The sequence below is a fragment of the Heteronotia binoei genome, chromosome 4 (assembly GCF_032191835.1).
Source record: "Heteronotia binoei isolate CCM8104 ecotype False Entrance Well chromosome 4, APGP_CSIRO_Hbin_v1, whole genome shotgun sequence".
In the NCBI taxonomy this organism is placed as follows: domain Eukaryota; kingdom Metazoa; phylum Chordata; class Lepidosauria; order Squamata; family Gekkonidae; genus Heteronotia; species Heteronotia binoei.
In genome coordinates this window covers 7,809,407-7,870,354 of record NC_083226.1, presented here as the reverse complement: position 1 = coordinate 7,870,354, position 60,948 = coordinate 7,809,407, and the positions used below count along the sequence as shown (strand labels likewise).

Sequence of the window (60,948 nt, the reverse complement as noted above, 5' to 3'; positions counted from 1 at the left end):
GAAGAGAGGTTTGGCTCAGTAGCTCTGCTGTGCAATTGAGCATGCTATTTCTCCCCCCTTCCTCCCTAAGGGAGGAGCCTCAGCCAATGGAGAAAATAGAGGTTTTGCTCTGTAGCTCCTGTGCAACTGAGCAAGCCTGGCAAAGCAAGCTGTTATGCAAAAGGAAGCAAGAGAAACGGAGAAGGAAGTAAATGACAGCCAGTTGCTTGGGGGCCTGATAGGAGCCTTCTGGGGGCCTGATTCGGCCCCCAAACTGCATGTTTGACACCCCTGTTCTAGTGAGTTCTTCTGATGACATGGCCAAAATAAGTCAATTGCAGCTTTGTGATTTTTCCTTCCAATAGCATGTGTGGTTTTACGCAGCTCCAGTATTTGCTTGTTTGTCACCTTTGCTGTCCAAAGAACAAAGAACAGCTCAAATGTGTCGATTTTTCCTCCCGTCTTGCTTCATGGTCCAACTTTTGCAGCCATAGGTTGCTATGGGGAACACAATAACACAGACTACTCTGCATTTGGTTGCTAGGCTGATGTCTTTGCTCCTCCATATTCGATTCATGCTCATCATTGCTGTGAAACCCAGTGCGATTCAACGTTTTATTTCTGGTCTGCATTCGCTGCTTTGAGCAGTGATCCTAAGACAACCAGATAATTAGTGTCATCATATTCTCCATTAATGCGTACGGGTGTGAAAGTTGGATACTGAAGAAAGGTGATTCGTTTGAAAGGTGACGGAGGAGAGCTTTGCAAATGTCACGGGCAGCCAAAAGAAGTGAGTTCAAGCTCGAACTCTTAAAAGCTAAAACGACTAAACTGAGGATATCGTACTTCTGTCACATTATGAGAAGACAGGAGTCATGGAAAAGACAAGAACACTGGGAAAAGTTGATGGCAACGGGACAAGAGGAAGACGACACCAAATGGGCTGACTCAAATCAACGTAGCCGCAGCCCTCAGTTTTCAAGATCTGAACAGGGCTGTTAATTATGGGGTGTTTTGGTGGTCATTAATTTATAGTCTCCATAAGCTGGAAGCAACTTGATGGCACCACATCAGGTTGTTACGAGGCACTCATCCTCTGAATCCCAAAGCCAGGAGGCAACATCAGGGGAAGAAGGCCTCAGCCTCTCTGCCTTGTTGGCCATCCGGAGGAATCGCCTGGCCACTGTGTGAGACAGGATTTTGGACGAGATGGACCACTGGTCTGATCCAGCAGGGCTCTTCTGATGAGGAGAGAGGGGATAAACCTCCACATGTATCACCTGGGCCATCTGCTGGCCACATCCCACCCAGGAGGAGGAGATATTGTATTTATATCCCACCCGCCGCTTAGAAGAGTCTCAGAGCAGCTCACAATCTCCTTTACCTTCCTCCCCCACAGCAGACACCCTGTGAGGTGGGTGGGGCTGGAGAGGGCTCTCACAGCAGCTGCCCTTTCAAGGACAGAGTCTCAGAGCGGCTCACAATCTCCTTTCCCTTCCTCCCCCACAACAGACACCCTGTGAGGTGGGTGGGGCTGGAGAGGGCTCTCACAGCAGCTGCCCTTTCAAGGACAGAGTCTCAGAACGGCCTACAATCTCCTTTCCCTTCCTCCCCCACAACAGACACCCTGTGAGGTGGGTGGGGCTGAGAGGGCTCTCACAGCAGCTGCCCTTTCAAGGACAGAGTCTCAGAACGGCCTACAATCTCCTTTACCTTCCTCCCCCACAACAGACACCCTGTGAGGTGGGTGGGGCTGGAGAGGGCTCTCACAGCAGCTGCCCTTTCAACGACAGAGTCTCAGAACGGCCTACAATCTCCTTTACCTTCCTCCCCCACAGCAGACACCCTGTGAGGTGGGTGGGGCTGGAGAGGGCTCTCACAGCAGCTGCCCTTTCAAGGACAGAGTCTCAGAGCGGCTCACAATCTCCTTTACCTTCCTCCCCCACAACAGATACCCTGTGAGGTGGGTGGGGCTGGAGAGGGCTCTCACAGCAGCTGCCCTTTCAAGGACAGTCTCAAAGCGGCTCACAATCTCCTTTCCCTTCCTCCCCCACAACAGACACCGTGAGGTGGGTGGGGCTGGAGAGGGCTCTCACAGCAGCTGCCCTTTCAAGGACAACCTCTGCCAGAGCTATGGTTGACCCAAGGCCATGCTAGCAAGTGCAAGTGGAGGAGTGGGGAATCAAACCCGGTTCTCTCAGATAAGAGTCTGCACACTTAACCACTACGCTAAACTGGCTCTCTACACCAAACTGGAGGAAATTGCTCTGGTGCAGAAGCCCTGCAAGCTATTTTCAACCGCGAAAGGAATTCAGGATTTAAAAAAAATGAGTTTGCACAAATACATTGCAGGATCCTACAGTATGGGATGGTTCCTGTGCTAGATCTTATTGTAAAAAGCAGCATGTTAAAAAAAACAAAACAACCCTTCATCTTGTGATAAAAATGAACCTATGATGCTTCCGAGGTCACTAAAATGAGCACCCAGCTTGCTGGGAGGAAAGTGTAGATGACTGGGGAAGGCAAGGGCAAACCATCCCCTAAAAAGTCTGCTGTGACAACATCGTGATGCGACGTCACCCCAGAGTCGGAAATGACTGGTGCTCGCACCTTTACCTTTACGACTTCAATGTTTTTGGAGACACAAAGCACAGCCAATTGAAATAATTTAGTGAATATACACGGCAGTATCTTGAATAAGACTCAAGACAATATTTAAAATATTCTTTCATCAATTTTTTTTATGACATGCCAGCCCCTTTGGTGAGCTGCCTGGACGGACTCTGAAGAGAGGACGGAAGCAGCAGTCCGTTTGCAGCCACCCCCGTTTTGGGAACTGCAGCCATATCTATTTTGGAATTTCTTGGACTTTGTGTACCTCTGCAAATAAAGAGAGAACATTGTACAATTTTCTGCAGAATGGATTTTTTGGGAACACTACTGAATATTGTTCAGTATAAAAATTGTTTTGGTATATGCATTAGTAAAAACCCTCATGGAGTGTTCTATATTTATTTGTCTGTTTTTTCACAGCCTATCATGGTATTTACCCAGTTCAGTGCCCCAAGATATGGGAAAAGACACAAGCTTAAGATGGCTTTAAAATGTATGCAGGTAAGAGAAGGTCTTCTCTCTTCCTTAAAAGAAGACTCCACCTTACCATGGATACTTGATTTGTCCATTGTCGGAAACAGGAAGCTTGAGTAGGCAGACACTTTTGCTTTCAGGTAGTCCATTTTCAGCACAGCGACAGAAGAGCAAGAAATCATGACCCCAATCCTGTGTTTTACCTGTGAGAATTCTGCGATCTGAAGCTTTACCAACAATGCTCCACAGAACACTTGCTGAGTCCTCGACAAAATTAGGAGGCATTAAAAACATTTCACCTTAGGAAAAAAAAATCTCCACGATCACCAGTCCAATAAGCCACAGATGTCATGTTTTTTTTTAATAAGTAAATTAATCATTCCATAAAACAAACCCTTGCAAATCACAATAAATTAAAAATAAGAATTTCCTTCCTTAGAAATCTATGTACATAGCTCAGATCCACAAATTCATTACAGGGAACAAGCTGCCAATTTAAAAAAAAAAACCCAAAACCAAGCTTAAAACATTTCAGTCAAATAGAACAGATTCAGTACACGCTTTCAACACTTGTGTGAAAGGCAAGAATAGCCATCTGCAGAGGCACAGTGGAAACTGTCACAACATACCATGAACTGAGGAAAGCACAGGGTGGGTGGGGACTTCAGCAATGACAGACAGATCGAATTCCATCCAGATAGGTGCTGAGCAAGTTCTGAAAGTGTAGAAGAGCAGGGGGTTGGGCCACACATCCAATCTGTGTGCAACACATAGGGGTAGAGAGCAAGCCACATGGTCCACCAGCAGGGGTATCTAGCTCTCAAGGAACTGGCAAGATTCAACAGAACAGGAGAAATCAGAAGCAAGTGAAGAAAACTGACAAAAATAATATAAATAGAAACAAACGCAGAGCATGAGGTAGGAAGGACAGGAGAAGCTGTCTTTGTTCCGGGGCTCGAGTTCTTCAAGGGAGAGTCCTTTGCCAAGCTGACTCAGTGCTGATGCTGACCCTTCGGCCCAAGGAATGGCCAGGTCGAGGCTGCCGAAGGGCTACTCAAGAACACCCTGAATGTCCGTCAGCCCCAGGTGCCGCGCCAGCTCCAGCGGCGTCCGTCCCTCAGCATCTCGGTGGCGCAGGTTGGACCGAGACACCAAGAAGCGCACGATATCGGCGTGTCCTTCCCGGACGGCGACATGCAGGGGCAAGGAGCCCGAGGCATCTGGGACATTCACATCCGCCCCGTGTTCCACCAGGACGCTCAGGGTATCAAGGAACCCAGTGCGGGCAGCATCGTGGGCGGGGGCCATGCCCAGCTCATCTTGGACGTTGGGACTAGCCCCTTGCTTCAGAAGCTCCTGGGCTATGAAGACGTTGCCAAACATCATGACCTGAGGGTGACAAGAGGAAGGGTTTGTGAAAGGGGGAACGACAGGAAGGATGCACAGTCTAGTGCAGGGGTGGCCGAATTCATCATGACAGGAGGGTGAAGAAGAAGAAGATATTGGATTTATATTCTGCCCTCCACTCCGAAGAGTCTCAGAGCGGCTCACAATCTCCTTTACCTCCCCCCCCCCCACAACAGTCACCCTGTGAGGTGGGTGGGGCTGAGAGGGCTCTCACAGCAGCTGCCCTTTCAAGGACAGAGTCTCAGAGCGGCCTACAATCTCCTTTCCCTTCCTCCCCCACAACAGACACCCTGTGAGGTGGGTGGGGTTGAGAGGGCTCTCACAGCAGCTGCCCATTCAAGGACAGAGTCTCAGAGCGGCCTACAATCCCCTTTCCCTTCCTCCCCCACAACAGACACCCTGTGAGGTAAATGAAGATATTGGATTTACATCCCGCCCTCCACTCCAAAGAGTCTCAGAGCGGCTCACAATCTCCTTTACCTTCCTCCCCCACAACAGTCACCCTGTGAGGTGGGTGGGGCTGGAGAGGGCTCTCACAGCACCTGCCCTTTCAAGGACAACCTCTGCCAGAGCTATGGCTGACCCAAGGCCATTCCAACAGCTGCAAGTGGAGGAGTGGGGAATCAAACCCAGTTCTCCCAGATAAGAGTCTGCACACTTAACCACTACACCAAACTGGCTCTCCAAGAGGAAGGGTTTGTGAAAGGGGGAACGACAGGAAGAATGCACGGTCTAATGCAGGGGTGGCAGAATTCAAAGCCGGTCTCTGGTTGAAAGCATCTGCAAACGAAGTGCACTCATCAGGTTCCAAAATACTGTCATGCTGCTTAGATCTTTGGCGTACAAACTCTCTACTCTTCCCCCCCCCTCCAAATACACAAAGCTGGAAACATCACTATCCAAAGTATTTCTCTTTTAGCTGTATTGACATACTCAAATAGGGATATTGGCTTGTTTATCTCATTACCTATACCAAACCCATCGTCCACTATATTTTTCTTCTAATGGCAAACTATATGTATGTCGCATGTCAAAAGGTGAACTAGTTGGATAGGGGAAACTTGAGAAAGAAATGCCCTCATTTTGGCCCAGCCTCATAACAATAGAGCGATTAACAGACATGCTCACATGTTGACAGTATTGTTGCAGTTTTACTGGTTTCTCACGCTCATGCTACCCAGATCAAAGGTTTGCTCAATGTGTTAATTTTACTATTCTGTCACTGGATCTTAAATTTGTACCATTTTGCATTCTAAACCACTGCCCACCGGCTATGTGTAGCTCTGCTCACTGTACCCGATTCCTTGTCTGATGAAGTGTGCTTGGAGCACACGAAAGCTTACATTCTGAATACAACTCTTGTTGGTCTTAAAGGTGCCACTTGACTCCTGCTTTGTTCTACTGCATCAGACCAACACGGCTGCTGCTTGGATCTATCTACATGGATGTTATGTGTTGTTTGCTAAGGAGAAGGAGGAGACGATGATGATAATTGGATTTATATTCCGCCCTTCGCTCTGAATCTCAGTCTCAGAGCAGTTCACAGAATCTCCTTTATCTTCCTCCTCCACAACAAACACCCTGTGAGGTAGGTGGGGCTGAGAGAGCTCTCCCAGAAGCTATCCTTTCAAGAACAACTCTCCGAGAGCGTGGTGACCCAAGGCCATGCCAGCAGCTGCAAGTGGAGGAGTGGGGAATCAAACCCAGTTCTCCCAGGTAAGAGTCCACACACTTAACCACTACACCAAACTGGCTCTCTCTTGATGGGTCTTTGAGCATATTAAACACTGGTGATAGCTTCATGGTCCATCAAAGACTTACTTACTTACATTTCGATTTATATCCCGCCCTTCCCACCGAAGTAGCTCAGGGCGGCTTACAGCATATAAAATCTAACATGGGTTTGGCTTTAAAACATCAATTTACAACAGTTTAAAACAGTAAGTTAATAAAACATAAAACATGGTCTACAAATACATTGGACAGCTATAGATCCAAGAGGGCAGCCGTATTGGTCTGAAGCAACAGAACAAAACAGTTGCACCTTTAAGACCAACTAAGTTTTATTCAGAAGGTAAGCTTTCGCATGCTTTAAGCAGACTTGATCAGACAGCCATGGCAGAGGGTCTCTACCATCTCAGTCAGAAGTTTTTCACATCACCTACTGCCTGATCTTTTAACTAAATATACTAGCGATTGAACCTGGGTTTTGACCAGTGTGTAACAGAGTGCTAGACAGGATGGGCCATTGGCCTGATCCAACATGGCTTCTCTTATCTTCTTATATGGAGCAGAGATCCATCAGACAGAGATGGAACATGCTGTCTGGGTAAGTGATACTCTGCATTTTTGATGCTTGGGGAGCAACAGTGGGAGGGCTTCTGGAGTTTTGGCCCTGCTGGTGGATATACTGAGGGCAACTGGTTTTTAGCTACTTTGTGACCCAAAGTGATGGAATGGATGGGCCACTGGAAGAACCAATATGGCTCCGCTTATGTTCTTCTGCATGCAAAGCAGAAGCTCTGCTGCTGAGCATCAGCCCCCCCCCCCCCCCGCGTCCTTTGCAAAGGTCCAGACCAGAGGTGGCCAATGGTAGCTCTCCGGGTGTTTTTTGCCTACAATTCCCACCAGCCCCAGCCAGCATGGCTAATGGGAGTTGTAGGCAAAAAAACATCTGGAGAGCTACCGTTGGCCACCCCTGGTCTAGGCAATACCTAGTCCAGGGGTGTCAAACATGCAGTTTGGGGGCTGAATCAGGCCCCCAGAGGGCTTCTATCTGCTTCCTTCTACATCACAGCTTGCTCTGCAAGGCTTGCTCAATTGCACAGGTGCTGCAGAGCAAAACCCTATTTTCTCCATTGGTTTAGGCTCCCTCCTTGGGGAGGAAAAACTTGCTTTGCCAGGCTCTCAATCGCACAGCAGAGCTACTGAGCCAAGCCTCTCTTCCTTCTACTGGCTGAGGCTCCTCCGCCTCTCCCCAGTCCCCTGAGGATCGAAAGAGCCAGAGCTTCCTTTGCCCAGTTCCCTGGATCCCATGGGAGAGATACAAAGAAAGCATCTTTAAAACCAATCAGTGCTAACATTTTAAGCATGTTTTAAGTTTTTAAAAATATACATTTGAGTTTGTCTATGTTCTTTATAAAATTTGGACCTCTGCTACCTAATCTTAAATAGGTACACACATGGCCCCGCCCCACAAGGTCTCTTTTGTCAGATCTGTCCCACATAACAAATGATTTCGACACCCCAGGACTAGTCGAATGCCACTTCTGGGAAAGAGGTGCGGGCAACGCTTCCATTTCCCCAAGACCTGCCGAAGCATTCTTTGCAAGCCAGATCAGCGAGGCCCGTTCCTCCGGCTCCATCCAGGGGCGATCCAAACGTTGCTGGCAGGAGCAGCGCAAGAGAAGAAGCCCACCCTGCCCGGGGCGGAGCTCCCTCCCCCTGCGATCCCGCAGCCTCTTGAGCCTGGGCGCTCCCGCCTACCTGCAGCGCCGTCTTGCCGAAGCGGTTGTGGGCGTCGGGATGCACCAGCTCGTGCTGCAGGAGGCGCCGCACCTCGGGCAGGTCCCCCCGGGCGGCCGCCCCGCTCAGCCGGTCCCCGGCGTGGATCTCCGCCTGGCCCGGCGGCTGCATGCCGGCCCCTAAAGCGAGGCCCGAGCGACTGCGGGCGCTGGCCAGGGGAGGAGCGCTCTGCACATGCCCAGAGGCCCGGCGCGGCGGAACGAGGCGGCCAGCTCTCCCCGCAGGGCGACTGTCAAGCCGGCACCGCCGCCGCCGCCGCCGCCCAGCCCCACCCTGCCGCCGCCGACTGGCCCGGCACAGGCCCCGCCCCGCCCCCACGTGGCCGCCCGCGGTTTGTTGTGCTGCGCTGGGCGCTTGGATACATTGTAGCCGGCCCCGCGTTCTACGCCCGCCCCCTTTCCCCGCGTCGCGCCCAATCGCACGCCGCGCCCGGAGACGGGCCGCGCCTCCCGCCTCCCCATTGGCCGTTGGCCGGCGGACTCCGGGGCGGGCCTCCGCGATTCAAATACGAGTTCGGGCGGGAAGAGGGCTGGCCGCGCAGGTAGGGAGCCGCTTCCCCCGCCTCCAGCCAGGGGCGCTCACCCCGTGCCCTCCTCCTCACCCCTGCGCGGGCCCTGGAGGGGGTTGCCAGCCTCCCGGTGGGGCCTGGAGATTCCCCACGGATTGCCGCTAGTTTTCAGAGCAGTCGAAATCTGTTCCCCCGGGGACAGTGGCAGCTTTGGAAGGGGGGCTCTTTGACATTATACCCAAGGCTGAGGTCCCTCCTTGAACCCTCCCCGGGCTCCACCTGCAAGTCTCCAGGAATCTCCCGACCGGGTGTTGGCATCATTAGAATAAACATTGTTAAGCCATAACTGTGGCTGTAGGTTTCTTTCTCTTTCTGCCTTCTCGGTGGAAGGGGGTGAGCGGTACCATTGCCAGCGCTGGGGTCGGGCATATCTGAAAATTGGTGAGTGGGTGGGGGGGACGACCTTAGCAGGGTATTTAGTTTAGAGCTCATGCCCCAGACTTAACCCCATAACTTAATATTTGCTGCTATTGAGACATAAAATCAACACGGGCATTTTAAAGTATTCAAACAAGTGAAGCGTGTTAAATGAGTTCACACACTTCCTCACGTTGGGAAAATCTCAGATTCATTTCCCCCCTCTTTCAGAGCGTTGGTCTACAGTAGAGAAGCCTGATTTGAATCCAGCGTCAGTCAGTCAGTCAGTAGCACCTTAGAGATCAAGGGGAAAATGGGGGAAGGGGGCTGAGGCTTTGAGAGTCAAAACTCCCTTCCTCACCGACGTTCCCTCGAAGCAAAAATTCTGCTTTGTGAGCTCCTGGCATTAAAGTTGTGAGCTCCTGCATCCATGAGTGTGCTCTGGGGCCATTTTTCCTGAGCCAAGACAAAAATGTGTGAGCTGGAGGCTAAAAATCTGTGAGCTAGCTCACACTATCGCAGCTTAGAGGGACCAACGGTTAAAATCTATGTTGAGACCAAGAGGAGGAGAAGGCGGTTTCCTAACCGTGGCCTATGTTAGTGTGGGCTCCAGATGGAAATATTCATGAAGATATGTGGCCCTGAAGATGCACAACAACAAATGTGCTTTTGTGTGTGTGTGTGTGTGTATGTATAACTCAAGCTACTAACCTTACATGAAAGGGAAAATGTAAAAATATGTTTTGTTTCTCTGCTAATATCTGTGTACATACGTACTGGATAGCTTCAGAGAGGAGCTATGCTGGACTGCAGTCGGATAGTTCAATGTGAGTCCGGAAGCACCTTTGAGACCAACAAGATTTCCTGGGGCATGAGCTTCATCGGGTATCAGAGGAGGCAGCTGTGGCTCAGTGGCAGAGCCTCTGCTTGGCAGGCAGAAAGTCTCAGGTTCAATCCCCAATATCTCCAGTTAAGAGGATCTGGCAGTAGCTGATGGGAAAGACCCTGGAGAGCTGCTGCCAGTCTGAGTAGATAAGACTGACTTTGAGGGACCAAGGGGGGGTCTGATTCAGTGTTCCCTCTAAGGTGAGTTAGTGTGAGCTAGCTCACAGCTTTTTAGGTTCCAGCTCACACCTCTTTTTGTCTTAGCTCAGAAAAATGGCCCCAGAGCAAGCCAATTTCTGCAGTAGCTCACAACTTTAATGCCGGTAGCTCACGAAATAGAATTTTTGCTTACAAGACTCCACGGCTTAAAGGGAATATTTAGTATAAGGCAACTGATTTAGTATAAGGCAGCTTCGTGTGTATCTGATGAAGGAAGCTTTGACTCTTGGAAACTCATATCCTGAAAATCTATTTCATCTCTGTGGTGCGACTGGACTCAAATCTAGCCCATCATACATTTCAACAACATGCCTCTGCTTTGGTGGATCAGGAGAGCCATGAGAGAGAGAGAGAGAGAACGTCATGAGGGGGAAGCATCTGATGATGACCTTCAATTGACATGTTTTGCCTTTTTGACATGGTAAATAAAAATCTCTTAAGAACACAGTAAACAGCCTTTGTCTTCTGGACATCTGTCAAGATATATTTAGGACTTGGACCTACAAGCTGACTTACAGTGACCAAAGATCTGTCAGAACTGGCCAACGCAGCATCTAGAACAGGGGTGTCAAAATCATTTGTTATGAGGGCCAGATCTAACATAAATGAGACCTTGTCGGACCGGGTCATGTCAGGCCAGGTCATGTGTGTACCTATTTAAGATTATGTAGCAGAGACATAAACTTTATAAAGGACACAGACGAACACAAAGATTTTCTTTTTTAAAAAAACTTAAAACATGCTTAAAACATTAGCACTCATTGGTCTTAAAGGTGCTTTCTTTGTATCTCTCCCGTGCAATCCAGGGAACTGGGCAAAGGAAGCTCTGGCTCTTTCCTTCCTTCCCTAGGGGACCAGGAGGGGGAGGAGCCTCAGCCAATAGAAGGAAGACAAGCTTGGCTCAGTAGCTCTGCTGGGCAATTGAGCAAACCTGGCAGAACAAGCTGTGATGCAGAAGGAAGCAAGAGAGAGGGAAAAGGAAGCAGACGGCAGCCAGTTGCTCAAGGGCCTGATAGGAACCCTCGGGGGGGGGGGCGAGTCTGATTTGGCCCCTGGGCCGCATATTTGACACCCCTCATCTAGAATAACCAACCCCATTTGTAGTTTACTGTGGAGCAGGCGAATTAAGCCACTGCACAGCAGAGAGCTGACCTGTACAATGATAGACATTAGAATCATCACCCTATTACAATTTATTGATTTCACTTGCGTTTATAATTTATCATGATCTCAGGAGAAGGAAAAGGCAGTAAGCTGTCTCACTCATCTTCACAATGACCCCATAAGTAGACAGTCTTTCTACTCACTTTATAGACAAGGAACTGAAGTGGAGAAAACAAGGTCTAACGCTTCAAAGAATCCAGGCCCTGAACTGATAGTCGAATACAGACTTCTAGGCAGAGTTCTTCATGCCACTCCCATCACTCCTTTGACCTGCATCAGAAGAGGGATCCATGCAATCGTGGGGAATAGTGGTTCTAGTTTCACCACCTTCATTGGAAGGCACAACTCTGCCAGACCAGACCGAAAGGGGCCGCATCTTGTTGAGGGAGTTCTCATTCTGTGCTAACCTCCAGGAATGTTCCAGGAAGCTGGCCACCAGGGAACTTTGGTACGGAAGGATATGATGACATTCCACCAGAAGCAATTCCAGTTCAGGCAGGGAAGTGGCATAAAAATAACCCAACCAACAAGAACAGGGCTCTCGTTTTCCTTTCAGGCACTGCACAGAGTAGTCCAAAAACTGCTACCTAATTAAACTGCAGGTAGGCCAAGAAAAGAATGACATTTTTGGAAGGACACACAGAGTGTGTTTTGTAGAAGGCATCTGTGGATTAAAATGTTCTCTAAGGCATCCATTTTTCAGGTGTTCCAAGACCGCAAGGTGACAAGGCTAATGTGTCCGGAGTTGATAATCTGGAACAAAATGGTAGAAGATAACGGTAAGCTAGAAGGCCTTGCAGTTGGAAGAACTTCCGCCTTTTAATGGAGCAACAAACTTTCACCGATATTGTGCAATCCCAGCAAGGAAGGAACACTCTAGAGCAGCTTTAGGAGGTCACTAACCTCAAGTCTCTGGCTAGGAAAGGGGGGAAGAGAAGAGATTGGATTTATGCCCCATCCTTTACTACCTGAAGGAGTGTCACAGCAGTTTACAACCTCCTTTCCCTTCTCCCCACAACAGACACCCTGTGAGGTAGGTGGAGCTGAGAGAGCTCAAACAGAAACTGCTCTTGAGAGGAATAGCTCTGTGAGAACTTGTGAATGACTCAAGGTCACATCAGCAGGTCCATGTGGAGAAGTGGGGAATCAAATCCGGAATGGGAGTGCCAGGAGGATGTACTATTAATATAGTTATTCCGGAGAGTCGCAAATAAAGGGCACTCGAGCAAAAGGTGTGTTGGTCATTTGGATACCGCAGATTCTGACAGCATATCTCTTGCTAGTGAACCTGTCCTATAAAACTAAGGCAGGGATGGCCTAGTAAGCAAAAATGCCCTACAAAAATGTGGAACTGAGAGATAAAAATAAGGGTAATACATTAGAAAAAAGCCCTGTGGCACAGTGGTAAAGCTGCAGTACTGCAGTCCAAGCTCTCTGTTCACGACCTGAGCTGGATCCTGGTGGAAACTGGGTTCAGGTAGCTGGCTTGAGGTTGACTCAGCCTACCATCCTTCTGAGGTTGGTAAAACAAGTACCCAGCTTGCTGGGGGGAAAGTGGAGATGACTGGGGACGGCAATGGCAAACCACCCCATAAAAAATCTGTCGTGAAAACGTCATGATGTGACGTCACCCCAGAGTCGAAAACGACTGGTGCTTGCACAGGGGACTAACTTTACCTTTTTTAATACATTACATGGGGTAATGCCATAAAACAAGAAGAAGAACAAACTTGATAGCCTCTCACTAAAGTACTGTGAAGGTCAATCTATTCTCTAAGACACATTTCCTAATCAAAATAAGAGAATCATGTTTTCTCCAGCCAATATGGGGCTTTTTTTTGGGGGGGGGAGGCGGGCAGTGTCTACGTGTTTTCATTTAATTATTTCTAACTTTGAATATTGTATTTAATTGTTCAAATGTTTTTATGTTTGCTGCCCGGGGACCCTGGTCTGGTGAAAAGGTGGCATAAAAATGCCTAAAATACAAGGAATAATAAACCATCAGTTTCTACAAGACAGTACAATTTAAAAGTCACACAGTGTGTAGGGTAGCATGATAACTTATCATAAACATACCATTTTTATCAGAATAGTGTAATAAAACCACTGGAGCACTCAGGATAAAGAAGTGGCCATGCAGTAAAGTTTAGATCATCGATATAGGAATGGTTCCCCCTCCCCCCCTATATTTCGTTATCAGAGCCTCCAGATGTGTTCATCTTGAATCAGTGCTTTGAAATAAGGACATGCTGAATCCAGGCAAGGCAGAGATGAGGCAGGGCAGTAAATAATGTTTTTGCCATAGGTGCAAACTATTGAAGTTACACCCCCACCCACCCCCACTCTCCAACCCCACCACGTTTTCTTTCAGTGTTCCTTTGTCAAACACAAAATGATCTGGCAGAAGATGGTTAAAAAAACCCCTCCGCCCAGGGCTTTTTTTGTCGCAGGAACTCATTTGAAGAAGAAGAAGAAGAAGAAGATACTGGATTTATATCCCACCCTCCACTCCGAAGAGTCTCAGAGCGGCTCACAATCTCCTTTACCTTCCTCCCCCACAACAGTCACCCTGTGAGGTGGGTGGGGCTGGAGAGGGCTCTCACAGCAGCTGCCCTTTCAAGGACAACTTCTGCCAGAGCTATGGCTGACCCAAGGCCATTCCAGCAGGTGTAAGTGGAGGAGTGGGGAATCAAACCCGGTTCTCCCAGATAAGAGTCCGCACACTTAACCACTACACCAAACTGGCTCTCCGGTTTGCATATTAGGCTACACCCCCCCCCCCCGATGTAGACAATCCTCCAAGAGCTTACAGGGCTCTTCTTACAGGGCCTACTGTAAGCTCTTGGAGGATTGGCTACATCTGGGAGGTGCGGCTTAATATGCAAAGAAGTTTCTGCTACAAAAAAGCCCTGCCTCTACCCATTGCTTCCCATGGGCTTCCTCGTGTGGTGCCCATGGTGCTCACCAAGTGTTTTTAGAAAGTGGGTGGGGCCATGTGGGGCTTTCTGGTTGGCCAGTGAAGATCTGATTGGCCGTGCAGATTAAAATAACATTGTTGGCAGTGGCAACTGCCACCGCAGTGTTTGTTTTCTTCTCTCTCCAGCCTGTTCCCCAAAGTATTCTTTAATGACCCCTCTTCTCCCCAGCGCCTGGGCTTCCTCCGTGAGCGTGGCTCCATCTCGTGGGCCAGCCATTCTGCGTCTGTGCCCGACTACAATGTGTCAGAACTCCAAGGGTTCCTGCAGGCTCAAAAATGTTGGGAGCCTCTGCACAGATGTGTTCAGGGCTTTTATTGCAGCAGGAACTCCTTTGCATATTAGGCCACACACCCCAAGCCAGTTTGGTGTAATGGTTAAGTGCTTGGACTCTTCTCTGGGAGAACAGGATTTGATTCCCCACTCCTCCACTTGCAGCTGCTGGAATGGCCTCGGGGCATATCTCTTGTAGGAGTTGTCCTTGAAAGGGCAGCTTCTGAGAGAGCTCTCTCAGCCCCACCCACCTCACAGGGTGTCTGTTGTGGGCGGGGGGGAAGGTAAAGGAGATTGTGAGCCACTCTGAGATTCAGAGTATAGGGCGGGGTATAAATCCAGTATCTTCTTCTAATGTAGCCAATCCTCCTAGAGCTTACAGGGCTCTTTTTACAGGGCCTACCGTAAGCTCCAGGAGGATTGGCTACATCAGGGCCTAATATGCAAAGGAGTTCCTGCTATCAAAAAAGCCCTGGATGTGTTTAATGTACCATTTAGTCATGTATTGTAATTGTAAAAATAGTTTTGTCAGCCGCTGTGAGAAGATATTTGACCATGAAAAGCGGATTACTTATTCGCTCAACTAGTTAAAGTTCAGATATGTGAGTACACAGGTGGACTGCAGGCTTAACCAAGTGTAGCCTGCAAGTACAAATATCCCTGTTGCATCAGAACAGTGGGCCATCCAGCAGTGGGGAGGGACAGTGGCTCAGTGGTAGAGCATCTGCTTGGGAAGCAGAAGGTCCCAGGTTCAATCCCCGGCATCTCCAAAAAAGGGTCCAGGCAAATAGGTGTGGAAAACCTCAGCTTGAGACCCTGGAGAGCCCCTGCCAGTCAGAGAAGACAATACTGACTTTGATGGACCAAGAGTCTGATTCAGTAGAAGGCAGCTTCATATGTTCATCCTTTTTTTCAGCTGCCTCCGGGGGACTAACAAATAGGGCAGAGAAGTCAGGGCCAGGGACGACCTTAGACTGTCTGGCAGGCACCCTAGGCGAGGCTAACTTCTGGCACCCCCCACTGCACTGATCATGTCGCCGAGTCGAGTGGGGGACACCCAGTTTGGCACCCCTAGATGGCCAGTGCCCTAGGCCTTGGTCAGGGCCTTCCTCTGAGGTTGCCTCCTCACACTGCTTGGTGCTTCTGCATAATAAAAAGAAAAGAAGACTGGCAGACTTACACCCCGCCCTTCTCCCTGAATCAGAGTCTCAGAGCGGCTCACAATCTCCTATATCTTCTCCCCCCACAACAGACACCCTGTGAGGTGGGTGGGGCTGAGAGGGCTCTTACAGCAGCTGCCCTTTCAAGGACAATCTCTGTCAGAGCTATGGCTGACCCAAGGCCATTCCAGCAGGTGCAAGTGGAGGAGTGGGGAATCAAACCCGGTTCTCCCAGATAAGAGAGCTGTGGCTGACCCAAGGCCATTCCAGCAGCTGCAAGGGGAGGAGTGGGGAATCAAGCCCGGTTCTCCCAGATAAGAGTCCATGCACTTAACGACTTCACCAAACAAGAAAAGAGGACATATATGCAATTCCAAGATGTACTAGATCAGGGGTGGACAAACTGTGACTCAAGAGCCATGCGTGGATCTTTCACACACACTGTGTGGCTCTTGAAGCCCCCACTGCTCCATCAGCCAATCTGGGGAAGGCATTCTTTCTTTAAATCACTTCTCCAAAGCTATGCCAGCTGGCAGCTTGAAGAATGCATTTAAAGTTGCTTTCTTTCTGCCTCTCCCTCCTCCATCTATTTCCTTCCTTCCTTCTGGAGAGCCAGTTTGCTGTAGTGGTTATGTGTGTGGACTCTTATCTGGGAGAACTGGGTTTGATTCCCCACTCCTCCATTTGCAGCTGCTGGAATAGCTCTGGCAGAGGTTGTCCTTGAAAGGGCAGCTGCTGTAAGAGCCCTCTCAGCCCCACCCACCTCACAGGATGTCTGTTGTGGGGGGGGAGAAGATAAAGGTGATTGTAAGCCGCTCTGAGTCTCTGATTCAGAGAGAAGGGCGGGATAAAAATCTGCAGTCCTTCCTTCCTTCCTTCCTAAATCCAATATCTTCATCTCCTTCCTTCCTTCCTTCCTTCCTTCCTTCCTTCCTTCCTTCCTTCCTTCCTTCCTTCCTTCCTTCCTTCCTTCCTTCCTTCCTTCCTTCCTTTCCTTCCTCCCTCCCTCCCTTTCTTCCTTTCCTTCCTTCCTTTCCTTGTGGCTCTCAAACATTGGATGTTTATCCTGTGTGGCTCTTATGTTAAGCAAGTTTGGTGTAGCTGGTTTGGTGTAGTGGTTTGGTGTAGTGGTTAAGTGTGCGGACTCTTATCTAGGAGAACCGGGTTTGATTCCCCACTCCTCCACTTGCACCTGCTAGCATGGCCTTGGGTCAGCCATAGCTCTGGCAGAGGTTGTCCTTGAAAGGGCAGCTGCTGTGAGAGCCCTCTCCAGCCCCACCCACCTCACAGGGTGTCTGTTGTGGGGGAGGAAGGGAAAGGAGATTGTAGGCCATTCTGAGACTCTGTCCTTGAAAGGGCAGCTGCTGTGAGAGCCCTCTCAGCTCCACCCACCTCACAGGGTGTCTGTTGTGGGGGAGGAAGGGAAAGGAGATTGTAGGCCGTTCTGAGACTCTGTCCTTGAAAGGGCAGCTGCTGTGAGAGCCCTCTCAGCCCCACCCACCTCACAGGGTTCTGTTGTGGGGGAGGAAGGGAAAGGAGATTGTAGGCCGCTCTGAGACTCTGTCCTTGAAAGGGCAGCTGCTGTGAGAGCCCTCTCAGCCCCACCCACCTCACAGGGTTCTGTTGTGGGGGAGGAAGGGAAAGGAGATTGTAGGCCGCTCTGAGACTCTGTCCTTGAAAGGGCAGCTGCTGTGAGAGCCCTCTCAGCCCCACCCACCTCACAGGGTGTCTCTTGTGGGGGAAGAAGGGAAAGGAGATTGTGAGCCGCTCTGAGACTCTTTGGAGTGGAGGGCGGGATATAAATCCAATATCTTCATCTACCTCACAGGGTGTCTGTTGTGGGGGAGGAAGGGAAAGGAGATTGTGAGCCGCTCTGAGACTCTTTGGAGTGGAGGGCGGGATATAAATCCAATATCTTCATCTACCTCACAGGGTGTCTGTTGTGGGGGAGGAAGGGAAAGGAGATTGTGAGCCGCTCTGAGACTCTTTGGAGTGGAGGGCGGGATATAAATCCAATATCTTCATCTACCTCACAGGGTGTCTGTTGTGGGGGAGGAAGGGAAAGGAGATTGTGAGCCGCTCTGAGACTCTTCGGAGTGGAGGGCGGGATATAAATCCAATCTCTTCATCTACCTCACAGGGTTCTGTTGTGGGGGAGGAAGGGAAAGGAGATTGTGAGCCGCTCTGAGACTCTTCGGAGTGGAGGGCGGGATATAAATCCAATATCTTCATCTACCTCACAGGGTGTCTGTTGTGGGGGAGGAAGGGAAAGGAGATTGTGAGCCGCTCTGAGACTCTTCGGAGTGGAGGGCGGGATATAAATCCAATATCTTCATCTACCTCACAGGGTGTCTGTTGTGGGGGAGGAAGGGAAAGGAGATTGTGAGCCGCTCTGAGACTCTTCGGAGTGGAGGGCGGGATATAAATCCAATCTCTTCATCTACCTCACAGGGTTCTGTTGTGGGGGAGGAAGGGAAAGGAGATTGTGAGCCGCTCTGAGACTCTTCGGAGTGGAGGGCGGGATATAAATCCAATATCTTCATCTACCTCACAGGGTGTCTGTTGTGGGGGAGGAAGGGAAAGGAGATTGTGAGCCGCTCTGAGACTCTTCGGAGTGGAGGGCGGGATATAAATCCAATCTCTTCATCTACCTCACAGGGTGTCTGTTGTGGGGGCGGAAGGTAAAGGAGATTGTGAGCCGCTCTGAGACTCTTCGGAGTGGAGGGCGGGATATAAATCCAATCTCTTCATCTACCTCACAGGGTTCTGTTGTGGGGGAGGAAGGGAAAGGAGATTGTGAGCCGCTCTGAGACTCTTCGGAGTGGAGGGCGGGATATAAATCCAATCTCTTCATCTATCTCACAGGGTTCTGTTGTGGGGGAGGAAGGGAAAGGAGATTGTGAGCTGCTCTGAGACTCTTCGGAGTGGAGGGCGGGATATAAATCCAATATCTTCTTCTTCTTCTTCAAGTTTGGCCACCCCTGGTCTGGTATCTCTCTGCTCCTTGCCAACTCATTCCCAAGTATCTGATCTTGGCAGTCTTGCCACTTACCTCCGCTCTGGGTGATGTAGCGGACCCATGGGAGAGCCTGATACCCACTCTTCTCTATGATCTTCATGTACCGCACCTGAGGGAGGTGGGAACAGGAAAATGGAAAAGAACTGCCCCCTTTATCCCTCCAGCACCAGACATTCAGGCTGTGCAGTACCACCCGAACTAGCAAGAGGTTGATCGACACACACACGTCCCCTTTTCCACTCCATCCGAGGAGATACAACAAAGCATTAAACAGAGCCTGCATTAGATCCTATTGCATGCGGGACGCTCGTCACAGAGAGCGATTAACAGACACAAAACTAAAAATCGAGATGGAAAACTAGTTCTGGTCTCAAGGGATTGACAACTTGCTGAAGAGGGGTTCCCTTCAGGTGGAGACACACCCCTTGAATAGTCTGGACCTTGTCAGGTTTAGGGGGAGAGAAGAAAGGGGCAGCACCTCATTTCAAGCTGCAGTTGTAGAAACACAAGGACTGGATCCCCCTGACCATAAATCTATTTTTAGATAGTACCAAGTTTGTGGTTTCTGTTGGCAGCTTAGTTTTTTTTTTTTTTCTGGCTTCTCAGATGGCCAAAAGATGTCACATTTCAAGGTAGCTCAGAGTGCAATGATACACACATCTCTCTGTCTCTCGTTATTTGCATCCCTTTTTTTTTTTGTATGCTTTAAATTTCATAACTACACTAAAGGGTAAACTGAAATTATACCTTTTGTTTTCTTAAAGCAGTCAAATAATTCTAGGTTTGATTGCAAAGTATTGCGTTCTCCCCACCCAACCCACAAAACAGTCTCTTCACCACACGGAAAGCACTACCACCCTTCGATCGCCACTTCTGATCAATTCGGCTCACCTGAATCCCAGAGACTGTGAAGTAGGGGATCTCAAACCGGACTGAGATGGGTGGTCGGCCCTCCAGCTCCTCGTTTTCCACACTGGGAAGGCCAAAGTGAGCCCGCATCAAGTATTCCTTGCCACCCTGTGAAGCCGGAGGCCGTTTTGGTCAATATCACAACAGAGACTAGTCGAGGTTATAGCATAAGACCAAGGATCAGAAAGGATCATCCATGCTTTCAAAAGCATCAGGGACATCCAATGCCCACATTCTACTACAGGGGTGGCCAAATTCGCTTAATGCAAAGTCATGAACATCAGATGTTCAAGAGAAGGAAGGAAGGAAGATTGGGGAGTGAAGAGGAGGAAAGAAAGCAACTTTAATTTTAAATGTCTTCTCCAAGCTAGCCGGTGGGGTGGGGGTGGGGCTTCGAGAGCCACACAATGGCCCTGTTCACACAGCGTGTTGAGTCCGTGTTAAACTGACCCGGTTCTGTTCCAAATATCTTTGTTCCGGATATTATCGTTCAGACTGCCATACTACAATTCGAATCACTCCGTGGTGAAAGCGTCTTCTGCTGTCCACACGACGGCACCATGCAGGTTTTTTTTTGTTTTCCCACTATTATGTGCATAATGAACATGAGCACATTATGCACTTATGTGCATATGTGTATACGCATAGGTCAGAAAACATTGTGGTTATAAGAATTATGAACATATTGCTAAGTAGTAAAAAAAAAAAAATGGCCGTAAACCGGATGTCTGAGGCTCCTTTTGCTCTGGGACAGCCTTCAGACAACCGGAAATTGGTTAATCTCGCAGCAGAACTATCCAGACGGAGAAAACTAGGAGAAAACTACAAGGTGAAACCAGACAACCACAAAAAAACCACAAAGGAGCAGGTAACAAAATAATCCGGTTCAGAGAAGGATTGGGAGGGGGCGACAACAATTGACTATTGGGAGGCAGGTGTTGCTGTCTGATCAGCCACTTTTAATCCAGTAGGAAACAGAAGCGACAACTGATTAAACTGTGCATCTGAACAGGCCCAATATGTGTTTAAGAGCCACATGTGGTTCCCAAGCCACAGTTTGGCCATCCCTGTTCTAGTAGATGTCTTTCAGTGGTACCTTGAGTGCCACTTCAGAAAGGGGGGGGGGAGAATCTAGTGCAGCCACCTACTTGCTCTTATACTCCTGCAATAGCTATGGCTGACCCAAGGCCTCAGTGGAAGTTCTATCTCTGCCTGTTTCATTATGCAAGAGGCACCAAGAGACCTTATAGGGCTTACCAGTCCCTTCCTTAGAATGGCCCAATAGCACAGGGGCCCCCAACATGGTGCATGAGGGTGCAACGGGGTTGGTCAACACCTTCCGTGGTGCCCACAAAGTGTTTTTAGAAAGCGAGTGTGGCAGGTGGGACTATTGTCCTACAGGGCTTCTGACTGGTTGTGCAGATTAAAAATAGCTGCCTTAGCATCAGCTGTCTTCACGGCCTGACTAAGCTGTGTGTAAGCCAGAAAATACTTTAAAACAATGTGTCCATTATAAAAGGCACCCTGTTAAACACAGTTTCTGTGTGAAACGCTGATGAACTACTATAAGAGTTGTGGATGAGTTAACTGCCTGACATTTTCTGGCTGGCGCTGCTTCTTGTGGCAGCCATTGTGTCATTGGCCCTGCCTCCTGAGGCAGCCATTTTGTGTGGCAGTTCCAAAGGTTCCCACAGGCTCAAAAAGGTTGGGACCCCCCCCCCCTCCCAGCACCATTTCTGTGCTGAGACAGGAACTTAGGGAAAAACAGCATCTTATTTAGGCAAACAGCAAAACACTCACTGGCTGGACAGCACCGCTATTTTATAAAAGGGAAGGGCAAACTCCTCACCGGAAAGGACTTAATGTTCCAGATGACAACGTTCTTCTCAGGCATATATTTCGCACTGCCAATGCTGGTTTTGAACTTGGGAGAATCAGCATCGCTTGGGACCGGCACCGCGATCTCAACACCGTTAGCCACCGACTGCTTCTTGAACTGGCCCTTCGCCTTTGGAAGGAGAAAGGGGAATCAGAAGGAATCTCAAAGCGGTTTGTATCTCCTCCTTCCAAACTCTCCCTGCCATGAAAGAACCGCTACCAAACCAATCAGTTAAAAAACTGAGATGTAGGATCAATGTAGCCCAAAGCACAGAGATTTCTTTGGTCAGGTTGAGGTAGGGCCATATGGGGCAGCAAACCCCTCCACAAAATGCCATGCCTCATCTGTGAATTCATAATTTTAACTTCCCTCCCCACAAATAAGGTAAGTTACAGCTTTCTTGTGTGCGTGTGATAAAAGGGAAAATATGCAACCAGTTTTTATCCTGGTTTCCAGGAAAGGAATGCAAGTGGAGCAGGTACAAGATGTTAGAAGAAGAAGAAGAAGAAGATTGCAGATTTATACCCCGCCCTTCTCTCTGAATCCGAGACTCAGAGTGGCTTGCAATCTTTTATATCTTCTCCCCCCCACAACAGACACCCTGTGAGTTGGGTGGGGCTGAGAGGGCTCTCACAGCAGCTGCCCTTTCAAGGACAGAGTCTCCGACTGGCCTACAATCTCCTTTCCCTTCCTCCCCCACAACAGACACCCTGTGAGATAGGTAGGGCTGAGAGGGCTCTCACAGCAGCTGCCCTTTCAAGGACAACTCCTGCAATAGCTATGGCTGACCCAAGGCCACAAGCATAACCAGCTTCAAGAGGGGATTGGATAAAAATATGGAGCAGAGGTCCATCAGTGGCTATTAGGCACAGTGGATGGATGGGTGGGTGGGTGGATGGGTAGATAGATTAGATAGGATAGATAGATTAGATTAGATAGGATAGATAGATTAGATTAGATTAGATAGGATAGATAGATTAGATTGGATGGATGGATGGATGGATGGATGGATGGATGGATGGATGGATGGATGGATGGGATGGGATGGGATGGGATGGGATGGGATGGGATGGGATGGGATGGGATAGATAGATATAGATGGATAGATAGGATAGACAGACGGACGGATGGATTTTTTTTTGGCCACTGTGTGACACAGAGTGTTGGACTGGATGGGCCATTGGCCTGATCCAACATGGCTTCTCTTATGTTCTTAAGGCCATTCCAGCAGCTGTAAGTGGAGGCATGGGGAATCAAACCTGGTTCTCCCAGATAAGAGTCCTTGCACTTTACTACTACACCAAACTGGCTCTCAGTCAGTTAACCACATTGTGACCAAGATTTATTATCTTCTGCTCTGCCCCATCACCTATTCTCCCTGGATTCTTGCATTCATCTTGTATGTTTAATTCCTCTTTAATGTGACAAGTGAGTACACTGGGCAGGAAACAGGTGTGAGCTTTCTGCTAATGGGGAGTTGCCTGCTTTGTGTGCAGTGGGGAATTTGCTTCAGGACTAGATTAGGGCAGCAACAGGACAATGAATGGCCGACTGAATTTTAATTCAGCCCGATAGACAATGTTAGTAATTCATTGCAAACCACTTTGCTTTTTCACAAGAAAAAGGAATGCAGATCTCTGGGCATGTGCAGAATGTCCCCCCCACACACACACACACAAAAAGAAATCTGGATTAGGGTTAAGGGGTTGAATAGGCTTGTTTAGGCAGGTGAAAGCTCACTACAGAAGAACCCGCAAGAAAAAGGGGAAGCCAGCGTGTAGGCACAGAAATGAAGAGTGAAAAAAAACTGCTGACCATCACCACTAGCTGTACACTCATGTATCTTAAAAACATTAATAAACAATTCATTCTGTACAGAAATACAATCTCTGTCTTGTTTGGTTTGTGGTCCGAACCAAAATGGTATTACAACAATTTAATGTATGAAAGCACAATGAGATGAAGTCCCAACTTCCAAGAGCCTCACTCCAATAATTTCTAATGTCCAACTTGACGTGCACTTCTGAAAAAGAGTGGACTATGCAGGGTCTTGAAAATGACACGTTCTCCAGATGAGAAATTTCGTGTTTCAAGGGGCTCTTTTTCAAACCCAATAGGCCGATCTCAGCAATGGGTTCAGTGTAGGAACCAATTCATTCAGTCATGGTGGATCATGGGACACTTAGGAGATAAGGACCCATGATCCACCCTGACTGAGTGAATTGGTTCCTACGTTGGATTGTTATAATGCCATTTTGGTTCCGACCACAAACCAAACAAGACAGAGATTGGATTTCCGTGCAGAATCATTTGTTTATTAATGTTTTAAAGACACATGATTGTACATCTAGTGGTCATAGTCAGCGGGGGCTTTTTTCACTTTCCATTTCTGTGCACCAAAGAAGAACAGCTGTAAGGAGAACCTTTTTCTCCCTTTCCCAAAATACTAGAACCTGAGAGCATCCAATGAAGCTGATGGCCAGCGGGTTCAAGACAGACACAGAGAATCATTAAAATGTGGGATTTGCTGCCAGAGGATATAGAGATGGCCACAGGAATAAACAGCATTCAACGGGGATTAGATTCAGGGAGGATAAATTTATCAATGCCTGCTAGCTGTCAAGCATGCTATTTCTAAGTGTTGTTTTATCCATACCTTTCTTCTCCCCCCCCTTCTCCCTCTCACTCCTCTCTTCTCCTTCCCCTCCTGTGAGTGCCTAATAAAACCTTCTCTTCTCAGGATGTGTAGCATAACCTTGTATTAAACGGCGTAAAGTGCCTCTCCCCCAGATTCACACAGCCACGCCTTATCAGCTAGCAGGGAATGTGTGAGAAATGGAGATGTGAGCATTCCTTAGTCGTAAAGAGATAGTAGGGAATAGCCTTTGAACCTTCATCCCCATTTACATCTTTATGTTATTCTTTTGAAGTTATCTGTAACTCTGCCTTTTGAACTAGTCTATAAGACACCATGCAACTTTGTATTCAGTATTATTTCCAACGGATCTGTCCTCGGAGCATGTCATAGAGTTTCAATAAAACAAGTCTTTGATTTAAAACAAAAGCTTGATTATTTCGAAATATCGATGCTTGACACTAGCCACAGTGACTGAGGGAAACCTCCACATGCAGCAGCACTAAGCTTCTGAATCCCAGAGCCAGGAGGCCACATAAAGGAAAGACCTGGGCCTCTCTGCCCTGTTTTTAGTCATCCAGAGGAACAGGTTGGCCACTGGACTAGATGGACTATTGGTCTGATCCAGCAGGGCTCTTCTGATGTTCTTATATCCAGGGAGCCCCATCACATCTCATTACAGAAAAAAAAGGGCTTTGGAAAGGTTTAAGTACAAATGTGCCCAAAAGAACCCCTTCTCTGAATGCCAGGACTGCAAACCCTCCATGAAGGGGCAGAACACTTTCCCCAGGCTATATGGTTAGCACACCTTAACTGGTGGTAGGGAATAATTCCTGTTTTGGAGGAAGCAATTTGCAGGCAGGTTAACTTTGGGTTCTCTCATTTCAGTAATTAAGGCACTGATTGGTTGCTCTTTCCCCAGCTTAATCCTACCTTCTGCGACACAATTTTGAATCTTAGACCCTGCAACGTCTCTTGAAAGATAAATGTACATATATCACCAAGCGCCACCCAAAGAGTCTCAAAATCTAGGATGATGAGGTCCAAACAACCCCAAGCCTTCCCTCATTGTATGTGTGGCCCCTACACCATAGAACTTTGCACTCTGGGCCTGATTTTGGCTCTCTCACTCTCCACTAGAGATTGTTCTCTTCTCTCAGTTGGTTACAAACTGCCCTTTTAGACCAAGGGTAAATTTTGTCCCTTTGGATTAGGCACTGGATACAAATAAAAATCTACAGAAGCAAAGTTATATGTCATGGAGACAATGGACAAGAGTGGACATATGGACATATGAAGCTGCCTTATACTGAATCAGACCCTCGGTCCATCAAAGTCAGTATTGTCTACTCAGACTGGCAGCGGCTCTCCAGGGTCTCTCAAGCTGAGGTTTTTCACACCTATTTGCCTGGACCCTTTTTTTTGGAGATGCCAGGGATTGAACCTGGGACCTCCTGCTTCCCAAGCAGATGCTCTACCACTGAGCCACCGTCCCTCCCCTAAGTGGAGGCGTTCTTCAGAGGAACTCACCTTAACCATAATCTCTACTCGACTGTGAGAGAACTTCTCGATGACTGACTCAATCCAGATTAGGGGCTTCACCTTCAGGGAGAGACAGAAAAACAAGCAATGTTCAGTCGTGTATAGTAGAAAGAATCCTTCAGCAAGCCTTTCCCCATATACACCCCCGAGGTCATTGCAATCTGCTACACAACACCCCTGACCCGAAGGACATCTGTCTTGCTTCGACCAGGACCAGAGCTTTCTCAAATTCTGGCCCCTGCCTGCTGGATCCAGGCCCTACCTGAGTTACTACCATTCCGTAGGGCCTGCAAGACAGAGCTATTCCGCTGGACTTTTGGTTGAGGCAGTGGGCGTCCTATTCCAGCCACTCTTCCAGTTGGCCTCCCTTGTTGCGTCATCATGCTTTACAGCCTTGTTGTGGTGCTGAATCTTATTATTAACACCAACGCTGCTTCTTGGGACAAAAACGGCTGTATTTTGTGAAATGTGCCCTTCCCGCCTGTGATGCACCTCATTTCGTTCTGTTGTTCTGTCGCTTTGGTTTTTATTGTATTGTTTTAAATTTGAATTGTAGGGTTTTTTTTATTGTTCAATTTATGTTGTGATCTGCCCTAAGCCCGTTATGGGAAAGGGAGGAATATAAGCCAAACAAACAAATAAGAGTGGTTTCCACTGAAAAATTGGGGCGGGGCGGTGGCTCAGTGGTAGAGCATCTGCTTGGGAAGCAGAAGGTCCCAGGTTCAATCCCTGGCATCTCCAAAAAAGGGTCCAGGCAAATAGATGTGAAAAACCTCAGCTTGAGACCCTGGAGAGCTGCTGCCAGTCTGAGAAGACAAGACTGACTTTGATGGACCAAGGGTCTGATTCGGTATAAGGCAGCTTCATATGTTCATAATCTTGGGGGAGGGACAGTGGCTCAGTGGTAGAGCATCTGCTTGGGAAGCAGAAGGTCCCAGGTTCAATCCCTGGCATCTCCAAAAAAGGGTCCAGGCATATAGGTGTGAAAAACCTCAGCTTGAGACCCTGGAGAGCCGCTGCCAGTCTGAGAAGACAATACTGACTTTGATGGACTGAGGGTCTGATTCAGTAGAAGGCAGCTTCATATGTTCATAGCACACAAGGATCACAAGTAGCTAAGGGTAAGCCAATGAAGTTATGAATACAGCTTAGATGGTCCACCTCCTTAGTCAATCTTGTACACTCGAGCAACCACTCCAGAGCAGGCGAGGACTGGGCCCCTAACAATTGGGTAGTTATTCGTCTTGCAGTGGGCATCACCTTGCCCTTACCTGCATCGAGCTTCCCTCGCCTAGTCGCTCAATCTGCAGAGCTCTTCTTGCAGCCCTTCATAATCCACCCTGGTCCCCACCATCCCGAATAATTTGCTAGCATCTGCCAACTTGGCCGTTGCACTGCTCAACCCGGTGCCAGATCATTGATGAAGAACAAGCCCGTGAGGTCACGCCAGCTTGGCTTTCTCCCCAGAGCCACAATCACCTGTGTGTTCAGTCGATAGGACATGAGCTCGAAATCTCCATCGGGCGGGATGAAGGAGATGGTGCGATCATTGTCAAAACGCGACAACCGCACACACTGGTGGAACTTGACATCCTCCAGCTCCACAGATTTATTTTTTCCACCTGGAATCCAGCATTGGGAGAGGAAGTTGTTAGAAGCAGAGAGGAAGAGGTGATGAGAGAGCAGTCGCTCACATCGCTGGGCAAGGCTAGCAATAGTTGGATTCATTCCAGTAAGCACTTCAAAGTAGGGTTGCCAATCCCCAGGTGGGGGCAGGGGATCCCCCGGTTTGGAGACCCTCCCCCTGCTTCAGGGTCATCAGAAAGCGAGGGGGAGGGGAGGGAAATGTCTGCTGGGAACTCTATTATTCCCTATGGAGATTTATTCCCATAGAAAATCATGGAGAATTGATCCACGGGTACCTGGGGCTCTGGGGAGGCTGTTTTTTGGGATAGAGGCACCAAATTTTCAGTATAGCATCTAGTGCCTCTCCCCAAAATACCCTCCAAGTTTCAAAAAGATTGGACCAGGGGGTCCAATTCTATGAGCCCCAAAAGAAGGTGCCCCTATCCTTCATGATTTCCTATGGAAGGAAGGCATTGAAAAGGTCCCTTTAAATGTGATGGCCAGAACTCCCTTTGGAGTTCAATTATGCTTGTCATAGCCTTGATCTTTGCTCCACCCTTAATGTCTCCTGGCTCCACCCCCAAAGTCTCCTGGCTCCACCCCCAAAGTCCCCAGATATTTCTTGAATTGGACTTGGCAACCCTACTTCAAAGACCAAAAAAAATTATTCGGGAATGAGCTTTCCGGATTCACATCACCCTTCATCAGATACAAGCAGGAATGGAGATCCCTGAGTCCTTACACCCCAACCAGAAGGTGAGAGGGGGGCTGCAAAGAGGTGGACGGATTTCCACTCAATGCCGATGAATATGATGCCTTCCATGAAGATAGTTTCAGAGGGCAGCTGTGTTGCTTTGCGGTAGAAGGCCAGATTCAAGTCCCGTAGCACATCAGAGAACAGCAAGATCTCGCTGGTATCTAAACGGCTACTGGACTCCAATCAGTGCAGACCAACACAGCTACCCTCGGAAACTTAAAAACTGTTTTCTAATCCCAGGCCAAGTTTAGATTGTAATGAAAAAAATCACAGCTTTCAGTGGGAGAGGCATTTCCAAGGGAGATAAGAAAATCTGAAGGGCCCCAGCGCAGAAAACAGAAAAGCAGGTATAGGTACAAAAATGAATACGAAAGGATACCAATGATCTAAGTTTAAAAGGTAAAGTTACCAGGTATTTATCACAGATACACACAATTTCCCTGGTCGTGGTGCCCCCAATGCTAAATAAGCACCATTAGCTGGGGTTTCTCTTTTTAAAAATGTTTTAAATGTTAATTATCATACTAATAACTACTATCATACAAATAACATAACATAATCACCTTATATAAGCATATGTATAACTATGATCTACAGCTACAATATCGAACCGTACATAAAGACAAAAACTATACATACGAACGGTTCCTCGTCCTCTTGGAGAGGAGTTACAAATGGAGTGCCTCAAGCATTTCTTCTAGGATCTGTTTTGTTTATCTTTATAAACGATTTGGATGAAGATTTGGATGAATGATTTGGATCTTTATAAATGATTTGGATGAAGGAATAGAGGGAATGCTTATTAAATTTGCAGATGGGAGGGGTAGCAAATACAGTAGAAAACAGTCAGGTTACAGAATGATCTTGACAGGCTGAAAAACTGGGCTCAAACCAATAAAATGAATTTTAACAGGGGTAAGTGTAAAGTTCTACATTTAGGTAGGAAAAATCAAATGCATAATTATAGGATGGAGGACATTTGTCTTGGCAGTAGTATGTGTGAAAAAGACCTAGGGGTCTTAGTGGACTGTATACTGAACATGAGTCAGCACAGCAGTGTGATGAAGTAGCTAAAAAGGCAAATGAGATTTTGGGCTGTATCAACAAAAGTCCAGATCACATGAAGTGATGGTATCGCTTTACTCTGCTCTGGTCAGACCTCTCAGATAGAGTATTGTGTTCAGTTTTGGGCACCACAATTTAAGGAAAATATAGACAAGGTGGAACATGTCCAGAGGACAATGAAGATGGTGAGGGGTCTGGAGACCAAGCCCTACAAGGAAAGGCTGAAGTAGCTGGGTATGTTTAGCCTGGAGATGAGACGACTAAGAGGTGATACGATCACCATCTTCAAGTATTTGAAGGGCTGTCATATAGAGAATGGTGCAGAGTTGTTTTATGTGGCCCCAAAAGGTCAAACCAGAACCAGGGAGTTCTGGATTCCTTGGGAGATGCTGGGCTCTCATTCTTTGGAGGTTTTTAAACAGAGGGTAGATGGTCATCTGACAGTAATGCTGATTCTATGAATTTAGGCAGATTATGAGAAGGAGGAGGAAGAAGAAGACACTGGATTTATATTCCGCCCTCCACTCAGAGTCTCAGAGCGGCTCACAATCTCCTCTCCCTTCTTCCCCCACAACAGACACACTGTGAGGTGGGTGGGGCTGGAGAGGGCTCTCACAGCAGCTGCCCTTTCAAGGATAACCTCTGCCAGAGCTATGGCTGACCCAAGGCCATGCCAGCAGGTGCAAGTGGAGGAGTGGGGAATCAAACCCGGTTCTCCCAGATAAGATTCTGCACACTTAACCACTACACCAAACTGGACAAGATGAAGTACTTGCAATTTACCTGCATGGTGCAGGGGGTTAGACTAGATGACCCTGGAGGTACCTTCCAACTCTGTGATTCTATGAAATTAAAACTATCCTGAACTGATTATTGATCAGAACTTACTTGCATTAAAAATTAAAAGGGATCTGTTGAGGCTGGGTGAGTGGGCGTCAACGTGGCAGATGCGGTTCAATGTGGCCAAGTGCAAAGTAATGCACATTGGGGCCAAGAATCCCAGCTACAAATACAAGTTGATGGGGTGTGAACTGGCAGAGACTGACCAAGAGAGAGATCTTGGGGTCGTGGTAGATAACTCACTGAAAATGTCAAGACAGTGTGCGTTTGCAATAAAAAAGGCCAACGCCATGCTGGGAATTATTAGGAAGGGAATTGAAAACAAATCAGCCAGTATCATAATGCCCCTGTATAAATCGATGGTGCGGTCTCATTTGGAGTACTGTGTGCAGTTCTGGTCGTCGCACCTCAAAAAGGATATTATAGCATTGGAGAAGGTCCAGAGAAGGGCAACTAGAATGATTAAAGGGCTGGAGCACTTTCCCTATGAAGAAAGGTTGAAACGCTTGGGACTCTTTAGCTTGGAGAAACGTCGACTGCGGGGTGACATGATAGAGGTTTACAAGATAATGCATGGGATGGAGAAAGTAGAGAAAGAAGTACTTTTCTCCCTTTCTCACAATACAAGAACTCGTGGGCATTCGATGAAATTGCTGAGCAGACAGGTTAAAACGGATAAAAGGAAGTACTTCTTCACCCAAAAGGTGATTGACATGTGGAATTCACTGCCACAGGAGGTGGTGGCGGCCACAAGTATGGCCACCTTCAAGAGGGGTTTAGATAGAAATATGGAGCACAGGTCCATCGGTGGCTATTAGCCACAGTGTATGTGTGTATATAAAATTTTTTGCCACTGTGTGACACAGAGTGTTGGACTTGATGGGCCGTTGGCCTGATCCAACATGGCTTCTCTTATGTTCTTATGTTCTTATATGCTTAATTTTCTACTTGTGTTTGGTTTCTTCTACCTTTCCCTAATTACTTCATATATAACACTCCATTTTTACATATGTATTCACAGAATCCTAGAGTTGGAAGGGACCTCCAGGGTCATCTAGTCCAACCCCCTGCACAATGCAGGAAACTCACAAACCCCTCCCCCTAAATTCACAGGATTTTCACTACTATCAGATGGCCATCTAGCCTCTGTTTAAACACCTCCAAGGAAGGAGAGCCCACCACCTCCCGAGGAAGCCTGTTCTACTGACTGTTCCACTATTGCTTGACTATATCTTTTTTATGATTTTCTGTTTTAACAATTTCATAGAATCCTAGTGTTGGAAGGAACCTCTAGGGTCATCTTGTCCAACCCCCTAAACCATGCAGGAACTTCATAAATACCTTCTCCCACACACATACATACATCCCCAGTGGCCACTGCTCCATGCCCAGAAGATGGTAAAAACCTCCAGGATCCCTGAGGCCAAACTGGCCTGGAGAAAAATTGCAGCTTGACCCCCAAAGTGGTAAACAACATTTCCCTGTGCGTGTAAGAAAGGGCCACGAGAACTAAGCACTGATGCAACCCTTCTTGCTGTCCTCCTTCCCATGATCTGCCTAATTCACAGAATCAGCATTGTTGACAATTTAACCATGATTCTCAGCTATGTAATTAAAAATAGTTTGGATTTTTCCTGGAACTCTGAAATGGGTCTATTATGTACCGTAAGCCATGGCCCTACCTTAGCAGTTCTTCCAAGGTCTCAGGTGGGGGTCTTCCACATCACCTACCACTGATCCTTTGAGCTGGAGATAACAAGGACTGAGCCTGGGACCTTCTGCAAGCCAAGCCACAGCTGCCCCATCCCAATGAAGTGCCCCCATGCTCATCTAAGCCAGGAGCCACAAGCTTCTCTCTGCTTAGGAAACCCACCCACTTAGACTTGTACTTAGACTTACGTCCTGTGAGTTCAAAGAGCACCCGGTCGTTGAGGCCCAAGCGCAGTTCTGGCATGCCCGAGAGGAACACCTTCAGCTTGATGGAGCCCATGATCTCGCTCAGCAGGACACTTCCATTGGCATTCACCTAGAAGACAGCGATAGATAGGCAGACAGACATACAGAAATAACCTTCAGTGGCATAACACAGGGGTGGGGAACCTTTTTTTCTGCCAAGGGCCATTTGGATATTTATAACATCATTTGTGGGCCATACAAAATTATCAACTAAAAAACCTGCTCTGCCAAGGGAGAACGATTCAGGGCGGCAAAATTAATGTAAAGAATTGTTTTTCTATTTAAGAACATAAGAGAAGCCATGTTGGATCAGGCCAATGGCCCATCCAGTCCAACACTCTGTATCACACAGTGGCCAAATATATATATATATATATACACATACATACACACACACACACACACACATACTGTGGCTAATAGCCACTGATGGACCTCTGCTCCATATTTTTATCTAACCCCCTCTTGAAGCTGGCTATGCTTGTAGCCGCCACCACCTCCTGTGGCAGTGAATTCCACATGTTAATCACCCTTTGGGTGAAGAAGTACTTCCTTCTACCGTTTTAACCTGACTGCTCAGCAATTTCATTGAATGCTGATGAGTTCTTGTATTGTGAGAAAGAGAGGAAAGTACTTCTTTCTCTACTTTCTCCATCCCATGCATAATCTTGTAAACCTCTATCATGTCACCCCGCAGTCGACGTTTCTCCAAGCTAAAGAGCCCCAAGCGTTTTAACCTTTCTTCATAGGGAAAGTGTTCCAACCCTTTAATCATTCTAGTTGCCCTTTTCTGCACTTTTTCCAATGCTATAATATCCTTTTTGAGGTGCGGTGACCAGAATTGCACACAGTATTCCAAATGAGACCACACTATCGATTTATACAAGGGCATTATGATACTGATTTGTTTTCAGTTCCCTTCCTAATAATTTTTTTATTAGGAATTTTTTATTGCAATCTTTTTTATTGCAATCACACACCGTCTTGACATTTTCAGTGAGTTATCTACCATGACCCCAAGATCTCTCTCTTGGTCATTCTCTGCCAGTTCGCACCCCATCAACTTGTATTTGTAGCTGGGATTCGTGGCCCCAATGTGCATTACTTGCACTTGGCCACATTGAACCTCATCTGCCACATTGACGCCCACTCACTCAGCCTCAACAGATGCCTTTGGAATTCTCTCTGGTCATGTGGGAAGAGCCTAATTTGGCACACACACACACACACCGACCTGCCACCTTAGGCAAATGCCTGAGACTGAAATTTGGAGTGGAGGGCGGAATGTAAATCCAATATCTTCACTCACTAAGGCTCACAAAAAACAATTTATACAATCAATGATTAAAACAATAATATCTAATCAAGCAGCTAGTCCTCATTTCCTGACACCTGCCCAACCAAATCTTCCTCCCCCCTCCTAATACTGAGTCAGAATAAAATCTTGGTGCTTGTGGGGGGGCAACAATGGGAGGGCTTCTAGTGTCCTGGCCCCACTGATGTACCTCCTGATGGCACCTGGTTTTTTTTGGGGGGGGGGGTTGGTCACTGTGTGACACAGAGTGTTGGACTGGATGGGCCACTGGCCTGATCCAACATGGCTTCTCTTATGTTCTTATGTTCTTATCTACCTAACTAATATATTGTGGGTGGGAATAATACCCCTGCCACACTGCTTAACTAACCAAATTTTAACTAGTCCTTGTCAAGAGTCTACCCCTACAATGTATCCTCTTGTCATAATTTAGCCAGACAATGTGTATCAGTAAATATGAACACTTTTGTAACTGATGAGTGAAACTGTCTGCATTCCAATCTGAAGTATATAATTGCTGCTTTGCTTTGGCTTTTGGCTAGTTAACGCATCCCCAAATGTTATCTTAGAAGCTTGTTAACATGGCAACCAAGGTCGCGCTGGAGGAGATGGCGAGAGCAAGCAGATAGAGCACCTGGACGGAAGGGGGGGAAGGACGAAGGGTGTACAGAGCCCGCCAAATGTACCCCCTAATTTTTGCCGCGCTTCGCTTGGATTAGTAACGGCCCACCAAGGTATATAGGTGATGCCTCTAGACCGAGACCCCAGTTTCAGCAACTTCTTGCATTGCCTTAAGATGCTTGAAATAAACATCTGAAGCCAATCTCGGCATGTTTCTTGACTCTGGGGTCTGACAGTCCTAACTAACCGAATGTTAAAACCTAGCTGAGAGCAACGAGCAATAAAAGGATTTCAAAGGAAACCTTTTGAGAAGCTGTATGGATGATGATGAGGGAGGCCCCGTTCTACGTATTACGAGGCGTGCTTTGTTTGCGAGCAGTTAATGATTCATGAAAGAGCTTTGGGGGGAGACAAACAGGACACTGGTTCAGAGGTTTCAGCTTGACTCTTTCGAGTGGAATTCTCGTGTTTTCCGGTAACAGTGAATGTCCAGGCAGAATTCATGGCAGGATCCACATAGGGGATCCTGGTAAAATCCAAAATTGGCTGTAGAACCACTTGGCCATGACGTGGATTTGGGGGACATGGACAGATCTAAGCAGCCACTTGGGAGGCGGTTCCCAGGAATAAGATCAGAGAATCTCTGCGTCTCAGAATTGTGTTGATTTTTTTTTTAAATTTGCTGCACACTTGCGCGTGCCATCCTGGTGTCGACACTGTCCACTGCAGGCTCTTTAAGTTATTGTGTCTTTAAAACCTTCGGCTTAAAATTTTGCTTTATATGATTAAACACTGTCTGAAGAATTATACACCATGTTGACGGCGATAGCTCGGTGGAGACATTTTATATGTGCCTTTTTGCTAGTCTCCAAGCGATGGCTGGATGAACACTAGTCAGAGACCAATCGTGCGCTGAGAAGGGGGTTGGGCTAGACGGCCTGTATGACACCTTCCAACAGTTTGGTGTAGTGGTGAAGTGCGCGGACTCTTATCTGGGAGAACTGGGCTCGATTCCCCACCTCTCCACTTGCAGCGGCTGAAATGGCCTTGGGTCAGCCAGAGCTCTCGCAGGAGTTGTCCTTGAAAGGGCAGCTGCTGGGAAAGCCCTCTCAGCCCCACCCACCTCACAGGGTGTGTGTTGTGTCGGGGAGAAGATATAGGAGATTGTAAGCCACTCTGGTCTCTGATTCAGAGAGAAGGGCAGGGTATAAATCCTTCTTCTTCTTCTTCTTCTATTCTATGAATCTGTGATCCCCAGAGCTGACTCTAATAATAATGCTGACACTGTGCCAAACTCTATTTGGCATGGTGAGCCACAGAGAAATCAACTATTCATGGATTTCTAGCATAATTGACCATAAGCAGGGATAGAACTCCAGCAGGAGCTCCTTTGCATATTAAGCCACACAACCCTGATGTAGCCAATCCTCCAAGAGCTGACAGCAAAGAGACTTGTAAACTCTGGAAGGATTGGCTACATCAGGGGTGTGTGGCCTACCATGCAAAGGAGTTCCTGCTAGAATTCCACCCCTGACCATAAGCATATCTGAACATAGTACTGAGGTCCCTGTTCTCATTTCTACAAAATAAAATAAGAGTGCTCCATTGCTTCAGGTCATAGAATCATAGTTAGAAGGGACCTCTAGGGTCATCTAGTCCAACTCCCTGCACAATGCAGGAAACTCACAAACCCCTCCCCCTAAATTCACAGGATCTTCATTGCTGTCAGATGGCCATCCAGCCTCTGCTTAAAAACCTCCAAGGAAGGAGAGCCCACCACCTCCCGAGGAAGCCTGTTCCACTACGGAATCGCTCTAATGATCAGGAAGTTCTTCCTAATGTTGAGCCGGAAACTCTTTTGATTTAATTTCAACCTATTGGTTCTGGTCCAACCTTCTGGGGCCACAGAAAACAATTCCACCCCATCCTCTATATAACAGCCCTTCAGGTACTTGAAGATGGTGATCATATCACCTCTCAGCCACCTCCTCCCCAGGCTAAACATCCCCAGCTCCTTCAACCTTTCCTCATAGGACTTGGTCTCCAGACCCCTCACCATCTTCATTACCCTCCTCTGGACTCCACATCTCAGGTTAGATTAGAACATCTCAGGAAGGTGATGGCACTCTTTATGAAGTACAAGCATACACGCTGGAAGTTCTTCAACCTGGATAATAATGTACTGAATCTTCAGTGAATGTATAGAATTTGGCAGTCACATTATGGTTTAAAAAGAAGAGTAGTTTTTTTATACCCCACTTTTCTCTACTCTAGAGAGCCCCGTGGCGCAGAATGTTAAAGCTGCAGTACTGCAGTCCTAAGCTCTGCTCACAACCTGAGTTTGATCCCTGGCAGAAGCTGGGTTTTCAGGTAGCCGGCTCGAGGTTGACGCAGCCTTCCATCCTTCCAATGTCGGTAAAATGAGTACCCAGCTTGCTGGGGGGAAAATGTAGATGACTGAGGAAGGCAATGGCAAACCACCCCGTACAAAGTCTGCTGTGAAAACATTGTGAAAGCAACGTCACCCCAGAGTAGGAAACGGCTGGTGCTTGCACAGGGGACCTTTCCTTTCCTTTCTCTACCCTAAAAAAAAAAGGTAAAGGTAGTCCCCTGTGCAAGCACCAGTCGTTTCCGACTCTAGGGTGACATTGCATCACAACATTTCCACAGCAGACTTTTTACGGGGTGGTTTGCTATTGCCTTCCCCAGCCATCTACACTTTTCCCCCAGCAAGCTGGGTCCTCATTTTACCGACCTTGGAAACGTGGAAGGCTGAGTCAACCTCGAGCCAGCTACCTGAACCCAGCTTCTGCCAGGATCGAACTCAGAGAGCTCGGACTGCAGTACTGCAGCTTCACCACTCTGCACCACGGGGCTCCTTTTCCCCCTCTACCCTAAGGAGCCTCACACTGGCTTACGACCACCTTCCCTTCCTCTCCCCACAACAGGCCGCTTGTAAGGCAGGTGGGGCTGAGAGAGTTCAGAGAGAACTGGGACTGGCCCAAAGTCACCCAGAAGGCTCCAGATCAAGGAGGAGGGGGGAATCAGATCTGGATCTGCAGATTAGAGTCTGCCGCTCTTAACCACAACACCTAACTGGCACACTAGCTGCTGCACCATAATGACACATTAAGAAAGCAAATTATCTTTTTTTTTTAATAGGTAGAATTTTGCCTGTACTTGCAATCAGTTTTATTGTCTGCAACTGATCGCTTAGCAAGTCAAGTGTACCAGAAGCATTTGTCCAGGAAGTCAGAGATGGGTTTTATCTACTTCCAGTTTGGAGAGCCAGTTTGGTGTGGAGAGCCAGTTTGGTGTAGTGGTTAAGTGTGCGGACTCTTATCTGGGAGAACCGGGTTTGATTCCCCACTCCTCCACTTGCACCTGCTAGCATGGCCTTGGGTCAGCCATAGCTCTGGCAGAGGTTGTCCTTGAAAGGGCAGCTGCTGTGAGAGCCCTCTAAGCCTTACCCACCTCACAGGGTGTCTGTTGTGGGGGAGGAAGGGAAAGGAGATTGTAGGCTGCTCTGAGACTCTGTCCTTGAAAGGGCAGCTGCTGTGAGAGCCCTCTCCAGCCCCACCCACCTCACAGGGTGTCTGTTGTGGGGGAGGAAGGGAAAGGAGATTGTAGGCTGCTCTGAGACTCTGTCCTTGAAAGGGCAGCTGCTGTGAGAGCCCTCTCAGCCCCACCCATCTCACAAGGTGTCTGTTGTGGGGGAGGAAGGGAAAGGAGATTGTAGGCTGCTCTGAGACTCTGTCCTTGAAAGGGTAGCTGCTGTGAGAGCCCTCTCCAGCCCCACCCACCTCACAGGGTGTCTGTTGTGGGGGAGGAAGGTAAAGGAGATTGAAGGCTGCTCTGAGACTCTGTCCTTGAAAGGGCAGCTGCTGTGAGAGCCCTCTCAGCCCCACCCACCTCACAAGGTGTCTGTTGTGGGGGAGGAAGGTAAAGGAGATTGTGAGCCGCTCTGAGACTCTTCGGAGTGGAGGGCGGGATATAAATCCAATATCATCTTCTTCTTCTTCTTCCCAGGCTATCGCAATGCTGACCTGGCCGCTCTGAAGCCAGCCTGGTCCCTCCTCCACTGCAGGGTGAGACAAGGGCCCCTCCATTGACTCACCAGTAGGTTGACCGATTCGATCACATCAATGAAGACCTCGTTCTTCTTGTATTTGAGGCCCTCTGACCTCCAGGAAACTGCATTGGTGACAGTGGATGGGACATGGGATTTGGCAGTCTCCAGCTTGTTGCCCTGCTGAGTGATGTACCTACATGGGGGGCAAGGAGGAAAGAATGCCATGAAAGCTGCCGCTGGACCATCTAGAATTGCCTTTGTGGAGCGCAGGTGTTCTCCCCACCTCTCCTGCCTGATGGAGCTCCCAGTCGCATCTTGGCCAAGTATTGCCAGCCCTGTAAAGAGCAGGATCTGGAATGCCAAGTGAATATGACCACAACAGGTTTGAAAGACTCAAATTCTGAAAATATGAGTTGCCCTTGAAGACTGACCAGAAGCTGCAGTTGGTACAGAATGTTATGGCCAAAATGTTAACTGGGGTGGACTGTGGGGACCATATCTCTCCAGTCTTGTTCCGCTGGAGAGCCAATTTGGTGTAGTGGTTAAGTGTGCAGAGTTGTATCTGAGAGAACTGGGTTTGATTCCCCACTCCTCCGCTTGCAGCTGATGGAATGGCCTTGGGTCAGCCATAGCTCTGGCAGAGATTGCCCTTGAAAGGGCAGCTGCTGTGAGAGCTCTCTCAGCCCCACCCACCTCACAGGGTGTCTGTTGTGGAGGAGAAAGAAAAAGGAGATTGTGAGCTGCTCTGAGATGCAGAGTGGAGGGCAGGATATAAATCCAATATCATCATCATCTTCTTCTTAGAAAGGGCCTTCTCAATCATGGCACCAAAACTCTGGAACTCCTTCCCCAGGCAGATCTGCCCGTCTCCCTCTACCAGTAGAAAAGAGCAAGAGTCCAGCAGGACCTTGAAGACTAACACAATTTGTGGCGGGGGAAGAGCTTTTGCGAGTTGCCGCCCACTTTGTGAGTTGCTGCTCACTACTACAGACAAACACGGCTACACATCTTGATCTATCAGGAGGGCTTTTTTTTTTATTTGAGCAGGAACGCAGTTTCGGCTGGCTTGGTGGCAGGGTGTGTGGCTTAATATGCAAATGAGTTCCTGCGGGAAAAAAAGCCCTGTCTATCAGTGTCTTTTATCAGCAACTGAAGACTTTTCTTTTTTTGTCGGGCATACCCCCTAATAATGGTTATTGGACCCCCTTCTTGTATTGTTTATGGGTTTTCAATTGAATTATTTTATAATTTTAACTGTATTCTTAATTGCTCAACTGCTTTATTGTGAAACACTGCAAAATACCCTACAGACTATAAATTGCAGAAAGTCTCAGAACAACCAGCAAATTCCACAGAACAATCAGCACAGTCAACAACCATCTTCCTTATCTTCAAACCCCTTCCAACCCTCCCAGCAATTAACACAGAACAATTAACACAGAAAGCCCCACCAAACAATGGGCACATCCACAAACCAATTGCCCTTTCACCACACCCCCTCCAGCCTAGAAATAGCAGCTCTCCAGCAGCCCTGGCCCCACTCAATGCACAGCAGCCAAGAAGGTCTGAGCGCCTGCTCCGGCTGCAACGCCACTGAGGATGTTCTCCGCAGCTGAGAACGAAACGTCTGGAAGGAAAACTTTCTCCAGTAGAACGCGGCACTTGATCCCGAAAGACTCTACAAACCCTAATGCTTTATTGTGTTTTATGTTTGCCATTTTGTGGACCCTGATCGAGTGGAAAGGCAGCATAAAAACGGTTTAATTAATAAACTGATGATGATGATGATGATGATCGAAGTGGATGGACTGTTCATAGTCCAAAGCAGGGGTGTCAAACTCATTTGCTATGAGGCTGGATCTTGACCTTGTAGGGCTGGGCCATGTGTGTTATAAACTGTAATGTCAGGGAGATATACACTTTATAAAGGAAACAGACAAACACACACATTCAGCTTAATCCACCTCACTGGTTTGCTGAGCCTCAGCCAACAGAAGGAAGAGAGGCTCGGCTCAGTAGCTCTGCTGTGCAATTGAGAGAGCCTGGCGAAGCCAGCGCTCCTTCCCCCACTTCTTCCCCAAGGGAGGAGCTTTGCTCTATAGCTCCTGTGCGATTGAGGAAGCCTGGCAAAGCAAGTGGTGAGGCAGAAGGAAGCAAGGGAGGGAGAAGGAAGCAGATAACAGTGCGTTGCTTGTGGGCCTAATAGGAGCCCTCCGGGGGGGCGTATGTTTGAAACCTCTGGTCTAAGGACTAACAGCTTTGGCACTGAAATTCAGATCCGGTTTAAGCACTGAGTTTTGCCACTGAAATGTCTGTTATTGCCTCACCTCCTACTTTGCTACTCTAATCTGGAAAGCCAGATTTGATTCCCCACTCCTCCTTCTCCTCTTCCACGTGAAGCCTGCTGGGTGACTTTGAGCCAACTGTGATTCCCTCTGAACTCCCTCAGCCCCGCCTACCTCACAAGGTGCCTTCTGTGGGACGAGGAAGGCAAGGCAATTCTAAGCCGGTTCAAGATTCCTTAGGGTAGAGAAAAACCTGCTGCTCTTCTTCCCCAGGTTCCAGACTACCCTCAGTGAAAGCCACCCAAACAGCAACGCAAACCTCCGCATTGAATGCTAGGGATCTTGCACACATTCAAGCGTTTTGCTCCAGCTCCCTTCATGTAGTCTTTATCACGGGGAGTCCTTGTTTGCAAACCTTGCTTGGCAGTTTGTACGGAGGCAAAGTCCATGATGAAAAGCAGATTAAAAAGATAAAAGCAAGCTTACTCCTGCAGTATTTTACTGTCGGTTGTCTGGGGAAACCCAAAATCCATCAGCTCGTCCAGCAGTTCATACACAATGACAAAATTGTCACGAATGCTCTCCTCCTCCAGCTCTTTGAAGTATTCGGTGAAGACCTAACAAGAGAAGCAGGAGGTCAAGAGACATCGGCCTGGATTTTTATACTGAAGAGGTGAAAGCAGGGACATCTCTGCAGCCAAGACCCTGGGATTCTGCACCCCGACTTCCCCAGGCCTTCAAGCGGAATGAACTTCATTTTGTTCATTTATGTGACCCCCCCTTGATTTGGTGACTTTTGCTTTAGACAAATCTTTCTAACAGAATTCCTGACTTGTTGTGTGAACCAGCCAACTTCAGGTATAGGCTAACGGGGTCTGAACTTGCTGAGACTGAGAAAGGTCTTGGGGTCATAGTAGATAACTCGGTGAGAGTGCTGACCCAGTGAAAAAGGCAAACTGTGTTGGGAATCGTTAGGAAAGGGACTGAGAACAAAATGGCTGACGTTGCAATGCCCCTGTATAGATCCGTGGCGTGGCTTAGGGTTGCCAAGTCCAATTCAAGAAGTATCTGGGGACTTTGGGGGTGGAGCCAGGAGACTTTGGGGGTGGAGCCAGGAGACTTTGGGGGTGGAGCCAGGAGACATTGGGGGTGGAGCCAGGAGCATGGGTGTGGCAAGCATAATTGAACTCCAAGAGAGTTCTGGCCATCACATTTAAAGGGACCGCACAACTTTCTAAATGCCTTCCTTCTGTAGGATATAATGAAGGATAGGGGCACCTCTTTTGGGGCTCGTAGAATTGGACCCCCTGATCCAATCTTTTTGAAAATTGGGGGGTAGTTTGGGGAGAGGCACGGGATGCTATACTGAAAGTTTGGTGCCTCTGCCTCAAAAAACAGCCCCTCCAGAGCCCTAGATACCAGCAGATCAATTTCCCATTATTTCCTATGGGAAAAGTCTCCATACGGAATAATAGAGTTCCCAACAGACATTTCCGCCGCCCCCCCCCCCCCTTTCTGGTGGCCCTGAAGCAGGGGGAGGGCCTCCAAACCGGGGGGATCCCCTGCTCCCACCTGGGGATTGGCAACCCTAGTGTGGCTTCATTTGGAATACTGGGTAGAGGGCTGTGCACAGGCCTCCACATTTCCAAAAGAAAACTGCAGAACTGGGAAACAATACAGAGGAGGGGCAACCAAGACGACGAGGAGGTTGGAGCAACTTCCCTATAAAGAAAGGCTGAAGAGTCTGGGACTCTTCCGTTTAGGGAAGAGATGACTTGTTGGCGGGGGGGACATGATCAAGGTTTATAAAATATTCCATGGAAGTCCCTGTCCTTCTCAGGCTCCACCCCCCAAAAAATCTCCAGTTTCCCAACGTATACTTGGCAACCTTAACCCCCCCCCCCCATTACCCAATGGTGCCACAGAGCCCACTCTGCAAAGTATCCATTTTATCCAGGGAAGCTGCAGCCTGGAGCTGAGCTCTAATTCTCGGGGATCTTACAGTCCCACCTGGAGGCTGGCACCCCTATGCCCCATAGATGGGGAACTCCAGAGGTCAGAAAACAGCTTCTTACCTCGACTGCTTTGTAGAGAAAAGAGTACACCAGGGAAGCGTTGGCATTCTTCGTGGTGGTGGCCACCACTCCAGAGAAGGTTAAGGGTCAGAATATGGAATGAGGAACCCCTGAGCTGCTCCCCTGGACACTTTTGCAGCCAGCCGCACACCCCGCCTGCCCATTAATACTGGTAAGAAAAGTCATGGAGGAAACACCCAGAGAGGGGAAGGGGTCAGAGGTCAGCTGGGGAGTTGTCCAGATCTCCATGAGAGTGTACACACTTTAGGATCAGATCATGCAAATATCTCTCCCCATTTCTTAACCACTCTCTGCTCCTCTTCACTACCTTTATCACCTTTCCTTTTGATCCCTGCTTGGAGAAATCTCAACCCTTCATCTAGTCTATATAATAATAATTCTCCTGTGGCATGGCCAAATTCAGCACTGCCGTTGGATAATATCTGCAGGAACAAATAACTGGCCCATCATGGCTCCATCAGAGTCTCTGGCCTCCCATTGGCTGACTCCCCTGCCCCCATCTACTCAGGCCCAGGAATGTTGAACAAGCTGCCAAAAGCAATCTTAACTCAGAGAGTGATGCTTCTCTGTGTCCTCTCTGTCAACCGGCCTGCAGAGCTACTGTGGCCTCACGAAAGGCCTCTCAGCACATGCAGCCTCCAAAGGCCATAGAAATAGCCAGGGAGGCCAGGTCCCACTGGGAGTGTTTCCTTAGTCTCTTGGAGGCCATGGCTGACGCCTGGGAAGTACTAGTCAGAGGTTGTTGCTAGGCAACCCAGGCTCCTTTTCTCAGTACAGGGGCAGGCCTCAGGTGAATAGAATGCTGTAAAGTCCACCCTCCAAATCAGTTATGTCCTCCAGGACTGGGAGAGAGATCTGTTGTCTGGAGTTCAGTTCAGGATCCACCTACGGGTTAGCTACTGTATGCCTGGCTGCTTACTACTGTTTAGCAGCAGCCCCTATGACAGCCTCTGCGGAATAAGATTTAGAGCTTCAGAGCAGGGTCTTCCAGACCCAGGTTCTTGCTGTGGAAGCTGACTGGGTGATTTCAGACCACTCGCAGATCTCCAGCCTAACCCACCTCACAGGGTTGTGAGAGGAGAATGATGTAAGCTGCTTTGGTTCCCCCCCACCCCACCCCACACACACACTGTGGAGAAAGACTGACCTTTTCCTCTTTAGAGGTTGCAAGGAGGAGGAAGGCAATGGAAAGCTGTAGAAGGGCAGATGAAGGAAAGGAGATACGGTTGCCGACTCCAGGTTAGGAAATTACTGGAGATCTTAAGGATGGGGTCTAGAGAAAGTGGGGTTTGAGGAGAGGTGGTACCTTAGACAGGTACAATGCCATTTCCTCCTGAGGAACCACTGTTGCCAATCTGCACGGGAGGCACCAAGTATTACACCGTCTTTCAGTTTGCAAATATATATTGTAAGGATTGTGTGACAACAAATAATAGACAATGCAATAATGATAGAGGCTGGCGGTGCTAGGGCCTTTTAAAGATATTTTAAAAGGCCCTAGCACCACCAGCCTCTATCATTATTGTATTGTCTATTATGTGTTGCACACAATCCTTATAATATAGTTTTGCAAACTGAAAGACAGTGTAATACTTGGTGGCTTTGATCAGCTGACTAATTACACCAAGTACCCTTCAAGCAGCAATCGCCAGGTGAGGGCTGGAAATCATTCATAATTGCAACTGCAGATAACAGATATTAGCTCCCCTTGAGGTAGAGGGAAGTGAATGCCTTCATTTGGGTGGGTGGGGAAACAGCAATAGTGGGAGGCACTGGGCACTCACCTAGAACCTCTTTCTAGCGCCTGTGGTATTTTTCTTCCCAACGGGCTTTATTAATAGTCTCTCCATAAAGATCTAGGCTTTTTAAAAGGAAGGTGCCTACTAGTAATGGTTAAGTTCTCTAATCCCACTGGCCCACCGGCTGCGCAGTCACTAGTTACGGGATTCCCAACTGACATACAAAACACAGGCTCTGATCTGCGCAAACTCCGCAGACCAAATAACTTGCACCGAAGGGCTTTGTGATCAGGAGTTACTTGGAGCCCCGGATATTCAAGCAACAACTGAATTGAAAAGCGTTTGACAAGGAAGGGTAGAAAACCTGCTGTGGAAGGTTTGTATTTTGGTCCTATTACCACATCTTCTCCATGCTCATTTTCAGGTGGGCAGCCATGTTGGTCTGAAGCAACCGAACAAAGCGTGCGTTCAGCGGCACTTTTAAGACCAACGAAGTTTTAGTCAAGGTTTAAGCTTTTGTGTGCAGGCGCCCTTGCACGTGAAGAAAGGTGCATGCACATGAAAGCTTATGCCCAGAATTAAACTTTGTTAGGCTTAAAGGTGCCCCTGGACCCAAACTTATTTTCAGTCTCTGTGTCATGAGCTGGTTTATCTTGCCAGGGTTTTCAAAACGCCTCAAGGCTCCCTGCTCCGTTCGGAGCCCTGGCAGAGTCTGTCCCAGAGGACCAGCTGGGCTATTCTCAGACACAGCCAGGTTTCCCTGGGAGGTTGCAAACACCTCCAGCATCACATTCAACGAGACCCAATTCTACACAAACAGAAATAGCCTGTGCTGATCCTGTCAAGGATTTCAAATTATTTCTAAAATTCAGTCACAGGTTAGCATGTATTTCTTTTTTCCCACACCTTTCAATCTTAAAAACCGGGTGGAGGAGTGTCAAGAAGAAAGGTGAGGTTCCACTCTCCCTCCCCCCACAAGGGACACCCTCTTCCCCAGTAGGGACAGCCCTCCATGACAACCTCCTTGAGATGCTGCGCGAGTGCATTTTTCCAGCGCTCCTTCACTGCCGTTTTCCAAATTGCAATCCTTGTGGTGGCTGGGGTTGCCAACTGCCTGGCGAAAAAAATGCGTTGACCTTTGGATAGAGAGGCTCATTGGAAAGGTGATGTTATTTACTCCTGTTCCCAAAACGATTCAGGTGCCCATTTCTTGACACTAAGACACTATTAAACAGATAGGACTCTTTTCCGGGAGGCTATCAACAATTGTGGTGATAGCTACTCCGCACCAGCCACCACATTGGGAAGGCTTTTTAAAAAATGTAATAGCTATATCACCATAGCATTGGTATACTATAATGACATATTAGTCCTCAGCTTTCATGGTTTTGCTGCGTAGTTATAAGGGGAAAGGTTCTGGCTGCACATTTCCCTTTATAACTCCCCCAGCAAAAGGAAGTACTTCTTCACCCAAAGAGTCATGAACAACTGTTGCAAGAATTGGTGGCGGCTACAAGCATAGACAGCTTCAAGAGGGGATTGGATGAACATATGGAGCAAAGGTCCATCAGTGGTTTTTAGCCACAAGGTATAGAAGGAATACTCTGGGGCAGTGATGCTCTGAATACTTGGTGCTTGGGGGGGGGGCAACAGTGGGGGCGCTTCTGGAGTTCCAGCCCCACTGGTGGACCTCCTGATGGCACCTGGGTTTTGGCCACTGAGCGACACAAAGTGTTGGAAGGGATTCTCCAACATGGCTTCCCTCATGTTCTTAACTAGAGAATTACTGCTGGAAAAGAAAAGAAAGCTGAGAACTAGTGCGTTGTTGCAATAAGTTGTTTAAATATTATAATGCTATGGTGATATCACCTGCTCTAAAAAATGCCTGTAAAAAAACCTTCAAGGGATTTGGGGGGGGGGGGTAGGTAAAAGGCAGCCACGCAGGGCCGAAGCAAGGGAAATGTGGGGAAATTTTCTGTGCAGACGTACTATTCCTACCATGGCCAGCAGAGAGGCATTTGTAGCTGCAACCGGAGCTATGCAGATAACAGTTCCCATATGGGAAGCTGCCAAGGTACAGGAAGAGGTTTCCACTGGAGAACTGAGAGAGAGCGTAGAAATGCAGGAAATCCACTTGACAGTTCTGTGCCAATGCCATTATAGACAATGTGCAGAGAGCCAGGGGGTTTTGGGGTTACAGCGTCAGACAAGGATCTGGGTTCAGATCCCTACTCTGCCTTGGAAGCTGGCTGGGTAACCTTGGGCCGGTCACCCTCTCTCGGTCTCACCCACCTTTCAGGGCTGTTGTGAGGATTAAACGGAGGAGAGGAGGAGGATATAAGCTGCTTGGGGCCACTCCCCCCTGAGGTAGCGAATCCTCCTGGAGCTTCCAATAGGCCCTGTAAGAAGAGCCCTCTAAGCTCTTGGAGGGTTGGCTACACCAGGGGGCGTGGCCTAATATGCAAAGGAGTTCCCGCTACAAAAGAAGCTAACTATCGCTTTGCAAGGGACCATCAAATGCAGGCGCGAAGGTATCTTTACACAACCGAGGAGATGACTGGTATTGCATTCAAGCAGCTGCTTGCAGACAACATTCATTGGACTCTCCTCCCTGGCATCCGTGGAAGAAGAAGAAGAAGAAGAAGATATTGGATTTATATCCCGCCCTCCACTCCGAAGAGTCTCAGAGCGGCTCACAATCTCCTTTCCCTCCCCCCCCCCCACAACAGACATCCTGTGAGGTGGGTGGGGCTGAGAGGGCTCTCACAGCAGCTGCCCTTTCAAGGAAAGAGTCTCAGAGCGGCTCACAATCTCCTTTCCCTCCCCCCCCCCACAACAGACACCCTGTGAGGTGGGTGGGGCTGAGAGGGCTCTCACAGCAGCTGCCCTTTCAAGGACAGAGTCTCAGAGCGGCCTACAATCTCCTTTCCCTTCCTCCCCCACAACAGACACCCTGTGAGGTGGGTGGGGCTGAGAGAGCTCTCCCAGAAGCTGCCCTTTCAAGGACAGAGTCTCAGAGCAGCTTACAATCTCCTTTCCCTTCCTCCCCCACAACAGACACCCTGTGAGGTGGGTGGGGCTGGAGAGGGCTCTCACAGCAGCTGCCCTTTCAAGGACAGAGTCTCAGAATGGCCTACAATCTCCTTTCCCTTCCTCCCCCACAACAGACACCCTGTGAGGTGGGTGGGGCTGAGAGAGCTCTCCCAGAAGCTGCCCTTTCAAGGACAGAGTCTCAGAGCAGCCTACAATCTCCTTTCCCTTCCTCCCCCACAACAGACACCCTGTGAGGTGGGTGGGGCTGGAGAGGGCTCTCACAGCAGCTGCCCTTTCAAGGACAGAGTCTCAGAGCGGCCTACAATCTCCTTTACCTTCCTCCTCCACAACAGACACCCTGTGAGGTGGGTGGGGCAGAGAGGGCTCTCACAGCAGCTGCCCTTTCAAGGACAACCTCTGCCAGAGCTCTGGCTGACCCAAGGCCATTCCAGCAGGTGCAAGTGGAGGAGTGGGGAATCAAACCCGGTTCTCCCAGATAAGAGTCCGCACACTTCACCACTACACCAAACCGGAAGCAGAGCTGTGCCCCAGGGCTGCAAGTTCCCCTCCCCCTTTTCATTGGAGGTGGACCAGAAAGGATACAGTAGAGGTTGCTGTGTTTGATCCAGAGGAAATGGACCTTCCCGCGGGACAGGAGGGGCGTCAAGGCGCACTCCTCTTCCTTCTGCATCAGCAGTGGCATGAAATGATCGATCTCCGTCATGCTCACGTCGCCTTTGTAATTGCGGCTGATCAGAGGCTAAGAAACAGGGAAGGCGGTTCCATGAGGCTGAGCGTCTACCGGCGGCACGTGCTTCCGCACCTTACTTCATCCATTCATCCATTCTCTCGCCCGCAGTCAAAATGCATGGAACAAGACTGGATGATGAGACCTACAGGAGCCGGTTTGGGGGCTGGGGTGGGCAATTTGGATCCGGTCCCGCAGTGCTGGGCACGAGGGCTTTAACCCTCTTGTCCCAAATACAGAATCCCAGCCACGGTGGAGCAACTGACGGGGACCTTTCCAAGGACCTTCATCGTTCCCTTTCCTCACAAAGCAAATAGTGGCTCTACAAGGAGAGGCAATTTGCACTGGGGAAACGGAACGTATCTGGCCCTCCTCCATCCGCTGCCAGGGTCCCAATCCCACCCTGGCAGCTGCTGTTACTTAGTTCCAAAGGCTACAAAAGTTGCTATGGGGAACCTCCTCCCTAAAGGCTTTCCAAAGCATGTTGGGATGTTCCAAAGCATGTTGGGATTCCCCAACATGGTGCCCATTGAACCCCCTTCCTGGCGCTCACCGAGTGGCTTCAGGAAGTGGGCCAGCTTTTGCCCAGCAGGGCTCCTGACTGACCACGGGAGATCTGATCGGCTGTTCAAATTTCTAAAAAGTTGCTTTGGCAGCAGCTGACACCACACCTCGAGGATTTGCACAGGATGTTGAAGACAAGCTGTGTGTCTGAAGAAGAGATGCAAGCGGGCAGCCGTGTTGGTCTGAAGCAACGGAACAAAGCAGTAGACAAATTGCACCTTTAAGACCAACTAAGTTTTATTCAGAATGCAAGTTTTCGTATGCTCTTAAAGCAGACTTCATCAGACAAAACGGGAATGACAAGCAGTCCTCAATATAGAGAAAGTGGGCAGTGAGCCGGTACGTAGAGTCGTGGGAATGGTTTTAGCAGATTAAAAGAATCACAAATTGGGGTCTGTGTTTGTTTGCCAAACAATACTAAACAAACAAACAAACAAACACAGACCCTAATTTGTGATTCTTTTAATCTGCTAAAAACATTCCCATGACTCTACATACCAGCTCACTGCCCCCTTTCTCTATATTTAAAGACGGCTTGCCATTCCAGTTTTGTCCGATGAAGTCTGCTTAAGAGCATACGGAAGCTTGCATTCTGAATAAAACTTTGTTTCTGAATAAAACTTGGTCTGAAAGGTGCCACTTGTCTACTGTTTTGTCTGAAGAACAGAACATCTGTCTGAAGTGCTGAAGAGTTACTATTAAGAGTTATGTCGCACCTTTAAGACCAGCAAAGTTATATTCAGAATGTAAACTTTTGTATGCATGCGTACTTCTTCAGACAAGGGAATGCGATACAATGAGCAGAAGTTACATATAGCTGGTGGCCAGACCAAATGGTCTTTCAATTTGTTTATTAAACTATTTTGCCATTGGATTGTAACTTTGTATCACTTTACATTCCTAACCACTGTTTTGTTGTTTAGTCACACAGTCGATTCCGATTCTTTGCGACCCCATGGACAAGGAGATTGACAACAGGCTGGCAAAGGCAAACCGTGCATTTGGCCGACTGCACAAAAGAGTGTGGAGCAACAAGCAGCTGAAAAAAGGCACAAAGATCAATGTTTACAAAGCGGTTGTGATGACAACCCTTATCTACGGCTCCGAATCGTGGTTTTTATACCGTCATCACTTGCGACTCCTTGAGCGCTTTCATCACCGCTGCCTTCGCACCATCCTCAACATCCACTGGAGTGACTTTGTGACCAACACTGAAGTCCTCAAGAGGGCGGAGGTTACAAGCATCGAGGCACTGCTGTTGAAGACGCAGCTGCGCTGGGCAGGGCATATTTCTAGGATGGAAAACCACCGCCTTCCCAAGATTGCTCTGTATGGCGAACTTTCCACCGGCCATCGAAATAGAGGGGCACAAAAGAAGAGGTACAAGGACTCCTTGAAGAAATCCTTTGGCACCTGTCGCATCAACCATCACCAGTGGTCTGACCTAGCCTCAGATCGCAAAGCATGGAAGCACACCATCCACCAGGCTGTCTCTTCCTTTGAGAACGCACGCATAGCTGGTCTTGAGGACAAAAGGAGATGGAGGAAGAATCGCACTGCTACAGCACCAACCCCAAATCAGACTTTTCCCTGCAGCCACTGTGGCCGGACCTGCCTGTCCCGCATTGGTCTTGTCAGCCACCAGCGAGCCTGCAGCAGACGTGGACTACTGCACCCTTCTTAAATCTTCGTTCACGAAGTCAAGCCGAGAGTGACTGATTTGATCTTCTTGCAGTCCAAGGGACTCTCAAGAGTCTTCTCCAGCGAGTGCTCCCTTCTCATTGGGTGGCCAAAGTATTGGAGCTTCAGCTTCAGCATCTGACCTTCCAGGGAACAGTCAGGGTTGATTTCCCTTAGGACTGACTGATTTGACCTTCTTGCAGTCCAAGGCTCTCTCAAGAGTCTTCTCCAGCACCACATCTTAAAAGCCTCTATTCTTCTGCGCTTGGCCTTCCTTATGGTCCAGCTCTCACAGCCATACATTAGTAACCACTACCCACCAGCTATATGTCAGTTCTGCTCACCGTACCCAGTTCCTTTGTCTGATGAAGTGTGCATGCATACAAAAGCTGACATTCTGAATAAAACTTTGTTGGTCTTAAAGGTGCTACCGGACTCCTACTTTGTTCCACCGCTTCAGACCAACACAGCTGCTCACCTGGATCTATTAAGAGTCATGCATGACCTCAGTCCCTGAGATTTTCTGGCTGGCTCCGCCTCTTGTGGCAGCCATATTGTGCTTGCACCCATCCCCCGCTGCGTCAGATTTTCAAATGTACCCACAAGGCTCAAAAAGGTTGGGAACCCCTGCTGGACAGCTCCGGACTGATCATTCCCATTTCAACGTATCTGAAGAACATATGAACATATATGAACATATGAAGCTGCCTTCTACTGAATCAGACCCTCCTGGGTCCATCAAAGTCAGTATTGTCTTCTCAGACTGGCAGCGGCTCTCCAGGGTCTCAAGCTGAGGCTTTTCACACCTATTTGCCTGGACCCTTTTTTTGGAGATGCCGGGGATTGAACCTGGGACCTCCTGCTTCCCCAGCAGATGCTCTACCACTGAGCCACTGTCCCTCCCCCAAGATTATGAACATATGAAGCTGCCTTATACTGAATCAGACCCTTGGTCCATCAAAGTCAGTCTTGTCTTCTCAGACTGGCAGCGGCTCTCCAGGGTCTCAAGCTGAGGCTTTTCACACCTATTTGCCTGGACCCTTTTTTGGAGATGCTAGGGATTGAACCTGGGACCTTCTGCTTACCAAGCAGATGCTTTACCACTGAACCACCATCCCTCCCCTTAGACATATGAACATATGAAGCTGCCTTCTACTGAATCAGACCCTCAAAGGTCCATCAAAGTCAGTATTGTCTTCTCAGACTGGCAGCGGCTCTCCAGGGTCTCAGGCTGAGGTTTTTCACACCTATTTGCCTGGACCCTTTTTTTGGAGATGCCGGGGATTGAACCTGGGACCTTCTGCTTCCCAAGCAGATGCTCTACCACTGAGCCACCGTCCCTCCCCTAACTGATTTGCCTGCGCACGAAAGAAGAAGAAGAAGAAGTTTGGATAAAACTTTGCGGGTCTTAAAGGTACCGCTGGCCTCAAACTTTGCTCAGGCTACAGAGATCAGTTCCCTGGAGAACATGGCTGCTTTGGAGGGTGACTCCACTGAGGTCCCTGTCCTCCCCAGGCTTCATCCCCAAATTTCCAGGAGTTTCCCAACCTGGATCTGGCAAGCTTACTTGCTGGACGTTGGGTGTTCAGATTCTCATTTTCTTTGGTCTGCTGTTTAGGTGAGATGGCATGGAGAGGCAAGAGTCAGGCACACAAAAGTCGCCTGAGATCCAGCTGCAAAATCCAGATGTTTCAGCGCAGTGTTCCCTTTACCCCTGAGGAGCTGTTGTTTTGAAAAACCAGCACTCTCCACCAACGTTCCCACCAGCACTCTCCACCAACGTTCCCACCAGCACTCTCCACCAACGTTCCCACCAGCACTCTCCACCAACGTTCCCACCAGCACTCTCCACCAACGTTCCCACCAGCACTCTCCACCAACGTTCCCACCAGCACTCTCCACCAACGTTCCCACCAGCACTCCCCACCAACGTTCCCACCAGCACTCCCCACCAACGTTCCCACCAGCACTCCCCACCAACGTTCCCACCAGCACTCTCCACCAACGTTCCCACCAGCACTCTCCACCAACGTTCCCACCAGCACTCTCCACCAACGTTCCCACCAGCACTCTCCACCAACGTTCCCACCAGCACTCTCCACCAACGTGAGCAAAAACTGAGCTGCCCTGAGTCTGCTTCGGCAGGGAAGGTGGGATATAAATCGAATAAAGTAAACTAAACTAAACTACTTTGTGAGCTACTGGTATTGTGAGCTACTGGCATTAAAGTTGTGATCTGCTGCATAAATTAGTATGCTCTGGGGCCATCCTTCCTGAGTTAAGGCAAAATTGTGTGAGCTGGAGGCTAAAAATCTGTGAGCTAGCTCACGCCAACTCAGCTTAGAGGGAACACTGCTCTCTACCAGAAATGCTGTGGTGTACAAGAAAATGTACAAAACACAGTATGTCAGAACAACAGCTCAAACTAGGATTCCCATCCCACCCACCCTCCAGCCACCTCAGGGACTTCAGTAGGGTACAATGCCATAGAGTTCACCCTTCTAGGCATCCATTTTCTCCAGAGGAACTGATCTCTGTAATCTGGAGTAAGCTGTAATTCTAGAGTTCCCAACCTCCCATTGGGGGCAGGGTTTCCCCCAATCTCAAGGCCTCCAACCTGCTGACACAGGATTGGCTGGTGGGGGGAGCCCTGCCCCAGAAGAGCTCTGATGTCACCTGCAAGTGACATAACCATGCCAGGCACATCATGCAGGGATGTTCTAGCATTTTGGTATAAAACTCTATGGCACCATAGAGTTTTATACCAAAATTGTAGAGTGTCTCCGCATGACTGCATTACTTCTGGGTGATGTAACTGCTTCACACATGCAAGAGAACTCCCTCATCGGCAGCCGGGTAGGTATTATGTCATTCCAGGGGACCCTGAGGTCCTACCTGGGAGTTGGCATCCCTAGCTCAGACTCTAGAGGACTCTGTTCAGCCTCCCAATCACCCAATAATAGCACCTCTCGTTTCAGAGGGGAAACTCTACAGCAGGGGTCCCAACTTTTCTGAACCTGCGGGCACTTTGGGAATTCTGCCACAGGGTGGGTGGGTGGGCGCTAACACAAAATGGCTGCCGCAGGAGGCGGGGCCAACCACAACAAACGTCAGGGGGTGATGTTACGCTGAACTCCAAATCCTCCTCTTCAGGCCTTCTAAAATCAGCCTATTTAAAAGCAGGGCTTGAATTCAGCAAGCGCTCCCCGGAGCACAGCTCTTGAACCTCCAGTCAGGGTCTGCACGCCGCATGCGGAGTTCTCGCCTCGCTGCGCACAGAACCTGGGGTGTTTGCAAACAAGATACCTTAGTGAGCTCCTGCACCTTTTTTTCCCTACAAAACGACCCCTGTTGAAAAGCATGACATTCTTGCTCACACGCCCAGCTTCAGCCACATTTTCAAAAGTCTGCCCGCACAGCCAGTCAACTCTCCTTCGACCAGTCAGAAGCCTTGCTGGGAGGTGGCCCACCCGGCCTCAGCAACTTCCAGCTGACCTTGGTGGTAGGGTTGCCAAGTCCAATTCAAGAAATATCTGGGGACTTTGGGGGTGGAGCCAGGAGACTTTGGGGGTGGAGCCAGGTGCAAGGGTGTGACAAGCATAACTGAACTCCAAGCGAGTTCTGGCCATCACATTGAAAGGGGCAGCACACCTTTTTAAATGCCTTTCTTCCATAGGAAATAATGATGGATAGGGGCGCCTTATTTGGGGGGTTATAGAATTGGACCCCCTGGTCCAATCCTTTTGAAACTTGGGAGGTATTTTGGGGAGAGGCACTAGATGCTATACTGAAAATTTGGCGCCTCTACCTCAAAAAACAGGCCCCCCAGAGTCCCCCCCCCCCATACCTGCAGATCAATTCCTCATCATTCCCTATGGGAATGGTTCCTGGAGGTGCATAATGGCTGTGGGGTGGGGCTTCCCCCGCCGGCCAGCTGGCTGGGGGAGGGGGGAAGCCTGTAAAACCGGGGGATCCCCTGCTGGGACCTGGGGATTGGGAAGCCTACTTGGTGGCCCCCAGGAAAGGTGTCAAGAGGGCGCCCCCTCAGCTCTCCCGGGCATTATCCTGGGCTGCTGCGGTGCCTCCCTCCCCTCCCCTCCCCTCCCCAGCAGAGCCAGCCTCCACCAAAGGCCGCCCAGATCCGGGTGCGGGGAGCGGGCCCCACCAGGCAACTGCCTCCCAGAAAGGGCGCTTGGGCCGGCCGGGGGCGAAGAAGAGGCTTCTTGGCGGTGGCCCCCGCCTCCCGGGGCGCCCGGGAGCAGGAGGAAGGGGCGGGCGGCGCCGTGGCCTGGAGGCGAGCAGCGGGGCCTCCCGGCGGCAGGGAGAAGGCCTGGAGCGGGGAGGCGCGGCGCCCACCTGGCGGCCCCGTCGAGGGCTGCCCGGCCTCACCTTGCCTTTCAGGTCAAGGATGAAGACGGCGGAGGCCGACATGGCCCCGGCTGCTGCTGCTGCTGCTGCGGCTGCTGCTTCTTCCTCCTCCTTCCCCGCCTCCCTCGCGCGGGCTGCCGGCAGCCACCTGAGCCAGGTGCCCGCGCCGCGCCTACAGGTGAACCTGGAAGGGGCGGAGAGAGCAGCCCGCGGACGGAGGCCAGCGGAGGGAGGGGAAGGGGCCGCCCTAGGGTTGCCAATCCCCAGGTGGGAGCAGGGGATTCCCCGGATTGGAGACCTTCTCCCGCTGCAGGGGCATCAGAAAGCGGGGGGGGGGGAATGTCTGCGGGGCGCTCCATTATTCCCTATGGAGACCGCTTCCCTATGGAGAATTCATCTACGGTTATCTGGGGCTCTGTAGGGGCTGCTTTTTGAGGTAGAGGCATCACATGTGCACCGCAGCATCTGGTGACTCTCCTCAAAAAACCCTCCAAGTTTCAAAAGGATTGGACCAGGGGGTCCAATTCTATGAGCCCCAAAAGAAGGTGCCCCGATCCGTCATTATTTCCAATGGAGGGAAGGCATTGAAAAGATGTGCGGTCCCTTTAAATGTGATGGCCGGAACTCCCTTTGGTGTGCAATGATGCCTGTCACAACCTTGCTCCTGGATCCATCCCCAGTGTCTCCAGGATCCACCCCCAAAGTATCCTGGCTCCACCCCCAAAGGCCCCAGATATTTCCTGAACTGGACTTGGCAACCCTAGGTCGCCCTGCCAGGCCCACCGGGGTTCAAGGCCGTCCGGAGGCGGTTCTCTAGCAAGGGGAGGGCGCTCGGCACATGCCTAGAGGCACTCTGCCTGCCAATCCTGACCTTCTGAGGTAGGTTTGCCAAGTCCGGCTTCAGAAATATCTGGGGACTTTGGGGGTGGAACCCAGAGCAAGGATGTGGCAAGCACGATTGAACTCCGACTGGAGTTTTGGCCATCGCATTCAAAGGGACCGTGCTCCTTTTAAATGCCTTCCTTCCATAGGAAATAATGGAGGATGGGGGCACCTTCTTTGGGGGCTCATAGCATTGGACCCCCAGGTCCAAGACTTTTGAAACTTGGGGAGTATTTTGAGGAGAGGCACTGGATGCTACACTGAAATTTTGGTGCCTCTGCCTCAAAAAACAGCCCCTCTCGAGCCCCAAATACCCACAGATCAATTCTCTATTATACTGTATGGGAATCGATCTCCATAGGGTAAAATGGAGTGCCCAGCAGCAATTCCCCCCCCCCCCGCTTTCTGATGATCCTGTAGTGGGGGGAGGGCCTCCGAACCGGGGGATCTCCTGCCCCCAACTGGAGGTTGGCAACCCTACCCTACTCAGAAGGTGGTTTGTGAAGGTCGCTTGCTCAGATGCAGGACTGACAAAAAGAAAGGCCTTCTTGACACAGAGAGATTAAAATGTGGAACGGCCACAAGAATAAACAGCTTTTAAAAGGGATTTTAGAGATTCCTGGAGGAGAAGTCTGTCAAGGGCTCCTAGCCGTTGTGGCTGAGAGAAATCTCCACATTCAGAGACACTAAACGTCCAAATCCCAGAGCCAGGAGGCAACATCAGGGGAAGCCCTGGGCCTCAACGCTCTCCAGAGGAACTGGTTGGCCACTGTGTGAGGCAGGATACGGGACTAGATGGACCCTCAGTGGTCAGATCCAGCAAGGCTCTTCTGTTGTTCTTATAGTTAGTCCTAAAGAGAAAGAAGCCAACTGACCTCAATACTTATGATTCCTGAGTAAACACTGTATGGTCACCAACCTCCGGGAAGGGCCTGAGTTGTCCTAGAGTTACAGCCACTTTCCAGAGGTTAGTTCCCCTGGAGAAAATGGCTGCTTTGGGGGGTGGGCTCTAGGGCATTGCACTCTACTGAGCTCCTCACCCTCAAATCTCACCCTTTCTAGGATGCTCTTTCTCTGAGAGCCAGTTTGGTGCAGTGGTTAAGTGCGTGGACTCTTATCTGGGAGAACTGAGTTTGATTCCCCACTTCTCCACTTGCAGCTTCTGGAATGGCCTTGGGCAAGCCATAGCTCTTGCAGAGTTGTCTTTTAAAGGGCAGCTTCTGGGAGAGCTCTCTCAGCCCCACCTACCTCACAGGGTGTCTGTGCGGGGGAGGAAGGTAAAAGAGATTGTGAGCTGCTCTGAGATTCGGAGTGGAGGGTGGGATATAAATCCAAAATCATCATCTTCTTCTTCCTCTTCTCTCTCTCTCTCTCTCTGGAGAGCCAGTTTGGTGTAGTGGTTAAGTGTGCGGACTCTTATCTGGGAGAACCGGGTTTGATTCCCCACTCCTCCACTTGCAGCTGCTGGAATGGCCTTGGGTCAGCCATAGCTCTGGCAGAGGTTGTCCTTGAAAGGGCAGCTGCTGTGAGAGCCCTCTCAGCCCCACCCATCTCACAGGGTGTCTGTTGTGGGGGAGGAAGATAAAGGAGATTGTGAGCCGCTGTGAGACTCTTCGGAGTGGAGGGCGGGATATAAATCCAATATCTTCATCTACCTCACAGGGTGTCTGTTGTGGGGGGGGGGGAGATAGAGGAGATTGTGAGCCGCTCTGAGACTCTTCGGAGTGGAGGGCGGGATATAAATCCAGTATCTTCATCTACCTCACAGGGTGTCTGTTGTGGGGGAGGAAGGTAAAGGAGATTGTGAGCCGCTGTGAGACTCTTCGGAGTGGAGGGCAGGATATAAATCCAATATCTTCTTCTTCTTCTTCTCTTTCTCTCTCTCTCACACACACACAGAGTCTCCAGGAGTTCCCCTCACCTAGAGTTGGCAGCCCTTGTAAACATCTATAAGGTCTGTGCTGCAGAGAGGTCAACAAGAAGCCCAGGGGTCTGGGATATGGTGGGCAAGGGACTCAGCTGCCCTCCCAGCCCCTTTCAGATCTCTGGCTGGAACCCTCCAGGTGGTGTTAGGTGAGCCACGTTGGAGTGCAAAAGGGAATATCAGCCCTTTGTAGGTCTTCTATGCATGGGGGAGAGAAGCTGTAGTAGTGAGGTCGGCCTCACCATGCGCACCCTTGCTGGAACTTACATTTCCGCTGGTGGCAGGCCCCCTCCACACCTGTGGCTGCTGCACCCATAACAGGAAACTGGTTTTTCCAGATGTTCTGATTGTGTCGCAAGAGACCCACCTATGTACACTTGTACATACCTTGGCTTTATGGATATGATCCAGTAAATGCATGCAAGTTAAGGGCAGAGGTTACCTTAGGGAGGGATCCATGACGCAGTGGACCGTTTGGGATGCAGAAGGTCCCAGGTTCAATCCCCAGCATCTCCAGTTAAAAGGACCATGATGTGACAGATCTCACCCTGAGACCCTGGAGAGCTGCTGCCACTCTGAGAGCAGACCATAACGATCTTGGTGGACCGAGAGTATGATACAGTATAAGGCAGCTTCGTTTGTGTGTTTCTCCCTTGCTTCTTCTTGCAACCGCAATAAAAAAAGGCCAACGCTATGCTGGGAATTATTAGGAAGGGAACTGAAACCAAATCAGCCAGTATCATAATGCCCCTGTATAAATCGATGGTGTGGCCTCGTTTGGAGTACTGTGTACAATTCTGGTCACTGCACCTCAGAAAATGTTGGATCAGAGCCAGTTTGGTGTAGTGCTTAAGTGTGCGGACTCTTATATGGGAGAACTGGGTTTGATTCCCCACTCCTCCGCTTGCACCTGCTGGAATGGCCTTGGGTCAGCCATAGCTCTGGCAGAGGTTGTCCTTGAAAGGGCAGCTGCTGTGAGAGCCCTCTCCAGCCCCACCCACCTCACAGGGTGTCTGTTGTGGGGGAGGAAGGTAAAGGAGATTGTGAACCGCTCTGAGACTCTTCGGAGTGGAGGGCGGGATATAAATCCAATATCTTCTTCTTCTTCTAAAAGATAAGAACATAAGAGAAGCCATGTTGGATCAGGCCAATGGCCCATCCAGTCCAACACTCTGTGTCACATAAGAACATAAGAGAAGCCATGCTGGATCAGGCCAGTGGCCCATCCAGTCCAACACTCTGTGTCACATAAGAACATAAGAGAAGCCATGTTGGGTCAGGCCAATTGCCCATCCAGTCCAACACTCTGTGTCACATAAGAACATAAGAGAAGCCATGTTGGATCAGGTCAATGGCCCATCCAGTCCAACACTCTGTGTCACATAGTGGTCAAAAAAGCCAAGATATTATAGCACTGGGAAAAGTGCAGAAAAAGGGAACTAAAAGGATTAAAGGGTTGGAACACTTTCCCTATGAAGAAAGGTTAAAATGCTCTTTGGCTTGGAGAAACGTCCACTGAGGGGTGACATGATAGATATTTACAAAATTATGCATGGGATAGAGAAGGTAGAGAAAGAAGTACCGTACTTTTCTCCCTTTCTCACAATATGAGAACTCATGGACATTCAATTAAATTGCTGAGCAGTTGGGTTAGAACTGATAAAAGGAAGTACTTCTTCACCCAAAAAGTGTTTAACCCATGGAATTCACTGCCACAGGAGGTGGTGGAGGCTGCAAGCACAGACAGCTTCAAGAGGGGTTTGGATAAACATACAGAGCAGAGGTCCATCAGTGGCTATTAGCCACCATATATTGCTGGAATTCTCTGTCTGGGGCAGTGATGCTCTGTATTCTTGGTGGGGGGCACAGTGGGAGGTCTTCTAGTGTCCTGGCCCCACCGATGGACCTCCTGATGGCACCTGGGTTTTTTGGCCACTGTGTGAACACAGAGTGTTGGACTGGATGGGCCATTTATCTGATCCAACGTGGCTTCTCTTATATTCTTCTCCCTAAATTGATTGTACATATTTCCTTTGAAAAGGCTTTTGTGCACCCAGACATGGGCACTGAACACCTGGGTGAAATGGGATTACAGCAGCAGCTCTGCCACCCCCCGGGAGTTCACTGGTTCTGTTAATTAGGAATACTATGCCTGCACATATACAGCTTGTGCGTAAGAGCTGATGAATGCCTGTGCCTTCAGTCCTCATGTTTACTAACTCTTCTTTCAGTCACATGAACAGGCCTGTTTTACTGGGTTGATGCAAAAAGTATTGGGGAAAATCATGCAATTTTAAACGGTTTAATTGTAATGAACTGTAGACTGCTGACCGTGGTGGTGAGCTTGAGATACAGAAGGAAATAAGATGCAGCTAAAACGGAGAGCGTTGTAATAATGGAGCTGGGCATGTTTAGCCTGGAAAGGAGATGGCTGAGATATGATCACCATCTCCAGGTACTTGAAGGGCTGTCATCTAGAGGATGGGGTGGAATTGTTTTCTGTAGCGCCAGAAGGTAGGACCAGAACCAGTAGGTTGAAATTAAATCAAAAGAGTTTCCGGCTCAACATTAGGAAGAACATCCTGACCGTTAGAGCGGTTCCTCAGTGGAACAGGCTTCCTCCTTGGGAGGTGGTGGGCTCTCCTTCCTTGGAGGTTTTTCAACAGAGGCTAGATGGCCATCTGACAGCAATGAGGATCCTGTGAATTTAGGGGGAGGGGTTTGTGAGTTTCCTGCATTGTGCAGGGGGTTGAACTAGATGACCCTGGAGGTCCCTTCCAACTCTAGGATGCTGTGAACTTCCTGACCGTTAGAGCGGTTCCTCAGTGGAAGAGGCTTCCTCGGGAGGTGGTGGGCTCTCCTTCCTTGGAGGTTTTTCAGCAGAGGCGAGATGGCCATCTGACAGCAATGAGGATCCTGTGAATTTAGGGGGAGGGGTTTGTGAGTTTCCTGCATTGTGCAGGGGGTTGAACTAGATGACCCTGGAGGTCCCTTCCAACTCTAGGATGCTGTGAACTTCCTGACCGTTAGAGCGGTTCCTCAGTGGAACAGGCTTCCTCCTTGGGAGGTGGTGGGCTCTCCTTCCTTGGAGGTTTTTCAACAGAGGCTAGATGGCCATCTGACAGCAATGAGGATCCTGTGGATTTAGGGGGAGGGGTTTGTGAGTTTCCTGCATTGTGCAGGCGGTTGGACTAGATGACTCTGGAGGCCCCTTCCAACTCTATGATTCTGATTCAACTACTCTCACTTTGACTGCGATTGCATGCTTGAGTCATGCTGTAGGGTTGCTGCACACCAGGGTTCCCCAACGTGGTGCCCATGGGCCCCGTGGCCTCCCGGGTGTTCGCAAGCTTTTTTGAAAGTAGGGAGGGCATTGCAGGGCAGGGCTTGTTTGTTACTGGCTACCAGCACTTTTGTTCTAGCAAAAACTCCTTTGCATATTAGGCCACACCTCTCTGATGTACCCTGGATCTTACAGTAGGCTCTGTACTGAGAGCCCTGTAAGCTCTTGGAGGATTGGCTCCATCAGGGGTGTGTGGCCTAATATGCAAAGGAATTCCTGCTACAAAAAAAGCCCTGCTGGTTATCCTAATTCAAACAGAGGATGGGTAAGTCTTTGGGTATTTCTGGGTGTATGTTTCCATTCTCTTCTCAAATGTTCCTTTTTTTCCAGAAAGAGGAAGCTATTCCATTTGACTCTGCCTTAGGGTTGCCCAGTCCAATTCAAGAAATATCTGGAGACTTTCGGGGTGGAGCCAGGAGACTTTCGGGGTGGAGCCAGGAGACATTGGGGG

General features: G+C 49.0%; 2 protein-coding genes across 2 annotated transcripts; both read right to left on the bottom strand.

The window, feature by feature from the left end:
• Window positions 1-3,396: 3,396 nt before the first annotated feature.
• On the bottom strand, window positions 3,397-8,172 carry CDKN2D (cyclin dependent kinase inhibitor 2D). The gene is made up of 2 exons (XM_060236327.1): window positions 7,960-8,172; window positions 3,397-4,455 (listed from the first exon to the last, which is right to left on the bottom strand). Exons 1-2 carry the CDS (start codon window positions 8,107-8,109, stop codon window positions 4,117-4,119), a joined length of 489 nt encoding a protein of 162 aa, XP_060092310.1. The 5' UTR covers window positions 8,110-8,172; the 3' UTR covers window positions 3,397-4,116.
• Window positions 8,173-11,207: 3,035 nt separating this feature from the next.
• Window positions 11,208-54,505, bottom strand: AP1M2 (adaptor related protein complex 1 subunit mu 2). Its single transcript, XM_060236741.1, has 12 exons — window positions 54,370-54,505; window positions 47,592-47,748; window positions 42,196-42,263; window positions 40,607-40,737; window positions 37,881-38,028; window positions 31,771-31,897; window positions 27,063-27,205; window positions 25,572-25,643; window positions 21,377-21,535; window positions 19,510-19,635; window positions 18,652-18,727; window positions 11,208-11,944 (listed from the first exon to the last, which is right to left on the bottom strand). The coding sequence occupies exons 1-12, from the start codon at window positions 54,409-54,411 to the stop codon at window positions 11,922-11,924; spliced, it is 1,272 nt and encodes a 423-aa protein (XP_060092724.1). The 5' UTR covers window positions 54,412-54,505; the 3' UTR covers window positions 11,208-11,921.
• Between the last annotated feature and the right edge of the window lie 6,443 nt (window positions 54,506-60,948).

Bases quoted from the DNA above. Each gene is read 5' to 3' on its own strand.
- CDKN2D (XM_060236327.1), bottom strand. From the start codon at position 8,109: ATGCAGCCGCCGGGCCAGGCGGAGATCCACGCCGGGGACCGGCTGAGC. The intron at 4,456-7,959 runs GTAGGCGGGAGC...TGTCACCCTCAG, and splicing joins TCGGCAAGACGGCGCTGCAG to GTCATGATGTTTGGCAACGT.
- AP1M2 (XM_060236741.1), bottom strand. From the start codon at position 54,411: ATGTCGGCCTCCGCCGTCTTCATCCTTGACCTGAAAGGCAAG. The intron at 40,738-42,195 runs GTAAGAAGCTGT...TTCTCTTGTTAG, and splicing joins TTCTCTACAAAGCAGTCGAG to GTCTTCACCGAATACTTCAA. The intron at 18,728-19,509 runs GTGAGCCGAATT...CACCTCCCTCAG, and splicing joins TCACAGTCTCTGGGATTCAG to GTGCGGTACATGAAGATCAT.